This window comes from Ammodytes marinus (genome assembly GCF_949987685.1).
Source record: "Ammodytes marinus genome assembly, chromosome: 16".
Classification (NCBI taxonomy): Eukaryota; Metazoa; Chordata; class Actinopteri; order Uranoscopiformes; family Ammodytidae; genus Ammodytes; species Ammodytes marinus.
The window spans coordinates 21499760-21571848 of record NC_137220.1 but is presented as its reverse complement, the minus strand read 5'-3'; the positions used below and the strand labels follow the sequence as shown (position 1 = coordinate 21571848).

At 40.7% G+C, this 72089-nt stretch overlaps 1 protein-coding gene across 2 annotated transcripts; it reads left to right on the top strand.

The window, feature by feature from the left end:
* Positions 1-35118: 35118 nt before the first annotated feature.
* LOC307262806 (thyroid hormone receptor alpha) lies at positions 35119-62825 on the top strand (the record flags this gene model as incomplete). 2 transcript variants are annotated; one of them, XM_080043798.1, is made up of 8 exons in its annotated part: positions 35119-35174; positions 47236-47297; positions 47863-47963; positions 50870-51017; positions 54721-54926; positions 57107-57253; positions 59976-60234; positions 62524-62825. In XM_080043798.1, the coding sequence occupies 8 exons, from the start codon at positions 35119-35121 to the stop codon at positions 62772-62774; spliced, it is 1230 nt and encodes a 409-aa protein (XP_079899924.1). In that variant the 3' UTR covers positions 62775-62825. The 2 variants fall into 2 exon arrangements, with proteins under 2 accessions (XP_079899924.1, XP_079899923.1); XM_080043797.1 differs by having other exon boundaries at positions 47842-47963.
* Between the last annotated feature and the right edge of the window lie 9264 nt (positions 62826-72089).

Sequence of the window (72089 nt, the reverse complement as noted above, 5' to 3'; positions counted from 1 at the left end):
GAGTAAAAGAAGGACAACCAATTATGTTTTCCCTATCCTGCCTGTGGCGCTCAGCACTATAGAATAAATAACTCGATACATATTCTCCTCATCACTTGATATTGTGGAGAGACGTAAAGCAGTGGTGGATGATGCCATCTTTATTAGCTAGCTTTATTGTCCTTGAAGGCCACTGTAGCTTCTGTAATTAATCCCTTCTGTAAAAGGGTAGGTTTAACAAGGAAGTGTATTGTTGTAATCTAATGATTATTACCTATTTTAGTCCATAAAATGCTGAAAAGTCCTAAAAGTTAGACATAGCTCACCCCGTTATCCTCCCTTGTGCTGTTTTCCATCCAATCCTTAAATTTTCTCATCATCAAATTTTCTCAATCATTCCGCCAAATGGTCTTTAATTCTGGCAACGGGTGCTCCTTTTTTTCCCCTCTCAGCACCTTCACAGCCCATTTGGCAGGCAACCAGCCGTACACTCAGGGTTTCATTAAGACACTGTGTTTCCGGTGAACTATACTGACAGCAGCCTGTGTGCCGTACATCTATCACTGCAGCTTATTTTTCATCCCGCCTCCTTTAGAGAACGACGCATATTGTGCAGAATGACTCTTACCGCTCGCCCCTGCTCACTCTACATTCATCTTGATGTCTCTTTCATTTGCACTTCTAATGCGGCAGGTTAATTATCCCCTCTGCAACATTGGACTGAAGATGTGTTAGGAAGAATAGTCTAGTAGTGTCATGCCTTGTTGTTGTTTTTTTGACATGAGATACAAGGGAAAAAAGGGTGAAAGAACCAAGTCGGGTGTGTATGTGCAAACCTTGCTTTACTGTACTGGAGTAACACACATCTTTTAAATTGGCTTGTTAGTGTTTGCCTGGCTGGGTGTATGACTGGCTAGGGTTGACGTGAGCCAAAGCCCCTTTTAAGAGTTTCTTATGCCTCCTCTGGTGCTCTGTTCAACCGCATCTTGTTTAATAACTGTGTGAGAGTGTGTTTGAGTGTGCATATTTCTGTCATTTCGCTCAGACAAACAGGTAAAAAGATACCGGTTTATACCTTTTTCAGATAAAAAGGAGGAGATTGCGTTAAATGTGTTATTTAAAGCTATAGTTTGCAACTTTTTCCTATGAATGAATGTTGTTTACATTAAAGCCATCGCCCTAACAAGTTGACACAAAGTTGAAAAAACCTATCAGCTCCACAAATTACTATCTCTGTATTTCTCAATAGTGGCAGATTTTCTAAAAGTGTCGTCCCCCGACAGTTGTGCAGGGACTTGGCAAAATCCCAAGAAATGTTTCAGTTGTTGATTCTACTGCAAAACAAAAAACCTGTGGGTAAAGCAGATGGTATAAAATCCATGACGACTTACAACAGTGTTGTTGTTATTCCTCAGATTTCCTCATGGGGGCAACTGAAGTTACGCACTATAGTTTTAAAGTGGAAGAAAAGCCTCAACCCCTCATGGTAACTTTGGTTGTCACCACTTACAGTTTAGTTTAACCTAGGTGAGCCAGGGAAGGAAATCAGCCTTGAAATTCCTTCGACAGTGGCTTTTAATCCCCCCGTAAAATAGATATTTTTATGTGGGGATTTTCACGGTACTTATATGCATTTGAAAAGCCAGAGTCGAAAGTGGACAGCTTGGCATCCATTGCACTTTCCTACACACACAACTCCCGCCCCTTCCATACGTGTGCCAACTTCATTGTCATATTAAGACCGCTGATAGATTATTGAACCTCATCCCTAGCTTTAGTAGCATAGATATATGCTCCAAAATATTTTATAATAGTAAGTGAATATTAGTCTATCATGCAACAAAACTTGTTAAATATTTTAGGGCATGGAATAAATACTGACCATTATATCCTTTAAACTTGTGTGGGAGTTGACATCACATTCTAAGGGTAACCCTTTACACTAAGGGTACATAAATTAACTGTTATTTAATGCTTAGTAAATGCATTCTAAGCATTAAAACATCATTGACTAACCATTAATAAATGATTAGGAAATGCTTAGTAAGCATAAATAAGCATTAACTTATTAACTGTTATGCCTAGTTAATGCCTAACTTAGCATTAGTTACCTAAGCATAGTTAATGCCTAACCAAACATCAACTAACTGGTAATAACTAAGCAATAACAGTGTGTTTATGCTTGATGAGCATTAACTAACCGTTAATAGCATTAACTAAGCATTAATTAACAGATAATTAATGTACTGTATGTAATGTATTAATAATATATTAATGTATTGTAAAGTTCTAAGGGGTATTAAAAAGGTCTGAAAAAGTGTTACATTTGATTTGGAGAACCCTGGCTTTACCCTGATAGATGAAACAAGGTGTTTCCAAACATGTGATAAAATGTCCCTGCCCCCGAAATATATATTTCAAAGGAGTATGAATATGACAAGGACCCAACCCGAGAGCAGCTTGCACAGATGGGGGAAGATTAACAGGGAATCTGTGTATGTGTCTCTACATTGTGTGCATTCAAATGTGGGTTGCCAACAATAGATTCCCCACCCCGTAGATGTTTGGCATACTGAGCAAGCACTGTAGCCTTTGCCATTGCAGAAGGAACTATACGTATATCTTTGTTATTTCACATGTATCACCACTTGTGGTTGTATTTATTTTTTCTCCCATTCTGTGAATCCATTTTTCTTGTGGAACATGATGTCGTTTACTACAAGTCATCATAGAAGAATTCTGTCATCAGGATGCATGTAATTGCAACCACTATTGCTAGCATTTTCACAGCTGGACAGATTTTAATGATCCTAACAGCAGGCTAAGTACACATTGAATGTGCCTTACTGCTGTAATGACAGTGTGAAACTCATTTTGGAAATGTGTGTCCAAGCAAATTACACCAGTTAGGAACAACACCCACTGACTCGGAATGTGAGAATGAAACACTGTTAAATCCTCTGCTGGCATTTCATCCATTATCTTTACATGCTTGTTCAGGTTTGCTGGGGGGAAAAGGGGTCGCCGACAAAAACACCTGTGCGCAGAGACTCCAAACTATTTATTCGCAAATAACATTCAACATTTCAATCCCACTACAATGATTATGTATTTTTTTTAACCTTTATTTATACAGGTATAAATCCCATTGAGTCCGAAGACTCTTTTGCAAGGGAGACCTGTTCCCATTTACACGTTACCATTCACACACACATTCATACACCGATAGCAGGCTAACTATCGACATTCACACAAGGCAAGGTGGGTGAAGTGTCTTGCCCAAGGACACAACAACTACGACACAAGTGGCAGGGCGGGGATCGAACCTCCAACCCTTTGATCATCGGCCGACCCGCTCTACCAACTGAGCCACAGTCGCCCCTAAGTAGTAGTAATAGTAGTAGTAGTAGTAGTAGTATTACAGCTGTACTATTATACTGCTACCTGAGCTAATCTATGGACTGAATGGTCGTCTAAAGTAACATGACTACCGCACACACTTCTATGGCTGTGGCAGCTGCTCTCAAGACAGTCTCAAAAGAAAATCCAGGGCAACGGAAGGACACACTGGTAACGGATGCATTTGGATTGTGGGTTTACTAACCCAAAAAGACTCACTGAAAAATAACTTCATACAAAATCTATGAATATCTTCTCATCTGCTAACTATAGGTGTTGTGTGTCTGAGCTTTAAAAAAAATCTGGACTTTATGACAACTGTTATTCTTGTAAAAATTATGTATTCTTCTTCAAATGTTAAGTCTGGAGAACTAGTTGAGTCCTGAAGTGTCCAAACTGAAAACCTGTACTCAAGGGAAATCCTTATCCATGATAATGGTATTCATTATGATTTTCTGTCGCCATATGTTAACCTGATTTTGTTTTCTGTCTTCCGTAGGGGTGGCCACTGAACCTACCTTTAGGTTTTGAGAGGTAAAGCCAAGCATCCACTCTTTCAGATGGACTCTGGGAAACCACCAGCATTCTTTTTCTGAAGGCAAAGGATATAAAGAACACACTCTACACTGAAACAACACAGTTTTACCTCCGGCCGTCTGCTCCTCTTCTGCTGTCTACCTCCCAGAGAAATAGAGAAGGAAAAACCAACAACAACAATTGACAATTTTCTGTTATCAGTTCCTCTTTGTCTTGTCTACGTGCAACATTTCTCCATTTTTACCTCAGGGATCCTCTCCCACTGCCTACCTCCTCCGCCAAAACCCAGTGACTGGAACGCAGGAGCAAAAAGACACACCTGTGACCTCTCACTGCTGTTACCGTGACAACCTGTATTGCCTCTCAAGCTTTTTCCTCACCGCAACCGTGACGACCAGCACATGACCTTGGACCTCTCAGCACCTGCCAGCTCTGACCGGCTGCCTGCCTGCATTCAACTGATCCGCGACTTGAAGCCCAGAGCTTAGGGTGGTTATTACCGCAAGGCAAAAGGGAGCATATCGCCAGACAGGCAGCTATAGCTACACACTCACACAAACAGCCTCACTCGGCAATACAATATACCTGGAAGGCAACTATATACCTCAGAAAAACACTACTTCTAAATAGACACTCAGTCGACAGAAGGGAACTTTTTCAGCTACTGCAAATACTATCTTTGGTGCTTCAATCCAAGAGCCCAGGTACCAGGTGCTAACTAACCTGGTGCTTCAAGACAACTCACTCAAGCTTTTTGCATTTACCTTAGAGGTAGGAGTATAGCAACGGTAGCCAGGGTGGCCTCCAGAGAAGCAGAAAGAAAGGGAGAGAGAGAGAGAGAGACAGACTCAGGAGCATTGCCTGGCAGGCATTTTTCACTTCATTTGCCTTTCAGCAAAGTCGCATCAAACACAAGCCCTCCTCGATCCAAGCAGTAGCATGAATGAGGAATTGCCCCAGGAGGCCTTCAGAGATCACAGAAAAAGACTCAGAAGTTCTTCCTGCCTTTAGTGAACAGACGTCACCCAGTCAAGCCTCCAGAGAAGCCGGAGCCTCATCACCTTTTTTTCCTCACTCTGGAGGAGTCAAGGCACAAAGATTAATGAACTTCCTGGCACATTCTCAGCTCAGATGATTATAAACTTTGGAAAGAAGTAAGAAGAGCGAACACTGACAAGATCCATATTGTGTCACAGCGCAAGAGAAAAGACATTGAGAGTAAAGAGAAGAATGCAGCGGTGAGTTCCCCCTTTCCTTGTTTTCCGTGCTCGGTCGGTTGTCACTCGGTTGTTGGATGCTCGGTTACATTGTATGAAAGAGAAATTTAGGAAAACTAACTTTTGGTTTTGATGTTATTCGTCGGTGTATCTTTGTTCTTTCTTCGTATCACTAACTGACATTTCCGTGGCATTTCCGCCATATTAAATGATCCGGAGTGGAGACGGACAGGAGATTAAGAGAGAGGGAAAGAGCGCTTTGCAGTAAAGGTCAGACGCTGGATTTAAAGTCTCCTTCAAATAACGTACACCTTGGCGGAGACTTGTCTAGAAATACAATTCTCTGGGGAACTTTGTAGCTTTAAGAAACTCTAACCGAGTATGATATGCAAACTTATATATTTTTTCAGATTTGTATGCCCGAGTTCAAACAAGGCTTGGCCTGGTGACTATGTTGAGTCATATCCTTCATTTATGGTCACCAGGATTTCATCTTGTTAAAAACACAGTATGTTTCTGTCCATGCACAAAGATGTTAAGAAGTTTCAAATAGTGTCAACAAGTCTTTAAGAATGATTGTGTTAGAATATTTCACATTTCAAACATATTCACTGAATTTGTAGCCATGCAATTTGGAGCCAAAGGCTCAAGGGATGGCAGTGTTAGTTTGTTTATCTCAACGTCCGTTAGAGCGGATGACTGTGGACAGTACGACCCACGGAACTTTTGTTTAACAACTTTGTTTCATCTGCTAGCATGTCTTTAAAATATTCATTTTGTAAAGCAAAAGGGACTAGGACAACATCCACCTGCATCAAGGTTTGGTGAATGCAAAAGGTAAAAAAGACTCAACAAAAATGTGTAAACTATACAAAATACGTGGCTAACCAACTACTGCGATGCGAGAACCATAAATCTTTTATAAATAAAATAAATAAATAAATAAATAGGCTATTATATATGTCCAGTTGCTGGATTTTGCTTAAAATACAGAGGTTATTGATCGTTTTGGAATCGGTTTTTTTCTCAATTTAAAGCTCACATATTATGCACTTTGCTGTCAATTTTATATGGTGTAAGTAGTCCCTAATACTTATTTTTTTAAATGTTTGCTGAAAAACCCGTTCAGATCATTTATTGTAGCAAGCCTCTATACCCTGATGTTCCTCTGGTCTCCGGATGACCTATATTGGTGTCTGCAGCCTGCGATCTGGCTGGCCCCTCCCACCTCTCTGCCGGGCCCTCCCACCGTCTCTGCCATGCTCTTGTGATACTAGAGAGACACTGCGTGACTGCGAACACAGTGTTTACCCGGAGCGAAGCCATATTTTGAACAGTTTGACATGACCTGACATGATTAAAACCAGTGAAAACAGTAGCTTCAAAGTTTGATTTACTACAGGAATAACTTCCCACCCTTTGTGGTGTTAAAAACGAGGAATTATTAAACTGCAATGTGAAAGCTAAGTTAGTGTAATAGAAGCAAACGTTGGATGCTACATCCGAAACTACATGTGCGCTAACGGCTAAAAATAACACTCAGACGATTTAAAACCAGTGAAAACAGTAGCCTCACAGTTTGATTTCTACAGGAATAACTTCCCACCCTTTGTGGTGTTAAAAACGAGGCATTATTAAACGGAAAGCTAAGTTAGTGTAATAGGAGCAAACGTCGGGTGCTACATCCGAAGCTACATGTGCGCTAACAGCTAAAAATAACACTCAGACGATTTAAAACCAGTGAAAACAGTAGCCTCACAGTTTGATTTCTACAGGAATAACTTCCCACCCTTTGTGGTGTTAAAAACGAGGCATTATTAAACTGCAATGGGAAAGCTAAGTTAGTGTAATAGAAGCAAACGTTGGGTGCTACTCCCGAAGCTACATGCTACACTAGGTAAATAACAGGCAAACAACCATTGAGGAGATTCCTTTTAGTTTCACCGATGGAATTACTACACAAGTAGTTCCCTAAGCTTTGTCTCGTTATAAACGTGGCATTATTAAGACTGCTGTGATTAAGATAAATTAGTGGATTATGAGCAGAATGCTTCTGTGTTGGTTTATGCAACACTCTGCATGGTTTGCTGCACTACGGGCATCTTGTCGCTTAGCGGGGAAAACAACATGGCTGTCACTCGGAAAATTTTCCATCGGATCTCGGGGCCGTGGACCAATAAGAAATGGGGGTGGGGGGGGTTATCATAGACTACTGCACGGTGGAAGTTTCTGGTTACTAATGTGGGGGGGAAGCATGTACATAAAGAAAATATGGGGATGTGGCTGTGCCGACTGTGACGTTATAGTCGGCGATAATTCTGACTGGAGTATATTGGGGGGGAGGAGTGGGGGTTTCAGAAAGGGGGAGAGTGAGAAAAGGAGAGATTGTTATTTTTTTTTAATATATTTTGGCAGTCTCCAGGCACACCGTGGACCCATGGATATGTTAGAACACATTTAAAAAGTGCATTTAGCATAATATGTGACCTTTAAAACATGAAAATAAAGCAGCATTGCAAATTCTGAAAATAATCAGTCAATCATCATGCTTTTCTTAGTGCCGTCTAAGGTGCTCATACAGATTGGTTGGGTTAGCATTTTGTCTAAAGCCCTGCAGTGCCAAAGTAGCCTCAGGATAAAATCTGGTTACACGAGGAAATATCAGAGGTGGGAGACAGATAATGGGAAAAAGAGAGAGTGATGGGGAAGGGAGGACAGAGAGAGACAAAGATGGATGCGAATCACTCCACTAACAAAACTGTCTGATCTTTACCTCACACACCCTCTGTCCTCTCCCTCCATCCCCCCTGAGTCATTCACAGGGAGCCACACTAATATTACCCTCTGTCATTGAGAGTCTCCTCACATCATAGCACCATAACTAGTTCCCGCCTTCTGCTTCATGTTGCCACAGCAACGCACACCCTTCCCTAGCCACCTGTGCAGTGGAAGAACGCAGACACATGTCAGCCAATCCTATTGCTTGCCTGTGTGCCAGTATGTGCAAGGGCACTCGTGTGTGTGTGTGTGTGTGTGTGTGTGTGTGTGTGTGTGTGTGTGTGTGTGTGTGTGTGTGTGTGTGTGTGTGTGTGTGTGTGCGCGCGTTACCTTCTTGGACCAATCAGACGTCTCGGGGAAATGCGTGTGTGTGGTCAAAAATATTGCTAAGTGGCCCAGCTGCTCTGCTGCCACATTAAAGGGCACATGAGGCAGATAGACGCTGGATGAGATTCAGATCTCATTATCTTGTATACAGTCTCTGTGCTAAGGTACATGAAATTGGAGCATTGCATTGGTTACCATTGGGCTCTCTGGGACTGTCATTGTGCATTAGTGCATAGTAATTTAGCTTGGCTATATTAAAAGTGTAAAAAGTCCACCTACCAACACCTCTAAACCTCACTAAGTAACAAATAATTAGTTCTACTACACTTCAGTATGTCCTGTCACCACACTGAGTTTGCTATACCAACTTAGTTGTACAGAGACCTCTTCTTAAAACTGCTCACCATTGCATAATAACAGCTGGGTTTGTTCGCACCTTTCCGATATTTCCAGTGTCCAATTTATGCCCAAAAAACATCAAACTACACATAATGCAGAAAGAACTTACATTAGCCATTTTCTAAGGCAAATCTGCCTGGTACATATCATGGCAACACCGACATTATATGTTTGAATTACTATACTCTCACTCCAAGTTGATCATTTAATACATTTAAGCTCAATGGTTTATTTTACTGGTTGGGTTTCAAATGCACCTGAAACATTCCTGTATTTTTTTAAATTTCCCACAGGACTTTTTTGGTCAATGAATGGCCCATTATGTGTTGTTGAAGTAATGGATTATCCTTAACTCACTGCCATTTGCGTACATTTCTGGTATTCATAGCTCAATTTCTGACTTGACACGAAACCTTTGTACAGATCATTTTACCTCCTTGCGTGGATACTCCGATTGCAGAAATACCATTTATTGTAATTATTCTCCCACTGCACCACAGAACTAGCCTGGCACTGCCCACCTACGTACTTCCACCCAATTTTCATTTCCCTTCAGTACCAGTCTGGGTCTGTGGTATATTCGCGGGTTTTCTCCGCCAAATTTTTGGCGGTCCAATTTACGAATAGAGGGAGTGGTTGAGAACAATGATGTTGAGGTTGTGCGCCAGCGTCAGTTATAGTACGAAGAAGACCAGAAAGACCATTGAGAAGGAAGCGAGTGAAGCTATTCAGTCTGTTGTGGCAACGCTGCTGTAAGAGACAATTTTAGTTTACTTCCTATTTGTAAAGGTGTGTTATTTTTATCGCTATGTTTATATATATATACATCACATTCATGTCTAAAACTCCTAGACTCAGTTTTTCACTCTGCTTTAAGGTTCATCACAGGAGATGCTTATGACACACACCATTGTCTTTTATATGAGAAGGTTGGGTGGCCCTCCCTTAAAGAGAGACGTGATGCACATTGGCATGTTTTTATTTACAAAGCCTTGACTGGGAAGCTTCCTCGTTATTTAACAGAAATGCTGCTTGTTTCAGATGGGCTTTATCAGACCCGCTCCACTGACATGCTTATGCTTTATGTCCCACAAGCCCGGTCTGAGCTGGGAAAGACAGCTTTTAGCTTCAGTGCACCTGACTCCTGGAACAACTTACAGCTAAAAATTAAACTAAATACATTCATATCCTTTGGCCAATTTAAACAGACTATCTTGGATCTGCCAAACTCTACTTGTAACTGTTTTAATTAGACTATATTGTACTGTATGCCTTTTAATTGCTGCCTCTCTTCCCCACTCTGTAAATGTTTCAATCGTTTTGTTTTTTCTTCTCTTCACTTGTTGTGTATTTGATGTTTTTGCATTGAATATTTTGTTTGTATTGTTGTTTTGAATTTGTTTTGACTCGACGTCATTGAAAATGAGGGTCACCCCTCAATTGGTCTCTCGAGGATAAATAAAAGTTAAATGAAAATGAAATGAAATATGCAAGGGAACATTTTCAGTGATATTTAATCATTTAATCACTCAAAATGTATATTTATAGTTTGGCATTTAGTCAGTTTACGTCATCTCTTATTGTTTAAGACATATTAATATCGTAACTTGTAGCCATGCGCATGACTATTAGGATAGTTCTTGCAACGTGGTATTGACATCAGAGAAGTTTGTGTTAGGCATGGTTCGATATAAGTTTTTGACCGTAGTCGTCATCATGTCCATTGTGGATTAGCATGTTATAGGAAGAACATGTAAGAACGAAAAAGAAACATACGATGTATCTGTTCGATATTGGACCGGAGGAACTGTAAATATGGATTACCTGACGTTTTGCTTTTGGATAATAAACCCGTACAAGCTATCCTGCCTCTCTCGTGGATTTATGGGTGTTAACAAAGAACTGGATATATGACACACGCGTCAAGGCTTCGAGTGGCAGCAGCCTACAAGCTATGTGGCCATTAAGGTTGGTCGGCCATAAGAACAAGCAAGAACAAGCTTTGCTGAGTTTTGTTGGTGGCCATGATGTTGTGGCGCTTCTCACTACGGGGTTCGGGGAAAGTTTGAATTTCAACGTGGTTTCCGGCCGGTCCCGGCGCATGACTTATGTCACAAGCAAACAGTATGTGATTGGTTGTGGCAGATCCAATAGTTTTAAACTTAAACAGACACGGTCTGCCTTCACGTGCGGTAGCCTTTGTCAATTGAGCGATTCCAGACCTTCTGTACAAATTAAATTAAGTACAATGGTCTGGTAGGACCAGGCTACCAGTGAACAAGAAATAAACAAAAACTGAAAACCCCTTTACTGTTGTCACACAACCGCTGACAAGGAGGAAGTTCACACAAGAGATACACTTCAAGTGTGGGTAGATCAGTACTGTCAGCAATGAAAGCAAGGCATGGATGTGTGACTGGTGCTGTGGCAGGGTTAAAGGCTGTAGGAAGGGAAAGAAGGTTTACACATGGGCCATTCTATAGCCTATAGGGACCTGCTGAGCTTAATCAGCTCAATTAGACCATGTCATGTCAGCTAATTGTCCACAACAACATCTAAAACGGGATAAAGGGGGGTGTCACCACAGTTTGGGTATTCAAGAACTGATAAGTGGTTCCTGATATGACCAGATAAGCACCCGTTAAAGAGGATTACTGTTGTGCGAAAGTCCCTATGAGTCTAGCAATACCTGGGCAGAGTGAAGGATGCATAAGGATTGAGTCAGTAGCAATGCAAGGCCTCGGACAACATACAACACAATATGAGTTCACAGTGCATTTTGTGTGTGTGTGTGTGTGTGGGCGGGCGGGGGGATAGTCATTGTCCTTAAACATTGCTGGGTTTAACACTATTATCATTCCCATTTCTCAAAGCATTCAGTGTCTTGTGTGAGATCCGGTGAGAAGGGGTGGACATTTCTTTATTAAGTCATTACTTTAAAGAAATTATCGAAAAAAAAACACTTTAGAGAAAAAGGTTTCAGTCCACATGCACAAAGTATTTATTCATTGAGTGTTTTCTTTAGCTGTTTGTGTCCTCCAAACCATTACTCTATGTAAAAGTCTTACTATTTAGATGTGCCTAGAGGTTTTCTTGGCTGGGAAACATTGAAATAGTTGAAAATATAAGATGCTAGGATCCTGGGAGTCAGTTTTTTTTTTTAACCACAGAAATTGGTTAGGGGAATTGGTAAGCAGTGTACTAGTTTCAAGACAGGGGATTTAAAGTAATATGAATGTACGATTTTCATTCAATTACATCCCTTATTTGACATTATTTATGTTTGGCCCTAGCAGTTTTCATTGCATTCCATTTCCCTACCTATGCTGTCAGATTCATAGCAAGTAATGCTGCATCCAATATGATTGTGTGTCATTTTATGTCTTTTTAATATTGGCTGGAGTTTTTTTCTATTCCCTCTCCTAATGTCATATTGGAGCCTTAGCCACAACATATATTCTGTCTCGCTATTGTATTGTTTTTACATGTTCTTAATAAATGTCCTTCATTCAATAACACAAAATCGCTTTTCAATATGAAATCTGTGTGTGTGTTCCTTGTGTAGATGTCCCCGCAACAGATCTTCATGTGCCCCAAAAGACATACAGACTGCATAACTCAGTTAAGCAGTTTGAAGCAAAGGTGATGTGTTAGTAAGGTTTTGCACCTCCTCTAAGTTTCTAGGAAAACCCTGCAGGATTTGACATTTACACTGGTAGCTAGTTAACCTTATTGCTAATCTTGTAATCAGGCTTGTCCTGAGCCAATCTCAGGAATCTGGGTCAGCTCACGTTATACAAAGGCAAAAGACCTTAACTCACCAGAGTGTAGAACTGAGAAAAATTAGTTCAAAGTTATTTTGTTGTCCTGCGAAATCAGTTGTAGGTAGATACTTGAAAATTTGGCATGTTATTGTATGAAAAGGAAGTTATTTATCCCCCAAAAATCTAAAATTTTAACTTGACCTTTGACCCTTATTCGGAAGTTACTGTACTCTCAAAAGACCTTAACTTCTATTCTATTGACAATTTGGATTTGTATCACTCTATATCAACATTTCCTGTGATAACAATGATAGCATTAAGTGAGTGTTGTCTTGTTAGGCATGATACTACAGAAATTGAATATTAAAAAAATAATAATAATGAGACTTTGAAGGCTAACATTGTTCATTTTTGGAAAATTAAAAAAAAATTATGGTTGTACTTATTTGAGATAAAATAACACTTTAAAGTATCCACCTATATTTCTTACATTTGAAAGGTTGGATGTCAGTAAAATGAGAGAGAGAGAGAGAGAGAGAGAGAGAGAGAGAGAGAGGTCCGGATGTCAGGGACTTAATTCTTCCCACAACTATTCTTTATAACACTCTTTATAATTATGAAAAAACATTTTGTAATGCACACTTTCACAAACACATTGGTGTTTGGTTAGGCCCCACTTCATACCCTGAACATCCATACCACGAGCAAATTTGCATTCTTGTATGAAGACATAGGCTACTTTTAGACTATTTTTTGCCATGGATTTTGACCAGATTTCAAGAAAAGGTAAACTGCGATCTAGGATCTGCTGGATTGGTTTATCGTTCAGGCTATGTTTTCTCCGAGCCAGGGAGGTGTGTCTTGAGGCATCGCCATCTCGCTCGCGTTGTTTTTTGGCAGGCAGCTTATTAGGCTACTTACTTTATTGAAGTTAATGTGTGTGACAGAAATAGGGTGACCAGATGTCCCGCTTTGTGCGGGACAGTCACGCATTTCCATTACTTTTGAGACGTTGTCCCACATTGTTATTGACAGTGAGCCTGCATTTTTAAATGCGTGTTTTATAATATGGCATTCATCCGATAGCTGTGTGGAGACAGCAGTCTTGCTAGTTGCTACTGGAGTGATGCCGAGCTCAGTGGGCTCTGAAGGTGCTGCCCGCTTCAGTGTTTACCTTCCTGTGACTTCAAAATAAAAGCCAACTCACGTTTGTCCAGTGAAATGCTAATGTGATGGCAGTGAAATGCTTTTAATGTGGAAGCGCAGAAGTGCTTCAATTACATGCAATACACAGGCAAATCACCGTAACTCCAGCGCTGTAGACAGTAACTTCACTTTGGTGCTTTGTAAAACCATGGACATATAAAGAAGTAAAACAAAGGCAGAGCGCCGTAACTCAGCCGTAACTTAATCCGAACGTTCCATAGCGACGCAAGAACAAAGTCAAAGGACCGCAACTGATGTTACGGTCTTCTGCCTTGGCTTTCCCTCTGCTTTTGGAAGTTACGGCAAAAACAGCATCTTATTTTGATAAGAAAACAACAGAATTGACTCAAGATATTTGTTCACATGATAAAAGTGATGGCCAGTGTTCCAAAAATGACAAAAACTAATTTAAAAAAAAAATAGAAGTTACGGTCTTTTGCCTTTGCATGGCAGTATTTACAGGAAAGCCAGATAAAGCAGTATTTTGTCCCCAATAACATTACATTTAACTATGTTGACTTCCAACTTGAGGTAAGCAGACAGCATTAAGGGTCTTGCCTAAGGCCCCTCACTAGATTATGCCGTGCTTCCTGACCCTTGAGTCCCTTACCAAAGTTAGCGGTGTTGCCCACTGAAGTATCCAGCTGTTCAGCTTTAATTTATTGCAGGCCAGGCATTACTGGTATTGCGAAAACTGGACTCATACTTACAGTATATCATGCCCAATTCTAAAACAGGAACAAGTTCGTTATTCTGCTATTCCACCAGAATTTGCCAGAAATTGGCTGATTGCCAGCTTTGACATAACACACAGATTGATAGCCTGCAGTGCAGTAAAGTGAAGACAGACAGGCAGAGAAAGGCAGAATAAGAGAGTGCGCTTTATTTCAGAGTTCGGGTTTTTAACTAAGTGATAATCACTGATTTTATTAGGCTGACTAAATCCGACTATATCTGTCTAGACCGCTATCTAGGGCTGGGCGATATATCGAATATATGCGATGTATCGCGAGATGTTCTCCACGGGATGTATAAAATGACCCTATCATGACCATTGAATACAAATTGTCACGTAATGTGTTTTTTTTTTGCCGCCACCGGCAAACTAGCTGGTGTTCGCTTCTCTCGCTCTTTCCTGTGGCTCTCTGCCTCACAGACTTACATGCATTGGCAACTCACTCACTCCCCCCTCCCAACCATAGTCTCCTGGGCGCGCAACTGTGACGTAGTCTGCAGTGTGTGCTGTGTGTGTTTACTTTTATCACTATGTGAAAACAACGAGAGGGAGAGAAAAAAAGACGAGGGCTCTTGTGCTCTTATGACAGCCGAACGAGCGGGTGGAGGGGGGCGCATATGACGGCGATGGTGGCCGTCGTTCATAGCATGGACCTTTTTTGTAGGTCCATGCTTATGAGAAGAAGCACACAGGCGAACGACCGGGGGAGGCGGGCTTACATGACAGCATTAGCTGCCGCTGTACACAGCACAGCCTGCCCTGGTCCTTATGAGAGGAAGGCTAGTGGCTACACAGGCGAAAGAACGGGGGAGGCGGGCGCGCATGACAGCATAAGCGGCCGCTGTACAGAGCCTGGTCCTTATGAGAGGAAGGTGAACGAGCACCGGGGGGCGGATTACTCCGACTTCACGTAGAGTTTTTGGTCCAACGTCACACAACCACGGCATCACATTTATTACGGGCAGCCTCTTATAATAGGTCCATGTCAGCACCAAGGGAGGTGCACACCGTTAATTAACTAAAAGTCTATGTAAAGTAGACTTGCTACATTTGCAAGTATTTTTTATAAAATAAAACATAGACTACTATTATGGAGCAAAACCTGTTCTGCATTTAAAGTGTGGCTGCTATCTTCAGGGGGTTAGTGGTGATAAACATTTAGTAAGTGGTTGTAATGAGTCATAATTAGTGTTCTCAGTTTACAGATTAACAGAAGATGGAAAAAACTGTTTCCAAATAAAATAATGCTGGATCCATGGTATGGGAGTGGAAGGATGTGGAATAATCCATACAATGAACAAACTCTTTGCCATGTGCAAGTTTCAAATTGTTCCAATAGAAAGCACTAAAGAATATAAACAAAATGTTGTTTCATGTAGCCTAATGCATCGTTAGTGCAGACACATTTTGCAGGGACTATTTAAATCATATTACTGGTGTGATGTTATTAATTAAATTGAGCATTTAGGATGTGCTCTAGAAGAGATTTGAAATATATCGAGATATATATCGTGTATCGAGATATAGTAAAACAAATATTGAGATATTGATTTTAGCCCATATCGCCCAGCCCTACCGCTATCATTGCAGAAATTAGCTGGTTCATCCAGGTCAAGTTTCCATTGAAGCTGTGTTGAGGTGAGACAAAACTGCATGGTCAATTGACCCGTGTCTAAATGCTGGGTTAAACCAATCCAATTGCAAAAGCATGCTCCATACACACCCCTAAATACCATGGAAATACATCCAGTATGCATACATAGGCAGACCATGACTCTTCCGCACACAGATCAAGCGTGTGTTTTTTTCAGTTTTTCTTTCCTGCTCTCCTCCTTCTTTCACAGTTCTTCTATTTTGGTCTCTTTTTCTCACCTGTCTCTCACCTCCCTTCCTTGGCTCCTCTCTGACTGACATCTCGTCTCCTTCACCACATCTTTAGCTGACGTAGGCGTATGTTGCTGAGGAAAGGAAAGTGGCTAGCAGTGGTGGCCTTGGAATTGGTACTGGGTGCAGACAAACAGTTGGGCAGCAGGCATTCAGAAGGGTAAATGCAGGCTGGAGATGATCCTGGGCCACAGGAAACAAATGCATTGATGACATACTTAAAGGTGGAGTCAGCGATTCCAGAGAATGCTTGTTGTCAAAATCACTTTTTGTCAAAATCAGTAAATATCTCCTCACCATCTGCTCCTTCTCCTTACCGTTCAGCCTTAACATTCTTCTAGACAACTACCAGTCCGTTAATGTTAACGCTGTTGTAATGTGCGGCACGCTGTTTATTATATCATCAGACACACGGCCTACCAGATGGATTTACACACATCAATCGCTTCGTCAAGTTATCCAAGTCAGAGCTTTTTGTATGGGTATCGTTATTTTAAGTCTCCATAAAGATCTTGCTAAACGTTAGTGTAGTAGTCTACTGTTTGCGTACTGCCAAGTCCTGGCTGTATGAGGTTTTGGGTCGTCTCCTCCGTCGCGCATAATGACAGCATTATAACAGCTGACGGGAGGAGGAAAATATAAATAACAAGTGGCTGACGATCGAGAGTCATCAAAGCGGTCAAGAAAAAACGTTTGCTTTGTTTTGTGGTGCTCTCACCACCTTATTATCTCTCTCTCTCTCTCTTTTACCATCCCACACCTATAGGCCTACAAAAATAGTTATTTCTCACACATTTTTTATGTGCAAGTCCAAGTGATGGGCAACAAATTAAGGGAGACCGGGGTAAGTAGGCACACTTTTTACTCTAGTGAGAATTGCTCATCACCTAAACATCTTTCAAAAGTCATTCCTACATTAAATTGAAGCTTAAGGTGTTGGCTTGAAATGTGAACCCCTCACTTTTTCTAACTTATTGTAATAAAGAAGACATTTACCATTAAAGACACTCTAACATGTTGTGACAACCAACCCCACCAAGGGGTCGTTTGTCACACACTATGGGGTTGTTTGTCACAATTTTATCTTTATGGGAAAAATCTTAAAAAGAAGGCAAGAAAGCAGAACTACATTTGAAAGTTTAATTTAATTGTGAAGTTGAAAAATAGGCCTACATAACTTTATGCATTTTAACACAAAATGAGCAAGGAATTAACAAAAAGGAAATCCATATTAAGACCAACCTACTGTATGTAAAACATAAAGAACAAAACAAATAGGTCTAACAATAATAGCCTACTCAACTAGGATACACACATTCACTATCTGAGTTACAGTGATGGCAAATGTAGGGTCTGCTCACTCTAACTGAGCAGAGATTGTGTGCCCACTGGTTGCACATACAACATTTCTCCCTTACCTCCCCTGAACGGGTGCTGGAGAACGTTTCCATACAAACCAAACACAAACTATCCTCTTCATCTGATGAAGATTCCTCCTCCTGTCTCTTTCTCTTCTGTTTCTTCCTCCCCAGCTGGGATAGAGTGCACTGGGGTGCAGTAGCCATGGCAACTGGTCTAGTTTTGGATGCACTGGGTCGTTTGGATTCTGTTGCCCTTTTTCTCTTTTGCATGCTAGCTGCCTTTCCTGCTCAATTCTCTCCTTCTCTGGGGTGTCAATGAGGATACTGCTTGACATTTTCTTTTGTTATTGGGTTCCTTTCCTGGCTGCACCCTTTGGATAACATGTAACAACCAACCCCCAAAAAAATTTGACGACCAACCCCAACTGGAATTTATTGCTAGCATCAAGGCCAACAACCATCTGACAACTAATTAGCTTGCTAAAAACAATCTAAACTATAGCTTACCCTTCACACTTTTTTAGGGTAACAAGTGTTTTGTTATAAACCCAGTGTTTCCCCCAGCGCTTTATAGCTAAGGCGGCCGCCTTGTACCGCACCGCACGCGACTACGGCATGCACGCGGGAGAGTTAAACGAGCAGAAGCAAACCGACATTTAACTGGTGGCGATAATAAACACAGTGCGGTTCTATGGGGATATTTAGCTGTACAGAAAGAAGTGCTCTGTAAAGCTAAAACAGTTTAAGACTCCCCATCACCTTGGCAACACAACCTATCTATCAGCTCAGACAGCGCAGAGAAAAGTTTGATGAATGCATGAGAGTGATGGCCCAGGCACCTTTCAGTAAGTTTACAGAAGTGCCACAGTGTTACTGTCTTTGACCTTTGGATAAATGCATTTAGTCATTTTAAGGGGAAAACACATTGTATTTATTATTTCAACTATTGAGTTATTTTTCAAACAGCATGCTAGTGTAGGCCAAGAAGATTTATTTTCTGAATGTTCAATGCTGCTTTATTTGTATGTTTTAAATTGGGAAATACATGTTCCAAAACGACCAATAACCTCTGTATTTAAAAATAAATCAAGCAAGTAGGCTCAAAACAACCATTAATGAATTATATGCTATCGCATCACAGTAGGCCTATTGTCCACAATAATCGCACAACAGCCCCCCATCCAAAAAGGAACTTTAAAAAGTTGAATTTGCACTTTGATGTGCATACACATGTTAAGTGTATGGTCCATTATTTGTATTTAGTGTGTCTGCATAGTATTGCACCAAAACAGTAGAAGTTTTCTTTAATTGTGCTTTGTACTGTCAGCATGTTTGCACAAAATTTGTACCTGCACATAGCAAACAAAATTGCACACACAACTGTAAGGTCAGTGTCTGTTGTATTTTTGTATTCAAATAAGCAGTTGTTTATTTATTTACTGCGCATTGGCATCTTCGAGCAAAATACCCCCCAAATATTCGCCGCGACGGTGACCACCTTGACTAAGACATTTTCTGGGGGAAACACTGAAACCCATTGTGTTAAAGCCTAGAAGAAAAACACTAACAGTCCTCTCACCTCAAATGCAGCAGTCTAACTCCAAGGAAGACTACGTATGTAGGTGACCTCTGATCCCAGTTGTGGATATTTACATACAAAAATTTAACAGACAGCGCGTTCTGGTTCCGAGATATAACGATTGTGAAAACCTACCCGTGTGACAAATTACCCCGTTCTCCCCTACTAACCGACTTGTATTTCTGGTGCCGACTAGTGAGGCAGCGGAAGTTTAAACGTTTAACCGACTTATCCTTAGCATCCCTTCTGGTAACATGCCCGTTAACGGAGCCTAGGCTTTGGATTTTATCTTGGCTTACACACAGTGCAGACAGGTGGCAGATTGTGAGAAGATATTCACTGATTTAGACAAAAAAATATTCTCGGAATGTATCACAGTAGAGCAGACAATAATATGTTGGTGAGAGGGACAAGAGCCAGAGGAAACAACACACAGGCACGGTAACACAGAGAGACAAACAGGGGACACCGAAGACACACAGAAGGAGAGGGACATTTAAGGAGAAACTATAGGGGGACGTGACAGGCTTCCCTGCAGAGTGAAACTTGGACGGACATGGAGTCCCTGGCAGGCTTTGTTCCAGTTTGTCAGCATGATCTGAGAGCAGCTGTCAGCTCCCCTACTATAGAGTGACTCCGATGCATTAAATACATCAAGACGATCAGCTGCAGTATGCAACCAGGACAGTCATTTAAGTTATGTTTGATGCAGAAGGCGGGATCAAACCTGATACGCAGGTTAGGTACATTATTGCTGTTTGTGCAGTTTGCAGTGTATGACTTCCTTTTTCTAGTCACAAAACCTGTGGAAAACTATGATGTGATTATGTGCAGCTGTGCCATATTGTAGCCTACAGAAACAGAGTAAATACTACAAATTGTGATGTGCCGGTAATACAATGATCTGAATGTAAATATAAGTGATAAATTGTGTTATAAAGTGTGAGAACGTGCACAATCTGTTAACTAGAACTAAATGTTCATGGTGAGTTTGAGGGAGTGTTTTTAGCTGACATGACCCAAATGACTGAAACTGATCACTTGATCCAGTATTTAACAGTAACAACAGCGCGTTGGAACAGAGCTAAGTTAGTCACGTGGTTGCGATAATGAGCTTCAGTAGCCACAGAAGCAGAATTCCCAACCCCACTTATCTTTATACAGCATGCTTTATATACACATGCTATTAATAAATGTTAATACAGATATGATTAAATTGATATAAATAAATTAAATTAATTTTAAAAATAAGGATTTTCAAAGGACTAGTTTTATTTTGACTTCTACCATGGTCACAGGAACTCTGATCAGTCTCAAACTATTTAAAACTTTGTCATCAATATACAGTATATCGAATAGAACTTTTTCCACCCTAGTATTTCTAAACAGACCTCGTTACAGAACAACATAGTATCTGCTGATAAACCATGTTGATCTTGACCAATTCGAAAAAAAATCCAACCAGTCTGTCTGCTTGTCTATACTGCATGTCTGCCAATAGATCTACATTTGATATGATTCAACCCCCCCCCCTGCACCCCCACTCTCCATCTGCCCCTCCTATAGAGATGTTCCTTATTAGATCCAGCTATGTGTCACATGTCCCTGTCCCCACTCATGCAGTGTCTCTTACATTTGTCAACCTGCTGCTCTCAATCAAAGCAATATGTAGGCGTATGAAGAGCCATGTGACCCAATACTGTCAAGCATTGACTGCACAGACTGAATACACGCACACTAACAGTGTGTTGAGCATAGAGTTATGGTAAATGTCACTTAAAGTTTACCTTCAAATAATATCAGACAGATATTTCTGTATCAAAATACAGGAATGTGCAATATTGCTTACCCTCTCATTCAAAATGTTTATGGTTCTACCAATGGTGGTAGATTTACCTAATAATTTTTGAACCAATATGTTATGTTATTTCTGACAAAAGAAGGCCATTTATTCTGATGGCTGAAACAAAAACTGTATGAGCGAGCTGTAGCTAGCTAGCTAATTGAGATAATGTTAGATACAGTACCTGACTTGGCTGAAAACGCTTTCTCAGGTTGACTTTCTTAATATTTCCAGCTGATTCATTCTAAAACGTGAATTCTTAGAAATGGCAGGGGACGCCTACAAGCAGGCCATTGTGTTAACTGACTGAGGCTAAAGCTGCTGAAAAAGTTAGCATGTTGAGAATCCTTGTTCAACACAAACAAACACTATAAATGAAGCAAAGGTATTGTTCTTGTTTTTTAGTGTAGGACAAGTTTGTCCAAATATTTAATATGATAAAGGATTTTAGAATGTAGAGTAACTAATGTGTATGACAAATGTAATACTTTCTCAGGAAATTTCGGCTGAGGTGCCGCAGAACAGCTCTGATAATCTTTACCCCAAACAACGTTGATTCCTTCAACATTTGCTTTTAAGTTAGTTGTATTGAGACTGAAAAACGACAGCACCTTCTTAACTCTTTAAAATCGGTGTTACTACAGCACCATGCAGAGTACTAAAACATGTGACGTGTGATGGTCAATTGCCATTTACCAGTCCTCTCAGCCCTCTTGACACTCCGTTGGTGTACAGTACACACTTAATACACTCCAGTAGCAGTTATCGAGTACTTTCTTGTATGTATTGCCAAAAAACTTAAACCATTTTTTAAATCGCCAGAGCTGGGTAATCCATCACAATCAACAGCCTTAATTGGTTTCCCTGTATTTTCTCTTTAGTCTTCACTTAACTGTGCATAATAAAGTATTTTCATCAGGGAGTAATGAGAAAAATTCTTATTAGCTATGACATCTTGTTTTGGGTCTTTGGAGGTTTGAATGGCAGCTAATTACCGATTAACTCTAATGCTGTGAAGTTTTTAGTGCAGAGAATAGTTTTACATATATTACACATTTCGCACTGATTGGGTATAAACTTAAGTACACTTGGAACGAAAATATCGAGCCTTATGACCCTGTTGTTCTCCTGCCCAATGCACCATGTTCTGCCATGGCTGTACGCTGACATGGTACCAAGACTTTTTTTAATATCAGAGTTTGTAATCCTCTCCACAGTCCAATAATGTGACTTTTTTATTATCAAAAGGGTCAGTAGGCATATAGTTAACATTCATACTGCCCACGGTATGTTGTGTACCATGGTAAGAGTCAGTTGTGAGAAGAGGTTTACAGTGTCACAAGTGTGAAACCCATCACACGAATGAACAATTAGAAAGTGACTGCCGAAAATTGATCCCTGTCTGTATTAGGAGGCTTTCGCACCAATCTTGTTTGGTCCGGACTTTCAGACTTTTCTGTTTGATCCGAACCTATATTACAAGTTTGAAGCCTCCAGTTGACCGGTCAGACCTAAAGTGGTGCTATCGCCAGAGAGGAGATATGAGCCGCTGGCGGGGGGGGGGGGGCTGACGGGAGACAGACACGTTTTTTTATTTATTATTTATTTCATGCTGGAGGTGGGCGTTGTCTGGGCGGCTGTCTGAGATATACATTGTTGCGGGAAAATTACTCTTTTTATAAGTTTTTCTTAATTCCTTCATTCAAACTGAGGAAGGCAATACCACCAATAGAAACGCTGTCGTCAGACGCACGCCCATCTACGAACCAATCATTGTCCAGTATAGGGGGACACTGCTCACGTAGATGATGACCACAGGACATAGTAATGTCATCAGAAGTTCTTTAGTGTGCTGGCAAAACTGCAATCCTAAACCAAACCTATGCAGATCAAATCCATACAGTGGACAAAAACAAAAAAACTTGGATTCGAACCTTGGTGCAGACTTTTAGGTGTGAAATCCCCTTACACTACAATATTGCTTTGTTGTACAGTTTTCTTCTTGATATTCTCCTTGGCGAATGCCACCAACTGGACAGGAGTGTGAAGCAACAGATTAAAACACTAGAGAATGCGCAGTCACTTTTTACTTATTTTTTTGCAATTCATTGAAGATCGCCTGGTGTCCTGTGAAGAAGGAAAGAGATGTGAAGCAGTTAGATGGATTTTTCTTCTCTTCATTAAGAAAGCCCACCCAGCCTTGTGACATAGAGCAGGGATTTCTGACTGACTCCGCCTTTAATTAGTCATTATCATAATTGTCAGCTTTTGTTTTTTTGTTCTTGCTTGGGCATCAAGACTGGGTGTCGGATGGGGATTGTTCCTACGTGTTTCCAGCAGCTATGCTCAGCTATGCAGCTGCAGCTTCTGCTGAATGAACAACACTAACAGTGGACGGAGACACGAGGGGGAGTGCAGTCATTCTAACACATCCGCATAAACAGAGAGGAGAGGCGAAAGGAAGGTCAACCATGGCAGACTTACATTCTTGGCCCTCACACTTGCTGATCATTGGAGAGGAAGAGAAGGGAGATGGAGGGGATGCAAGCACAATAAAAGGTGGATGATCAGGGACTGCGGGGCTATGGATACATAGGGGATAGAGCACTACAGAGCATTGATTTCAGAAGGTCAGTTTTTGCTTCGATGTTGCCTCAGTGTGTGCACGTGTTTTATTGGTATAATTAAAGCTATACTGCGTAACTTCTGACACCAGTTTGTAAACGCTGCCATACCGAGAAATACCAGAGATAGTTTTGTGGAGCTGGGCTAAATGAACTCCGGTCAACTCGTTTGGCAATGGCTTGAATGTAACAGACATTCATTTAAGCCATGAAAGAGTTACGCACTATCGCTTAAAGCAAAAGATGAATGAAAAGAAGCAACAAACAGGTAGAGCGTCTTGTTTGTGTGTGTGTCAGCCTGGCCTGTATTTTACTCAACACTGTCACTATAAGGGGAGGAAGTCAGGGCCTTGTCTGCGGTTTAGACATCCTAAATGAAAGAGGGAAACATTCAGTATGCTCAGTTCACATCATCAGGACTGGAGTCAATAATTGCATAGGGGATGTCCAGGAAATAAAAGTCTGTTTGCAATAAGTCTAAATCACTTTCATTTCTAAATCAGACCTTCAGCTATGGATTGTTTATATTTTTCAAAACCTATCTTAGGTCCTTTTGTATGAAGAATACAGTTGTTGTAAATTTGGCATTCAAGCTTGACTAAATGTATTCCAAGACTTATCGCATACATTTTTGACACAACATAATCATTTAGTATTAAAGTAGAGCTGCGATTTACAACCTCTTTTTTTCGTGACAAATATATTCAAAATGTATTGAATGTGCCACATTTGTACTTGGCAGTATAGGGGTATAGTGGCATTGTCAATAGTTAATATTGATAAGAAATGTTGTTAAATATTGTGCCAGCTAGTGCCGATGCCAGAAGTTGATAAATTGATACGTCGATAAACAGAAAGTCAACGATAGATAATCGAATTTCAAAAAATACAAACTATTTGTCTTCTCTTTTGCACAAAAGTTCATATCGAAAGTTTACTCTGGACCTTGAAAAAGTTCATTGCCAACAAACAAAGGTTCCAAATATTGGCTTGTTTTATGCTTGTCAAATGCAATAATCACTCATTCTCTCTGTTTTATAATAATTCAAATAAAATGTGTTGAAAAGGGTTGATGATATCTCAGACTAAATGACTGATCAATGGAGAATTAGAAACAATTCTTAACACATCCCACTAAGAGTGCAGCAGTGTTATTCACTGAGGTTTGGAGTTTAACACCAGGCTCTTCCTTTCCAGGTACTTGTGTTCAAACCAACTGACTTTAATCTGTAGAGATGAGCATATGGGTGAAGTTTACATTTAGGCAGCTCAGATTAGAATCAGGACCCGGGTCAGCGCCCTCGACAGCTTGTAAGTGCGTCCATATGTATGTTCTGAGAGTGTTAAAGGGTCAGCTAAAGAGAGCAGTACCTTACCACTCAATCCACTGACATACAGTGACTGTGTCAACAGAAGACTTTGAATTTATATATATATATATATAACATGCATGGTGTCCATGTAAGTGAAACACAAGCAGTAACCGCTGATATATATCAATACAAGCTTCCATCCAAATTGAAAGCAGATGTGAAACAAATTTCCCCCAAAATCAATATAAGAAAATGTAAACGGTAGGTGGCGCTGTTTCTCCATCTGCCATTAAAGCGCTACAAAAGAAGATAGTAAAAGAAGATGTCGTACTTTTTGATTTCAGTTAACCTTAGGCAAACGTAACTGATAGAAATATTGCACTTATTGCATTCATTTGAGGGACATTAATTCAGGGTCCTTATCACTCCCCATAGATCTAACGTGTTGTTGGCGTGTACGCCTCTTCAAAGAAAGGATTTATCCGCTTCAGTTGGCACTCCCAATTTTGTTGTAAAGGTGACTGTACAATGACAATAAAGGCTTTCTTATCTTATCTTAACTTATCGTATCTCTCTGTTTGCAGGAGTAAGCGATATATTTGTGTTAACATACTGTACATGTTACATCGCTCTATATTCATACGGCAATCACTTATATAGTGTATGCGCGATTCATAACACAAGTCTATCAGTCACTCCATTCTGCAAAGGAGACACTTTTCTTGTATCGAGGAGGGTCTCTCTGCACGTGAACTCACAGAGCTGATTGTTTACCTGGCTACAATGAAGGCGGCAGGTAAAAATCTTTCCCAATGTTTTATTTTTATGTTTTTTTCGTCATACATCATTGAGGACCCCCTCGAAAACCAGATGCTGCATCTCAAGGGGCTTATCCTCTAATACATTTATGAATACTCACAGATCTGAAGTGTTGCTTGAAGACCGCTGTGCGTTAATGTTGTGACGTAGGATGGAGTAACTGCAGTCACTGACAGGAGGTTAGCTAAAATGATCCAACCGCTTACCCTTCTGCTTTAATCGTCGCACCAACTTTTGTTGTGTTTTTTTTCCAGTATTCAAACGTTCGTCAATTTTTTCATACACTCCTTTAAAAAATGCAGTGAAATATATGGTAGAAAACACACTTATAATCATTAAAAGAAGAGTTTTGCATGTAGCTTATTTGGCTCTATGAATTCATGATGATTCATGATGAATATGACATCTGTTTGGGGAGTGGGGTTGTCAGTGGTGGTGGGGTTGGGGCAATGGTGCAGATGGAACAGTTGATGGGGGAGAGGGGAATAAGTGAGTTTCAATGTTACAGGACGAAGATTTAAAATGGATTTTAATGCACAGTGAATGCAAGTGAAAAGATATGTTTTTATAGCACCAAAGAGATATGCAGCTAGACAGAGCTGCCATCCACACACACACACACACACAAGCATGGCCACACTCACTCACTAAATGCACACACACTGACATCAGAACGCTATGCAGCCGTGCTAACTCGTTAGTGCATACAGCTGTGTGCAAGCAGACACACACAGACAAAAAGTCACGCAAATGTACTTATGTATGCATGCTTGCTGAGGAATGCACTCATGAAAGCGCACATGTGAGCACCCACACAGACAGACAGACACACACACGCACACACACACACACACACACACACACACACTCTGGTCGGCCGGTAATTATTTGCTGGCAGAGAAACAGGAGCCATACATAGTCAAAGAGAGCGGTGAAAACAATGAACACACGGAACAGACGATTGCTGTAAATAAAAGAATGGAAGTGGAGCGAGGGAGGAGCGGAGGAGGACACCATGCCACTGGCACAGAAATGAAATGGGGACTGGAAAACAGCGAGGGCGGAAATAAAGCGATTGTGGAAGGGGAGAGCAGAGTCTGAAATGAACTAGCTAGCGTGGACGTGGAATTAAGTTTCTCTCTTTTTCCACGTCTCCGTCAGTTTGATATATTAACGAATGGATTTAGTCTTACTTTGATAGCACGGGTCTAGGGCTTTTGGTTTGGCAGGTGAAGGAACTTTGTCTTTTTTTTTAAAATGGAGGAAAATGAAGGTTGATAGCGGTAATACTTGCAGAATGACAATCAAAGACTTTGCTGTGATCTTTTCTGTAAGGACGCTCAGGGATTGTACCATTCTCTTGCTTCAAAGTCTCTAAGAATGTCACAGACGTCATACACATACGTCTGGAATTCGCTTACTCTTTCCAGTCATGGCTGTAACTTCGATGTCCATTGAGGACAAGCATCCATGTATCTACATTTTATAATTGATCTGATATGGTTAGGACTGGGTCACCATTCTATGCTTAAAGGTGGAGTCGGGGATTTATGAAGAACGCTTGTTTACAACTCACTTTTTGGAATAATCAATATATATCTCCCCACAATGCCCGATGCCTGTCCGTAGCTTACTGTGTGTTCCCGCTGGGAAAAAAATCCAGTGATTATACACAGCCTCAGGCCCTGTAAAAGGGCATGTTGCTAGCTACATTGGGCACCCTTTGTTTACAAAACAGTTAACAGAGCCTAGCCTGTGTATTAACACTATATTTCTTTTCAGCATACGCACAGTTCGGCCAGGTAGTGGATCATGAAAAGATATTCACTGATTTTGACTAGAAGTGTTTTTGACAACAAGCGTTCTCCAGAATCGATGACTCCACCTTTTAAACCCATGTGATTTTCGGAAGGTCAACATCTTTACCTATTTTGTGACATTTCCCAACATCTACTTGATGGATATACAGCTCAGACATTCATGGTTACCAGATGATTTACCCTAATGAGGCGATCCCCTGATCATTCCTCTAGTGACACCTGCAGGGTTTCAAATGTTCCACTTTTGCCGTAAAATAACTTAACAGCTACTGGTTGCATTGTCAGAACATTTGGCAGCCATTAATGGGTCCCAGACAATCGTCATTCTGTCAGTTGTATCATTAGTGAACTCTTGACACTAGAGGAAAAGCAAAACGTCTCAACCACTTCTGGATCAATTGGCATGGTTTGGTATCCATCCATGTCCCTCTCAGGGTCATTTGTAATAACGATGGTGACCCATGGGACAGTTTTGACGTGTCCAATAGCCTTAGTATATGACCAATTACCGACAACATTGACGTAATTCCCAATAGCCTCAGCTGCACTCTTTGTTTAGTGCTAATTTGCAAATGGCAGCACGCTAATGCACTGAAATTAGAGAGACATGGCTGTAAACACGTGTATCATTTGAGTGTGAGGCGCAATGTAAATGTAATATGAACCTTCTCAACGCCGCTCCCAAGAAGGGGAAAACAAATCATGCCAAGTGCTTCCATGCACTGTGTGACCCATGTCTGGTTAAAGAAACATATTGGAGCTTCACAACAGCCTTTCATTTTGTTTGGAAAGATAAAATGTTCTTAGCCCAGAACATCCTTATCGACAGAGCCTGCTGATCTGACGGATAGCACGCAGCAGCTGATGTTGCTCTACAAGGGGCCGACAGCCAAGATACACATCAGCTAATATGGACTGTATACAGTACTGTACTCCCAACTCCAGCCATATCATGGATCATCCAAGGCCACCCATGTTTAACATGTACTGAGTGAACTCTAAGCCACCCGAATGTCAGCTGTCACAACAGGCCTAACCACCGGAGAGCTACTGCCTCTGAAGCGGTGTTTTCCTTCAGGAGAGGCAGCTGCAAGAGCTTCACTCCTGTTGATTTAACGAGTTGTTATTTGACCAGTGGAGGTGTTTCCAGTTTGGATGCCTTGTGCCTTTCAAAACATATGAAACACAGTTTAAATTGAGCATAAATGCCGACCTTAAAGGGTGAAGTAAAAGAAACAACATTTTGGACAAGGGACAAAGCAAAGTTAAAGGTGCAGTCAGCAATTATACAGAAATGCTCTTTTAAACTCGTACGTAAAGGGGGCCCGCCATTATCAACATGACCGTTATCAGAGTCTATCCTGTGTGTTTTTTTCAGCGCACACACAGTACAGACTGGGAACAGATCGTGAGGAGACATTTTTTTCATTTTTGACTAAAAGCATTCTCCATAATCACTGACTCCACCTTTAAATGTTTCAACTTGGAAAACAGCAGTTGACAGAAAACAAGTTAAAATCATGTTAACAAAGAAAAGGCTATTGATGCTCACAGAAATGGAAATCTGAAGATGTACAGCGGTCATTAAAAACAGGCAAACTCAGTCTGCTTATGGAGATGGTCCTTGATGTTCGATTGCATTGCAAATTAAAATGGGGATTTGCAAGGAACTCAAGTGTGTAGATACTGCACAATTCCCTTACCTTCTGACTCGCCTCTGACTGTATATTAAAAAACAGATGTGTTATGAAAAGAAGTATGGACCAAGAATATGCACTTACTTACAGCAAACCCCTCAAGGGGAAAAAAACTGCATTTAGATAGTCTGAAATGAGAAACATTTCCGGCCTACCATTTGTGTCCTGAGTGTCTTTCTGCTGGTTTTGCTGGAGTGATTACAGAGAAAGGGTGAGTGATGGAGTGGTAGAAAGTAGAGTGAGAGACGTGCTTTGGAGGAGAACAGAGAAAGAACGTGCCGGATGGAAGTAGGGAGGGAGGGGTGGAAGGGAGGGAGGGAGGGAAACACATCTTTGATCATGCTGTGCGGCTTTTTTCTCCCCATCTATTCAGCGTGGACGCCATCCAAGGCCTACAGTACCTTGCTCTGAGACCTGCTAGAGTCTAGAGGTGTGTGTGCGTCCGTGTGAGGGTGTTTACCAAAACCCACGTAAGATCTCTTAATCGCCAAGTCCTGTTTCCAGACAGACTGGCAGAGTGGAGTGTACATTCTGATCTGTCTGTAGGCCTACATAACACATCCCCATATGATGTTTACACATTACAATTTCCTGTTGTTTCCCCCTTTATCATCTTAATGTTTCCTTTAGTTTTGAATTTTATTTTACAACTTGCAAAAAAGGAAAGTTACAAATACTAGTTGCGCAAAGTGTCTATATGCTCCCAAGTGAAATCATAAAGTGTTGGTTTTTTGAAGGTGGAGTCAGCGTTTCAACAGAAAGCTGGTATGTAAAGGGGGCCCGCCATTATCAACATGACCGTTTTCAGAGCCTATGCTGTGTGTTTTTTTCAGCACACACACAGTACAGATCGTGAGGAGACCTTTTTTCATTTTTGACAAAAAAGCATTCTCCATAATCACTGACTCCACCTTTACATTTTTCAACTTGGAAAAGAGCAGTTGACAAAAGAAAGCTTTTTGTCAAAAATCACTTTCAGTCGAAATAAGTGATTATCTCTTCCCGATCCTCTACCTGTCCGTACTGTGTGTGTGTTTGTGTGTGTGTGTGTGCTGAAAAAAAATCAGGTGTTTGTTAATACACAGCTTAGGCTCTGTAGACGGCATGTTGTTAGCTAGTAGCTACGGTGGGCTCCTTTTGTTTACATACTAGTTTACAGGCTGTGTATTAACACTGGATATTTTTTTCAGCGCGTCAAGGCAATTCACTTTATTTATACAGTGTATATTTTAAAAACAACAGAAGTTGACCCGAAGTGCTGTACATACAATACAGTAATTATTGAGTCTTTGTGTGGTCAGAATCAAAGACTTCTCAACATTACCCAGAGTCAGATGATCTCTGCTCAGCGTGAACTCTCTCACCTTGTCATTGTTAACAACAAAGGCCTCCATATTAACACATGGTAAGGTCACATGTCAGTATCTCAAATATCTCATCATATTCAACAAACGGGGACACAAACAGCGAGTTACATGCAGCACATGTCTTAGGTCTACATGTTCATTAGCTTAGCAGCATGACTTTCACATTGACATAGACATCCTGTAATTAGACAGCATGAATTTGAGTGGGTCTGGTGCTGAAAACAGGGGACACTACAGCCCAACTCACACTAAATTTAGTTTGAATAATTTGGTCCCATGGGGGATAACCGTGCTTTAAGTTAAACTACATTTGCTATAATTTTGGGGATGTGAAATAATGTAGTGGAGTGAGTGAGTGAGAAAGCTGGTGGTTTCAAACTCAGCATGTATTTGTTTACATATGATCAAATTGGTAACAATAAATCTATGCTGGAATAGCTATTAGTATATTATAGCTGCTGTTTGCGATGGATGTACAGACTACTATCGGTGGATTACTTTGAATATGAGGAAATAGTTTAAAGTTCTGCATAGACCGTCTTTTTTATAATTTTTCATGAATGTAGTTCAAAATATATATCTTAAAGGTGCTGTAAGCGGAATGGTTCTTTTAGCTAACTTCCTGTCAGTTACTGCAGTTAGCAGTCCCCTCGCTCGTCCCTACGTCACCACATTAATGCACTGCGGTCTTCAAGCAGCAAGTTATCTAGAATCATCTCAGATCCACAAGTGTGATAAAACATGATAAAAACCATCAAAACAGACATTGGGAAGGATTTGTACCTGCTCCGCGCCATATGTAGGCGCATACACATTCACCCATCTGTTGCTCTGGCGTGCACCGGCAGTGAGACCATGGAGTGTATATACTATATATGAGTGAGACAAGTGACGTTTTGTAGCGTTCTCTCTTCTGATTCGATAAGTTTATTTGACGATTACATGCAGAGCAGCTGACTGAGAGATCGACTTTATGAAACTCGCACATTATGTAAGTGATCACTGTATGAATACAGAGCGATTTTACACTTATATTAACATAAATAAACCGCTTACTTCACCTTTAATTTTACTTTTATTTTTTATGTATACATTATACTATGCTGTACAGATGAAGCTGTGCCAATAACCATTTGTTATAAAAGAACAAGGTTAATAACAGTCCAAAACTTACACACACTTGTAAATAGTCTTCAAAAAGTTTTTTCAGAATTCCAGTTTTATTTGTGATGCTCTGTATGGGGTTGAAAATTATAAGCGGAGGATCTCTTCCATTTGTGTTCTTTACTTATTTAGACATGAATAGAGGTATGTGCATTCTTATTATTTATGCCTTTCACTCAAGCCTGTCATATTCCCATTATCTTTAATATTTATAGTATCTTGTATCCTAGACCTAGATAGCAAAAGTCTGATATACTGTCCTTTTTAGAATATTTTTTAAATGTCTTGTACTTACCTTATTTCACATATGTATTGTTTTGACTATCAGCAAATCCAGACCGGATCTCAAATGGCCAACCAAATCTTGATTATCCAATCTTGTTTATCAAATCTTTTTTCTTGATAGAGTTGGATGTGTGCTTATACAGTACATGTCCTGTGGGATCTTTCACACTCTGATGCCATCTACTGTCACATCTGGAGAAGTGGATCTCAGCTGCTCAACTTTCTTTATTTTTCATTGGTTTACTTCCAGGCAGCATTTGAATTATTTAAAAAAATAATTGCAGAAATTAAAGAACTGGGTTGCTTGATTTCTTTATTTTAATTTTTATTTAGTATCTACATGTCACATAAAAATACTTTATCCTAGTCCTAGAGACAAATATTGCCTGGTGTAGCCTCGTGTGGCTCATACCTTTAAGAACACATCAGGGTAACACATTGGAAAGCTGAGCTAGACATTCCACTGTCTTCTGATATTTTAAAGACTAAAAGATTAATCCATTGTCCTAAAAATATTTGACACATAATCAGTGGTGAAAATAAATGTTAGTTGGTGTCCTGGCTGAGATTATTAAAAAATGTATTTAAGATGGGGTCAGCGATTTATGGAGAACGCTTGTTGACAAAAATCACTTTTTCTGAAAATCAGTGAATAGCTCCTCATGATTGTTACCTGTCAGTATTGTGTGTGTGTGTGTGTGTGTGCGTGTTTGTGTTTCTGTGTGTGCGCTGGAAAAATTAATACGCCTAGGCCCTGTTAACGGGTATGATAACACAGGGTGTGTAAACAAAGGGCCCACCGTAGCTAGCAATATGCCCATTTACAGAGCCTACGCTGTGTTTAAAAACTGGATTTTTACAGTGCAGTAGGTACAGACAGCCGTAGAACCAACTCCACCTTTTAATGTATAAATAATAGACAGAAATCTCACAAATGATATTCAGCTGTAAAGGTGAGATATACAAAGGACCACAAAAGCTGTTACAAATATGCAATCAAATGATACTGCATATATTTTGTTTAAGTATATTATAAATCAAACTGGAGGAATATGCAGCCACTTTTCATAAGCAATTATAGTCTCTACAGGGGCCATGAAGCATGATGGGAGGAAAGCCCTCTTGAGAGCCGGCTCTGTGCAGGGAGCAGGTCAACTCAGGTCACACGTTTATCCAGACAACCGGTGTTGTGATGACTCTGGTGCCCTCACCTGGCACTCCCTGCTACTCACACAGTAATGTGCAGACAGCTGAGGTGGGGCAAGGCATGTGTTGGATTTGCTGTTTTGCAGGTCTTTATTATGAATCAAATTAAGGTAAAGTTTCATTGCATACAATAGTGACAGTGAGTTGACGAGGTTCTTCTGGCACACATACAGGGACATTAGTGGTGTCCCAAACTACGGCTAGACTAATGTTTTAATCTCCGGCAAGTGTCTCTGCCCGTGTTAGCAGCATAATCCACTCTAAACCCTGCAGCATTAGCAACATGACACAGTTAATACAGATGTATAACCGGGAGTGCATTGTTTTTTGATTACATTGTCAAACCTTTGAGAAACATTACTACAAAGGCCTGTTAAGTAAGAGCAAAACCATTCAGTCTCAAATTTTTTTTTTAAATCTGACTTCGGATTTGTTAAGTGATTTCAGTCATAATTGGCTGGAAGGGCGAGCATTTTTGTCGCCCTCCTCTCCAGTTCTTCAAGTCAAATATTATCTGTGGTCACGGTTTTTAACGCTAGTCTAGTGCAATTGCTGCACTCAACAAGTAAGTGGCAGCACTATCAGGATTTTTAGCAGGGATTAAGTTGCCCTTTAACCCCCAAAAATCGGTATGTCCATCAGTCCCAGTGTATAAATAGTAGCACCTTCAGTTAATTCAACAATAATGACCTTACACTCAAATGTCGTGTTACATATTATGTCCACTAAGTACCTCTACATTTGCATTCGAAAAAATGCAGGAACGATGACTGGCTGTTGCAGGAAAAAATGTTGAACAGAAAATATTATTCTAATATAACCGTTTGGTTTGGATATGATTCAAATCTTGGGGATTATAACTTTTAAATCAATGTACAAAACATGATTTCAACAACAAAGGAAACTCTGAGCTGTTTAATAAGAACTGTGAACTTTCGCCGCAGAGGAGGAATAAAACGCTGCAAAAGCACACATCCTAAATTGTGTGTGTATTTAATTGTGTGATTTTCCCCTAATTCCTTTCAGAACACTAAGTAAGTAGCTTAAAGTAAATTAGATTTTGGTTGGAATCTGTTTCCTGGAATAGATGCAGGATCGTATGCTGTGAACAGTGAACACACAGGCTGTATTGTAAGAGCAGGTGAGCCGTGCAGTGCTGAAGATGATTTGATTCCTTGTTTCTTTCAGAGCAGTCCGCGGTGTTAAATACATTTATCTCTCTGAAAAAAAAAAATTATCATTTCAACACACACAACATTTAAAATAGACTTTGGCGTCCTTTTAAAACATAAGCCCAAAACGTCTCTGTTTGTGACATTTTCAAGCCTATTTTAAAAAAACTGAACTAAATACTGGCTTTAGCCTGCTGGGTTACTCTTGTGTCATGCATTATAAGCAGGAGCAATGGACCATCTGGGAAACAACGTCCGGGAAAACATGAGGCAATTTGTGATGCATGAACACGTCCGTCAACACATTTGGTTGCATGTACAAGTGTGTACATTAAATATGACCATGGTGAACAAAGAAACTACCTGTGTGATGTGATATGAACGTACTATTTTATTGTACAAATAGTGAAAAAATGTCACTTTATATCCTCCCCCTTACTGAGTCTTCTCTCTGTCCCCTCCAGCTTTTTTTTTTGTTGCGTCCACTGATGTCCCGCCCACCATGCGCCTCCCAGCCAATCCCTGCCCAGGTTCTCAGATGGCTGTCTATTGAAGGGGCCGCCGGCGAATGCTGAGCAGGCTGGCGAGGTCGCAGTCCGCCTCATTGTCCTGTGTTTGGCTGCCAGACGGGACTGAGGCGGCATGGAGCCAATGTCCAACAAGCAGGACAGCAACTCATCGGAGGGAGATGAGAAAGGGTGAGACGAGAGAGAGAGAGAGAGAGAAAGAGAGAGAGAGGGTGAGACGAGAGAGAGAGAGAGAGGGGGGCTGTGTGCCGAAACCCAAACGTAACGGGTTGTGTATATATGCATGGTGTGTGTGTGTCAGTCTTTGATGTCAACATGAAAGGAGAGCAGAAATGAACCATGGCTTGGATAGTTGAAAGAGTAGCTGGGGGCATGGATGGATGGATGGATGATAGGATGGATAAAAGCATACGCAGATGTAGAGGCGTGCATCCACACAACCTCAGATTATCAAAGTCCAGACACAATCACTTCACATCACACAACTGGATGATTTACATTTTGATTTGTATGCAGTGCAGAAACTCCAACTCCAAATGTCCAATGATGAACAGAAGGATGGATATGATTGCCAAGAACTTTAGAAACTGAACAATCGATTAGCAATGGATGAGTGGTTGGGCATCATAAGCCATAAAAAATGTTGTCTGATGAGATAGATAGATAGATAGATAGATAGATAGATAGATAGATAGATAGATAGATAGATAGATAGATAGATAGATAGATAGATAGATAGATAGATAGATAGATAGATAGATAGATAGATAGATAGATAGATAGATAGCTGCTATCGGTGTATGAATGTGTGTGTGAATGGTAACGTGTAAATGGGAACAGGTCTCCCTTGCAAAAGAGTCTTCGGACTCAATGGGATTTACTTGTATAAATAAAGGTTAGATAGATCAGAGCAATATGGTGTACCGAGGATGATTTCTGGAGGGGTTAGAGGGAAAGCATAACAATCCATCACGCTGCCATCTGTGCTCTCTTCATTTCTCCGCCACGTGCAGTCACTTACACACACACGGGCACACACGCTGCCCCAGCACTAAGCAAGTTAAATCCCACATGAATTGAATGAACTGTGTAAATGTATAAAATCAAACAAAAATTAGATTAATAATAATACGGGGTGCTCTTGGTGTAGTGGTTAGAGCTACATTCCTGACAATATACTGTATATAATGGGTTATATTGTAATCACGTCATGCTGCACATTATCCAACTTTATTTACAATTATATAGTATAAAACACGAGCCTAACAAACAAAGAAAACCTTGATAAATGACGCACAGCAATTGATAATCAAATCTGATGTTGATTGACTTTAAACTCATTTGTATTTAATCTAATGCTTATCATTTGTGTATGTATTATTCCAAGTATTTATTTTCTGCCCACAATGTTTCTGAACTAGATAGCTAACAAAGACAATCCTCCTTATGCCTTCAGTCACGTTAGTCATGTGAGCCCCCCGATTGTAAAAGACCCTGTTTTATTGATAAAAGAAGAACCCTCCCTCTTATTTGTGTTATTTGACAGAATGTGTTTTTGTGTAAAACCAAACCTTAAATGGTAGTGGGTACCACCTATTATGGATCTCATCAAGTTATCGACAAAAGGGGAAATTGTCTCTTTTTTTCTGTGCTTCATACATTTTTGGGGAATTCAATGTTGACTTTTTTTCTGTGATAATTGAAACAATATACATTGATGGAAATAAGAAGACACACTTTCAAGAATTGTTATTTTGGCCCAAACCTTAAAGTCGTGTGAGTATTATTATTGCTGATAATGTTGATGGATTGAATTATCTCTCTAGTCTAGTGTGAACGAATGCAGTCGGAAAGTAACATGTTGGCAGGGCTGCTGTTGCTGTTTTTTGTGTTGTTTTATTTACCAAGCCAAGGCATATCTAATGTGTTTTCCTAGTTGGCCTCAATCCTGCTTCAGTTGTTGGGTTGTTGTGCAAACCTCAATGTTCTTATGTTGGCGTGCTGAATTTCATTTTCTCATCCTCCAAAAGCTATAGGTTGCGTTGGTATGTCATTCACAATGCACACTCCAGATAGAAAGACATCCCTTATTCTGCTGACCTCGTGACCCTGTCGGGTTTTTTCCTGACTCATTATTCACACAAAAACATTCTGCATGCTCTTGCTTCTGTCAGAAAGAGAGGTTTTGATTTTGAGCCAATTAGGTTTAGCCATCACCTGTGGTTACTCTTTTGGGGAGTAGGGTTTGACGTAGCCAGCACTATGCTGAAGCGTGCGTGCGTGCGTGCGTGCGTGCGTGCGTGCGTGCGTGCGTGTGTGCGTGTGTGTGTCTGTGGATTAGTGGAGTGGGGAGAGCTGGATTAGGAGCAGCGAGGGCAGATCGAGCCACAGAAAGCAGAGGACAGCTCAGGACGCCTAAATATATGACAACAGCAGGGGATAGCCGCTTTGTGTCTGTGTGCGCATGTGTATGTTTGTGTTTCACGGCATCATTGAGCATGCACGTGTACTTATGATCGCTGCCTCATGCCCTGACCCCCTCCCTTCTGTGGTTTCTGAGTCACATTATGTATACACACACACACACACACATTCATTCATTCATTCAGAGAGATGTTTATATAAAAGAAAAGTAGAATAGCCTGAAGTAGGGGATACTGAAATAGAATGTTTGTGTGTGTGTGTGTGTGTGTGTGTGTGTGTGTGTGTGTGTGTGTGTGTGTGTGTGTGTGTGTGTGTGTGTGTGTGTGTGTGTGTGTGTGTGTGTGTGTGTGTGTGTGTGTGTGTGTGTGTGTGTGTGTGTGTGTGTGTGTGTGTGTGTGTGTGTGTGTGTGTGTGCCTTTGAAGCCTTTTGCTCATTTGAGGAGGCGGTGGGCTCTCAGCATTTGAACTAAATATAAGGACTTAAACTGGGTCTGTGCACAAATTTGAATATGCCGGTTGAAGTGCTTCAAGGAGCTTTATTTTATATCATAAATGAGAGGGTTTGAATATTTATATGTGAATAAGAATCCTTTAAATGATGGCAACCTAGTTTTCGTTGGTAGGTACAAGTCTGTGTGCATAAAATGGTAATGAGAAGTTATATTGACTTCCAAAAAGATTTTCTCCAAGTATCATCTAATCACCAAGCTTCAAATTCTCAAACTATGAAGCTGATTACAGAATCTGCAGCACGCACTTTCTGGGTCAATTGTAGATTAATCCAGCAACTGTGGCACCGTACTTTGTTCAGATACCGAGTGGTTCCTAATTCTCCACCAAACAAACTTTGGCTGATTCAGACACCAGTTAAACAGCTAACTTACATTAGTTAGTACATGTTTCATGTGGCAAGTTATGGCATTTGTTGAATTGCCTTTCAGTTAGTGCTATCAATATCAATGTCCAGGTTTAAATATCTCAACAACTATGATGGATTGGATTTGATCCCATCTTGACATTTGCTCAGCCTACTGTCCAGACCAGTAGGCTGAGCAAATTTAAATTTGCCTGCGCCAGGTCTGGATTTCCAGGCTAAGCTTTCTCCCAAGTGTCCATTTAAGTTTAGAGTCAGGAAATTTCTATAGTCTCACAAATCATTTCTTTGGGGTCTTTCACACCTAAAGGTCCGCAACCAAGGTCCAAACCAAGGACTTTTTTTTTAATCCCCTGTATATTTGATCCGCGTAGGTTTGGTTTCACATTGCAGTTTTGCAAGCATACTGAAAAACTTTACATGACCGAGGTCCGCCTATTCAGTCCGGACCGTGGTCCGCGGGAGGTTTCACACCTGTAATATAGATTTGGATCAAACCGAAAAGTCCGAAAGTCAAGACCAAACAAAGTAGGTGCGAAAGCCCCCTAATTTTCACGACGGATGTGGTTCTTAATAAAGTTAACAATACTATTATCAAAGCTTTAATATGGTTTTGTATCTGTTAACAATTTGTTCAAAGAGTACATTGAGTTTTAAACAGTCAGTTAAAAAGTAATAGAATTAAAATGAAGACTCGCACCCACATACAGCATGTTGAGAGAGCCAATTATCCGTTTTTTATTATCATTGTTCTGGCCTCTATTGTTGCAAATGAGAATTGATTGTGGCAGTTTCTCAGTGCTTATAATCATGGTGAAGACTATTCACATGCGGGTGTGGGGGGGTTATAGCCATGTCTCTTTATTCTTTTACCACTGACATCATTTGTGTTAGTTTTTTGATGAAGCTGATGCCTAAACATGCCATTCTTAAGGCTGTTACATACTCCGCGAGAAGAAAGAACAAAGTTCTCGGTGACAGAGCTGCGAGAAGTTCTTTCTGGTCTGGACATTTCATACTTCACGAGAACTCAACTGCCGAACTCCTCACCGCGGCGCATTGTTACCATGGTAATTGACTCAGTAGCGCCAGCTGATTTCATTTCGCTTTCCTCATTGACTTCAGACTGACCAATCACACAATAGTTCTCGGACAAGCTGCGAGAAGAAAGTTCGGCCCGGGTGATGTGTCGAGAACAAGCTGCGAGAACAGCTAAACAAGAGCTGAGAGAAGAAAATGACGTCATCTTCTTCTAGCAGCTCTGTCACCGAGAACTTTGTTCTTTCTTCTCGCGGAGTATGTAACAGCCTTAAGTCTCTTAGCGAGGCCTCGTCCTCAGGTAACCGTGCTGGAGTTGTACATTGAGTTTATTAGTCTAAGCAGCACAAGCACACAAACACCAGCTGTGTTAATTCACAAGCCTATTTGCCTGCTTAAATGTGTGACACATGTAAATAATGAAGTAGTCAAGGATATTTATACCAAGGCGTGAATATGTCTGTGTTGTGTCTGTGTAGCACGCTTCAAGAAATAAGGTGTTTGTGTCTCAGAATGACTTCCTGTCAAAGCTGATATGTTTTTGAAATCAGTTACAGCTCCAATAAGATATTTCAAACAGCTGTTGTAAAAAAAAAAATTGATAACGATACCTCTGTTGCCCCTGGCCTTTCAAGGTAAATACACAATATGGAAAAATGCAGATGTCCCAGCAAATTCTGTCTGTAGATATTTGTTACTTGTAAAAATGACACAGCATTAACAATCTAACAATCAGTATCAAAATCAGTGTGCCCTATGTTGAGATCAGACCACACAATATTGGTGGCTTTTCAGATGATCTCTGTGTGTCTGATAAGATGATGATACATTTATAAATTCTTGTCATAATTTGGGAGACATGGCGGACTTCACACATTGGACCCTGAACATTCAAAGCTTAGTGTCTTTCACAACTTGTGTGATGTACAGAGGTGATCAGGAAGATGATTGCAGGAAGATTTTCTTGTCCACATGACCCCACCAACATCTTTACTCTTTTGCATTGCCATAGCAAGAGTTGTTCTTGGTAGAGCGTTCTTCGACTCAATGGATCAACATCATAAACAACGTTGTAACTAAATTCTTGAACTAGGCAAGACAATCCAGCAAATCAATCATGACCTCTTGTCAGGACTAACCCAGAGGCAGCCAGTTTGCCTGTTGGTATAGACATAAACAGAGTGGTGCCAGCCAGATAACATCTCAGCAACAGTAAGTACAAGCAGGTGTTGGGGGATTACAGGCAAGTATTCCTCCATTAACAGAAGCCAAAAGAGAAAGTCCTAGCTTTTAAGTTCCTTAATGGGCACAGTACAGAGAAGCTCTTATGGGATCTAGCCACGGTGAAACTGTGGGCTAAGATTACATGGGTGTGAGGTCATTGTCCAAGGCAGCTCAGAAAGTTTGGCCCAGGACAACGGAATCACGGGAAGTTGTACAGCTGTGCCAGGGGAACATCTAGGACAGTATTACAGTTCAAAACCCCAAGCCCCGTCATAAGGCCCCGTCTGCTGTCTGCATGCAGATGGTACCAAACTGCCATCTTGCTGTTACTTCTCCCAAACCGTCAGCCTTAAAGGGTTAAGTAAAATCCTCTTTTGGACTTCCTTATATTTGGGGATACGCCAAAAAGTGATGAGAATTGAAATTGCAAAGGTTAACATATCCTGACCTTAAGTCACTCTTACATGTTGTTAATCTACATCATCATCATCAGAAAGCTATGAAGCTAGTACCACCACGTAACCAGCTTACTATTTACCATACAGACATTGTGGTGGTATCTAACTTCTCATCTGTTTAAGCACATTGCCCAAGAAGTTTGTACAACATACTTATGTCCTAGCAAAATTACGCTATTTACAATCAGAATTTGAAAATGTTGAGTGCTTTCTTATGTTACTGAAAAATAAATAGATTGTGATTGTTCTAGAATAAATCTAATCTATTAAGCTTAAACTCAAAACACAGTTGAGAGGACAACACTCATAGTCTCATAACAGCCACAAACACTTATTTACCTGACAGGATCCACCGTGACATGTTAATGTGCGATCCGTTAATGGCAATGTTGGTCAGTCCGCCAGTGCCACTCTGGATCTGCTAACCAATCGCATAACGTTTGGTCATGACGTATGTCATGCGCCAGCTTCTGCAACTGAAACTGCCGCACGTCATTGTTCTGCGCCACTCTCTCTGTTCGCTGATTGGACCAGTAAAAAATCTGCAGGAGAAAACCCATTAATATACCGCACACTCAGACTGACTACTGAAGGGAAATGAAAATTGAGCGGAAGTAGGTAGACGGGCGATGCCGGGCTACCTAAAGCAAGGAGTCGGTTGACTTTGGTTTTCTTTTACTTTTTATTCAGTGCTTTAGTTAGGCTAATACTTTTGAATTAAATATATTATTGTTGGAATGTTACAGTTATCCATGTTTGACTGGTGATGAATTTTAATCACTTTGGGAATGCCTTTACTTGTTAATCTAGCACCATCAGCAGTCAAAATCTGAAATTTCTCCAATACTTTGATTTATAACCAAACACCTGCAAATGTGATAACATTCCAATTAAAGGTGGAGTCATCGATGGCAGATCGTGAGGAGATATTCACTGATAATAACAAAAAGTCATTATGACAACCAGCGTTCTCCAGAACGGCTGACTCTCCCTTAATGCCAAGTTATACAATTTAATGCTTATGAGCAAATATCAGCCTGTTAACATGCTAAATGGAGACGGTAAATATGACCATATGACCACAATTCTAACATGTGAAGATTGTCAAAGCATGGTGTAAGCATTAGCTTAACAGAATAGCAACTTTAACTTTAATTAGTAATTACTTCAGTATTTGAAGTTGAACCCTTCTAGTTATCCTTCCGCTACACTCTTCAAGGTATTATTGTATCCAGTAACTGTGGCATTTAGGATAATAAAGCAGCATAATTGAATTGATGCGATGTAGAGCATCCCTTTGTTCTCATACGACTTCACTAGGCTGCACTGGCGACACCGCATTAGTCTGCTGTTATGTAATCAAGTTAGCCTTAAAGCTTTAGTGCGTTTGGATTTAAACAAGCCGTATTTTTTGTATTGGAAAGATTGAAATAGTAACCAAGAGGGCATGAAATTATAAAGTTGGACGGAAGAGAAAATGTAAGTTTAAGGAAAGGTGACGGACGGAGAGAGGGAGGGAGAGAACAATTTGGTGAGGATAATGTAAAAAAAGAAAGAAATACAGAGAAACAAGGACAGGAAGAGAGAGAGAGAGAGAGAGAGAGAGAGAGAGAGAGAGGGGTTGCACGAAGTAGACCAGAACATGACAAGGTGTATCGAGATAAAAAGAGAGCATGTCAACAGGGGAAGGACACACACACGCACACACACTCAGAGGCAGGGAGGTGGGAGGGAAGGCTGGACCAGAGCGACTACTAGGGAGGGAGGGAGAAGGAGAGTGAAATAAACAAAGTAGCCATTCCTCACACCAGCACGTTGAATGCACAGAGCTATTATTGCTTTTGAGATCGAAGCTGACAGTAGGAGCCCGGGGTTCTGCTCGACTTCTACTGTACTATCCCTGGGATGGACTCCAGCTCTTGGGTCACTGAGAGGTTGGCGGCAGGGGATTTAAGGACCTCTTCTTACCAGTTTAGAAATCAACAAAAAGCTGCTGTTAGCCACTCAGACTGATAGTCGGACTCTTGAAGAACCACCTCTTCAACTACCCCAATACTAGTCGACTTGAGGGTCAGTTAAATGTCAACAAGGCCGAATGGGACTCATGCACAGGCTCATCTAGACTGCTGTGGGGCTGAAACAGCAGGAGTAGCTGCGGAGTTACATATTCTCGTCTCGTGATAATTATTGCAAAGGGAGCACCATGCATATATTACAGCCGTACAACATCAACAGGTTTGTGTCAACATATTCTGCTGTCTGTTTGTGTGTGTGTGTGTGTGTGTGTGTGTGTGTGTGTGTGTGTGTGTGTGTGTGTGTGGGGAAAGTGGGAGTGTGCAGCTGCTCATGTCCTAATCATATCCTGTGTCGCATGTTTGCAGTCGGGAAAGCAAGACATGTCTGTGTGTCGAGTGCAGCTAAGAAGGGCTTGTCTACGTTTGTATTATTTTCCTTGCTGTTGGACGAATAGATTAGTCTTGAGTTCGTAAATGTGGATTTTCTAAAGAACATTTGCTGTCAAAAATCTGTGAATATCTCCTCACTATTCGCTACCTGTCCGTACTGTGTGTGCGTCGAAATGAATCGGGTGTTCATACACAGCCTATAGGCTCTGTAAACTAGTATGTAAACAAAGGATATGTATACAAAGCTAGCCACCGTAGCTAGCTTGCTTTGCTTTTGCTTTACCTTTTTAACTTATTTTCCTGAAATAAAATCCACGAGTAAAAAATAAATCACTGATTTTGACAAGTCGATTTTGACAAAAAGCGTTCTCCAAAATCGCCCACTCCAGGTCCAACATACTACTGCATTTTAGGACATATCAGGATTAGGCAATGAGTATCAGCTGCTTCATTCAACTCACCTGGCACTGCTCCCATGAGCCACCCCCACACGTCACTCTCTCCTGCAGCTGAATGCCAACCTAGCCTACCCCCACATTCTCAACTCAAATAGATTATCCACTTACTGTTTACACATGATACTTTGCTATCAGTCTTTTTGCTCAAGCAATTAGTAGGGATTTTCCCTCAAAGTAGTACATTATGTTCAATTGGAGAGATGTTCGAAAATGAACTCGGTGCCTTATCAGTAGATTAGTCAGACGATATAAACAGTCTTTTTTTCTCTTTGTGGGGGTTGGTAATATCAGTTGTTAATGCTTAATTGTATGAACCATGGTAACAACCAAGCTTTTGTTGAAGCTTCCACGCAGCATCGTAGCATCTTCCAGATTATGATCTTTCAGCTGATGCCTTCAGGACGGAGCTATTGACTGGCTGCTGTGTCAGACTTTGCAATCGCATCATTTGTTGCGGCTCTGGTACAATGAGTTCCTAGTGTGGTGTGTTTAGGGACACTTCTTCGCCCAGCCTTGTATTTAATGAGAGCTTCAGTTAAAGCTCTTTCTACCACAATGTCTTATGTTGATACTACCACCAGGTGTGCAACAATAGCAAAAGTTCACAAATTGGATTAAACTGCGTTTATCTCCTCTAACGTAAATCTCTAGACAGATTCACCTCGGATTAACCCAATGTACGCTACCTGTACACAACCAAACAGGACACAAAGTTGGCAACTAGCTGGTGAACAAAGTGGAGACTTTGGCAGCTAAAGAGACAGATATTTTGTTGATGGTCTCTAGACCAAAACAGAGCAAGAAATGTAAAGCTATAGTACGTAACTTTTTCCTATAAATGAATGTTGGTTACATTCAAGCCATTGCCACATTTGGCACAACATTGATTAAGCATATCAGCTAAATGAAACACTCCCTGTATATCTCAGAATTTACAGACTGGTGTCGCCTCGTAAACTGGCGCTGGTGCAGGAGCCAAAGAATCGGCCACGAAATGTTCCAGTTGTTGATTACTGCTAAGAAAAAACCTGGATGTACAGCAGAATGATTACAATCCATGCATGATCACCAAAGGCTTACCTCATGATGTAGATGCTCAACAGTGTTGTTGTAATTACTCAGAATTACTCATGGCGGCGACAGAGGTCACACACAATAGCTTTAAAACTGGATTAAATGCGTCAAGTGGACATAAACAAAGTCCCACTGGGATAATAATGTTTCCCACAGTCTTCTTCATGGGTATTGGGCAATTGTTTTCAAACATGTTCAGCAGAAAACTGTCACAAGGTGTTGCAGTTTGTTATGCTTCCCCCTCGTGTTCAAGAAAGAATTGACATGACTTGAGATGAATACCTATTTCCACTGTAGATTGTAGTGGTATAGTGTTTTTTTGTATCTGCTTTGACTTCTAGCCTACAGCCAAATAATTGTTTCCATTGTAACAAGCTCCTATAAATGATGTAACTAAAGTCCGTGTTTGTGTTTAATAGATGTGGAAATGTTAGCGTTGGTCTTTCTGGTATGCTGGCTCACCTCACAGAGATAAGCAGTAGACAGTTTCCCACTGTGTTATTGCCTGACCATGTGCACTGCAATAAAATTAATAAAGTTTGATCGACCGTGAAGAGCAGGAAAAACGGAGGATAGAGAGGTAGAGGATTTTATTTTTTTCTCGGCCCGAAAGAGGAAAGTGGATTTGACAGCCAGATAGAGGGAGGGAGGGGAGGAGGGAGGGATGGAGGGGTTTCAACGAGGGAGGAGAACAGTGTTACCTAATACTGCTGGATGGGGGTTTGGAAAGGGGAGAGAGATTGGGATAACAAATGACTGTGAGAAAAGAAGGAACGTTTAAGGAGCAGACAGACAGATATGCCAAAATGGGAGGAACAGAGAGAGAGAAGAGAGAGAGAGCTTTTATTGAGGGAAGTGGAGGAATGGGAATGGGAGGGGTGTAGAGAGAGAACAGTCAGACATGGGGAGAAACAGAATAAAGGGAGGGAGAGAGGACGGTAATCCAAATCAGCCCCAGGAGTGAGAAAAGAGGAAGGAAAGAGAATGATGTAGAAAAAGATAGATGAGCAAAGAGATGAGTGAAGGAATTATCCTACTGTGTGTTTTTACGTGAGTGTGTGTGTGTGTGTGTGTGTGTGTGTGTGTGTGTGTGTGTGTGTGTGTGTGTGTGTGTGTGGTTAGGGCTTGTTCATGCATGTGAATAATTGGTGTAGGTATATGATTCATACATTTGTTTCACTGAAAGCACGAGGTGTACTATGATTTAAATTACCTTGTCATATTTTTTTAATTCTAAAAGTTATGAAATGTGATTGAAAGAGGATAAAAAAACAATTTTCGAAGATGAAAGAGATATAACATGGAACGAGAATAATAACCCAAACATCTAACCGGTCCAGCAGTTTAGGGGCTTCAAGTATGAATACATGCCGCCAGCAAGCTTATTTTTTCGTGTTAGTCTCTGTCGAAAGGTTGGCTGCAGTTTGAACGAGATACGCCATTCACATACTAGCTATTAATGGTTACAACAGTGTTGGTGTTACAGTGGTCCACTCTTTTACCTCATGTCAGCTACTGTAGCATGTTATATAAGCTGTAGAGTAGCTGTAGAAAAGACCAGTTAGCTTAAAGCTGCACCTATCAGCATTTTTATTGAACAAACTGTTGTAATGTGAACAAGTGTCTCTTGTAGTGACAATTCAAAAGGGAACATTAACGCAGCTCTCTGTAGCAATTAAGCTTTAGGCTAGCAACTAGCTGGTGAACACAGTGAAACACTTAGCTAAATAATCAGATATTTTTCTAAGGAATTTTTGGAGAGCAAAAGAGAGTCCAAAGAATATTGAATGTTAAGTAATTTACATTTGTTTTTTATAAGGTCATCTCAAACACAACCCCAAATAAATGATTATGTTGTCAAGTGGCCAACAAATCCTCTGATGTATCTTTACGTTGAAATAAGTTGCTTTTGTAAATGAAATTGAATTCGTAAAAATTAGCGCTAAAATGTTGATAACTGATTAATCATTTAAGTTGATTATCAAGCAACTGAACTAAGCACTATGAAGTGTGATGGGTAATGGGTCATTTTATTAATGTGTTTTTTCATAGACCTAACAAAAAGTTGATTCATTTGGAAAACAACGAACTATTCAACATGATAACAACTTAAATGTTTACAAGTTTGTCTTTTTTCTTGTCATCCTGTTTGACCCCTTGGAATAGATTGGAGTTGATAATAACTATGCAGGTCATATGAAGATTTGATTACATTATATTATGTTATCCTCTCATCACAATGTAACATTGTTCTCTCCCTTTCTCTCACCCCTCCAGATGGCCAGATGTGCCCAAGAGAAAGAGCAGGATGAGCCATTGTTCAGTGAAGAGTATGTCTGGTAAGGATTTATCGTCTCCGCCTCGGTCTCTCCTCTGTGTTGTCACCTCAAAACAAGCAATTGAACACAATTCACACCAGGTTTCTTTTAAAACTCAGTCTTTAGATGTTATGTGCCCGACACTACTCAGCCGGCTCCCGCAGGGCTTTGACTGGTGTTCTAGGTCTCATTGCTGAGATAATCTCCTTCTCTTCCTTTCTTTATTTGTATTATTTTCTTCATGTGACACTGTTGAATGCAAATTAGCTCTAGGTGACAAAAGCCTAAACTTCAGAGGATGTTTGGGTCTGAGCTGTAGACAGGATTACAAAACAGTTCTACCAAATTGGACAAATCTGACCAAAAATGATTATTAAAATAACGATTAACAAAATAATAATGTGATTTACAGTTTTAAACTTAATTACAGATGACCATCAATTGTTAAAACAATACTGAATGATATAAGATTGAAGATGAAAAAGTCTGTCATGTAATTGAAGGACTTGAAGGTTTTAACCCTCCTTTCCCCTCATTCGTCCCCTCTGCTCCTGCTCTCCTACAGCGCTCAGTGTCTCTGTCCCAGGGTACATCCCCAGCTACCTGGAGAAGGACGAGCCATGTGTGGTCTGTGGAGACAAGGCCACGGGCTACCACTACCGCTGCATCACCTGCGAGGGTTGCAAGGTACAGTAAGACGTCTCCCTTTTTACTCGTATCAACTGAGCGGTGCGGATCTGTTTGGTATACGGCACGGCACCCATTTGTCTGCGTTTCCACTGTCAGAAGTTGGAAATGGTCCCAAAATAAGTATACCGTGCAGCACCTATTGTTGTCACCCTTTCAATGGGGTAGCAAGCCTTCTAAGTAGGGGCACCGTAGGAAGTGGAAAAGCATGGGGTTATCGTGACGTGCCTACCCTGGCTGTGCTGAACCGAACTGTGCCGCTCAGTGTAAACGAGGCAATAAATGATATTTGGCGCAAGATTGCAGAGCAAACAAGAATATAATGGACTGCTCATTAAAGCCATCATCCCAAACACTGATGGTCTAGTCCTGGCTTAGGCACGGTAGACCTGTCGAGCTTTGGATTTCTCTTCATGTGGAAGCAGTGTGAATGGGGCCATAACAGGATAGCTTTATAAAGCTTTGATGAGAGTTTCTTTCAGCCTTTCAAATAACCATAAAGACAAGAGATGGAGTGATATAAACTGTGTGTTTATCTACTCTCAAATGTTAGCAGCTCTGGCCTGCTCTTTATTGAATTTGGGGAAGTTTCAGCAACCGCAGACAGACTCTTTATCTGAGATAACGCTCCATTGGCCAAACACACCATCTACATCTCAAACCTTTTGTCTTGCAACATTAAAAGTAAAACATCTTGGGGCGCTCTGGTGGCGTAGTGGATAGAGCGCGTACCATATTGGCTCCGGCCTTCGTTGCAGTGGTCGCGGGTTCAAATCCGACACGTGGACCTTTACTGCAGGTCATCCCCCCTCTCTCTCTGTCTCCCCATTTCAACTCTGTACTATCTAATAAAGCTTGAAAATGCCAAAAAAATAATATATATAAAAAAAAAAAGTAAAACAAAAATACAAAGACTAAAACATGGCTTCAGGCTCAGTCTGTATATATTTTTTTCTTCAAAATTAAGAAGATGTGACAGGCAAAAAAAGCAATCAGTTATTATCTTAAACAGCTTGGCAATGTAGTTTTTTAGCAAACATGATTCAAATGTAGGTAAAACGTCATTTAGTTGGGTACTATTTTCAGAGTAATACACATTACATTAACCAAACTCCTTTTCAATCATATTAATCAAACTTTCAATTAATCATTTGCTGACAGCTATTTATCATGGTGTTCTGTAGCAAGTATAGCTAATATAATACTGTGACGTTGTGGGTAAATACTCTTCTTTGCCTTTTGGTGGAATGTTAGATGATAGGACGGATACTGGATCTAAAGGGTTAACTACAGTATAAGGCTGCAACCAGTAAGCTTAGGCTAGTACAAAGACTCATCTGAGCAGTAACAAGCAGTGGAGTTTCCAGGAAATTACCTTATGCTCCTAGCCAATAAATAATTCAACACAGCCCAAAGCAATTTTTTCTGTAATACTCTGAACAATTAGTGGTGTATGCATTGGAAAATTATAGATAGTAATTTCAAGTGGGCTAACACGTGCAACATATACTGGTCGTAAAGGGATAGTTCAGTATTTCTAAAGTGGGGTTGTATGAGGTAGCCTACTTATGCATAGATAAAATGTTACCCTTATGGAGATGGCTGTCAGCGCAGTCACTTTAAGGGAGTTTGGAAGAGACGTCGCTGTAGCAGAAGTCAGCCTTGTACTGTTTCAGAGGGGGCCAGTAGAAAAAAGTTTTTTCGCCAATTTTTATAAATGCTTACCTAAAAATTTAATAATCGTTCAATTCTACACTAAATGTAGGATTGTAACTGTTGTAACTAACATTGCAAAAATACGCTTTGAAAAAAAGTGCAAAATGAACAGCTTCTGCCAGTATCGGTCCACAAATCAGCAGTGAAAAAATCCTAAATTTAGCGAACAATTGAACGGATATTTATTTGTGAGGTATTTATATACGTGGAGATAATGCGCTTTTCATCTGGCCCACTCTGCAACAGTACAAGGCTGACTTCTGCTACAGTGACTTCTCCCCCAAACTCCTTTAAATGACTGCACTGACCGCCATCTCCACAAGGTAACATACTAACTAAGTAGTACCAGTGATTTAATACAACCCCACTTCAAAAATACTGAACTATCCCTTAGTACCAAATAAAGATTTGGAATTTTTAACCAAGCCATTGCTCAATTTTCTTTTTCATCTGCATGATCCACCAGGAAATATGCCCTTATGAAGAAGGGAATTCATTTATTGCACTGTGCAGTAATGACCTGGCAGGAGGCTTTTTCTGACAGCAGGTGTCTGTATCCACTTAGCAGAGGTCTATTATCCACTGATTGGCACCATGGAGAGCAGCCTGCCCACGGTCTCCTAAAATGGCTTCAGCTATCCTCGTACCAACTTGCTGTAATCACACAGGAACACAGAGGCATTTCGAAATCCCTGCAGTGGTGTCGAAAAGCAAAAAAATTTACTTTGTGTGTTCTCTCACCCGCAAGTAACTTGTACATTTATATTATATTAGTTTTGGCGTAGCTAGGATTAATTATGGAAAAGTTGTAAAAAAAATAGTTATTTTAATTTGTGTTTTTTTAAGAAAATATCAGAGCAACCTCCCTGATAGTTCTCTGCTTTAAATGATGTCCTTGTAAACCACTTCCCACAGTGTGATTCTCATAAAACCGCTCCCTGTAAATGTTTTGTACAAAGGCGGTTGCTGAGAGACATTCTGTCACGCATCACTTCATCACTTATCCGTTCTTGGCAAGTTGTGTTCTTTTATGCGATCACCAGCCTGCCATGTGATCCGACCCATTTAATGCTATTTGATGCATTGCATGCTACACACAGGAACATTCAATTCAATTGATGGATTTCATTTCGAGGTCATCCGGATTTTCCTCCTTTAATCTGATTTCCATTTTCTGCCTTTTGCTTCAGGGTTTCTTCCGAAGGACCATCCAGAAGAACCTCCATCCAGCCTACTCCTGTAAATATGAAGGCTGCTGCATCATCGACAAGATCACCCGCAACCAGTGCCAGCTGTGCCGCTTTAAGAAGTGCACAGCCGTGGGCATGGCCATGGACTGTGAGTTATTATGAATTATATTGTATTCTTATATTCTTATCACTAAGGGTATCCATTGGGACGACTGTGGCTCAGTTGGTAGAGCGGGTTGGCCAATGATCTGATGACCTGCCACATGTGTCATAGTTGTTGTGTCCTTGGGCAAGACACTTAACCTACCTTGCCTTGTGTGAATGTCGGTAGTTAGCCTGCTATCGGTGTATGAATGTGTGTGTGAATGGTAACGTGGGAAAGGAAAACAGGTCTCCCTTGCAAAAGAGTCTTCGGTCTCAATGGGATATACCTGTATAAATAAAGGTTAAAAAAAAAAAAGGGTTTAGGCTACTGCTGTCATTATGTCACCTTAGAAAATGATGTCTGTCTGTTGGTTGAAGACATGCACATTGGCCTTCTCACTTTTGTGATCCCCTGACTTTTTTGACATTCATTTGAACAGATTTCCATTACATTTGGTACAAAACATTACATGTTCCCTCTTGGGATTTCTTGATCATCCATTCACTTTTCATATAAAGGTAACTGGAAATGTTAGAATGCCTAAACGCTAATATAAGATAAGATAATAGTATGCACTATGCAGCAGTGGCGTAACTTTGATGTTCATATTGGTGGGGACACATTTTGGCGAAACGTCACACAATTTGGCGAAACGCCCTCGCCCCAGATCCAGCATCCAACCGCTCACTAGTTCATTAACCAAACCAGTTTTATCATGTACAGTTTAGTCAAGAGTTGAGCGGCTATCAATAATTTTGTACTAAAAAACGTATTATATTCATACATCATTGGCTGCTTATGTTTCACAGTAGGGCTGTCCCCGACTCGGAATTTCAGTTTACGAGTGAACCGGGGAGTTGGAGCGCAGCTGAAGCGCGAGCGTGCCCGAGCCTCGGCGAGCCGGTGAGAGAGAAACAACACAGAGCCGGTGACGGCTGCAGAGAATGGTGATTTGCGCGAGTAAAAAGACAAGATGCTCGCGGTGTGCAGTGTCGTGTTTCGCCGCGTCTTCAGAATCTAAATGTAAAGGGGCGCTGTTTCGCGCATTATCCTTCTCATATTGGTGTGGACAATTTCAGTACATTTGAATATTGGTATGGACACGTCCACACCGTCCATACGCAATTTTACGCCCATGCTATGCAGTATGTTTGTGCACATTTGTCTGTATCATGTGTATTCACACACACACACACACACACACACACACACACACACACACACAGATTTCTGCACTGCCTTGCGGTTTGACTATATAAGGAGAGTATAACATAGAACACACACACTTGATAAAATGATTAAAAGTCATTTCATGCTGGGATGGATATTAATTTAGCAGTACGGCTGCTCCAGTGGATAAGGAACATGGATTTTTGCTCCTCTGGATATTTTGATGAAAAAAGAAATTCAGAACATCTGGACTTGAATTCCACCACAGTGCATCTGAACTCTGTTGGTTTAATTTAATTTGCTGTAGCAAAATACGTGCTGTCATTTTTTGCACTGGAGGCCTTCTCAAGAATAAACAAGAAAAACAACGTTAAGCATAGGTAATAAACATGTCATGTAAAAGTGTAATCACAAATCTCTTCATAACCATGTAGAAAAACACTGTGCAAATAGGAGCACAATATATGAAACATCAAACTACATATGCTTTATGTCAGATGATGGGTGGTGATGGTGAAGATATATTCAATACTGTACTAAGCACTACTGGGATCTTGCCGAGCCTCATATTTAATACCTTTTGTTAACATTGTGCTATGGCCATTATAAGACATCTAGTATTAACCTACACAAATACAGAAGCTTTGAATTTGTCAAATGCTTTCATTTAATTTGAACAACTCAAACTAATATGTCCCTTCAAAGCAGAGCACTTTCTTTTGTTTCCTTATAAATCTTTTCTCTTCTGTTCGGAAAATGTTTGAATATCTGGTAACGTTTCTTTAAAGGTGCGCTGAGGAACTTTCAGTTTGTTTTCATTCTTGCACCCCCTTTCGACAAAAGCGGTAGTACTTTTACTATGCCAGCTGTTGTTCCTAGGTGAGCGTACCCATGACAAAGGCATTAAGAAAAACGATATTAAAATATAATTCTTTGCACTGATGGTCCTGTTTGCTGTTACATGTTCATGTTGCTGTTAATTTCGTTCATTGATTTGCTCAAAGCCGAGCGATGGCATTGAAGTACTCATCTAGCATGGCTCTGTGAAGTAAAAGCACTCGCTGAATGAGTCATCCGGCCGATAGTGCCACTTACAAGGGCCAACGAGTCCAACGAAACCTCTGGTTGACTGTTGTTGCTAAGATATCTCATTCACAAGAATGGAGCGGACAGACTCATACATAACGTAACAAACCAACATATTAATTTTTCGTTAAGCACATAGACAGAGAGAGAAATAGAGAGAGGAAGAAATAGAGGGAGAAAAAAAGCTTGAAACCAAAGAACACCCCAGCTGTGCAATACATTAACACAAAAAGAGAAAAGGAAAAAGAAAGCGCAATAAATTAATGCAACCAAATTAAAAAGAAAGAAACAAAGAAACAAAGAAAGAAAATATTTTTAATTTGTTAATGAAGACTTAGGGTGTATTCAAACAGGGAAAGTCCACTAGTTCACTTGCTTTGGTCCAGACCAAATAGAGTTCAGATTTTTTTTGTTTGGTGTGGTCCACTTTCATATTGCCCCTTTTGCAAGTGAACCTGCATTACGAAGCAAAACCACACGTGATCTGAGGTAATTCATTCATTGGACAGACATTCTGGGCTGGAGAGAAGCAGGAAGCACAAAGTGAAAACTGCGAAATATATAACTGATACGATATGGGGTTAAGAATAATAAATAAATATATATGCCTACATCTAGCCTATAAATAAAATAAAAAAACATAAAATTATTGTTGTTTCATATGGTTATAATATGTACGCCTGTGTCAATGTGTGGCTTGTAGCCTACGATGTGAAACATAATATTTACTGTATTTTTGCTGCTGGACGTGCGGCTCGCGAGGAATAGGCTCAAGCTGACACACAGCTGATTTAGCCGTGTGTCAGCTGGGTGTGAGTTTGGCGCGGCTCAGCTCCAAACTGACACGGGGATAGTATTGACGGTCCCGTAACATGGGAAGCAAAATAAAAACACGCACTTCATACAAAGCGCAGCGTGAACCTGTTGTCACTGTGCAGGAGACGCTCCTTTCCATCTGATCGCTGAACAAATCAGCATGTTTACGCGTCCTGTCTATCAAATGTAATATATTCGCTCGGGGCTCCCGGTCAAACCACAACTAATCTTCCTAACAATGGCGACAACAACACTTTCCCATAATGTGAAGCTGACGGCGATTTATTAAAAGATAAAAGACACAGTGCTACCTGCAATTGGGTCGGATCGAGTCCGGACAAATTCACACCACAAACGAACTGCAGCAGAGTGCGTATGGAAGCGCATCGAGACCAACTCTTCAGTTGAGTCTCGGACCGCTTGTTTGGTCCGCCCCCGAGTGCGATTGCTGTATTCACACATGTCTGAAAGATGCGCACCGAAGGCGGAAGTGCATCTGAGTTTATTTCAACCGAACTAAACACGGCATGTGTGAATACACCCCTAGTAACCCAGTAAGTGCCAATGTAGCTTTCACAGTTGTATTAACCCCCCCTCGTGCCATGCTCTTTCCCCCCGTCCCTCCTATCATCAGTGGTGTTGGACGAATCCAAGCGCGTGGCCAAGCGGCGTCTGATCGAGGAGAACCGACAGAAGAGGAAAAGGGAGGAGATGGTGCGCACGCTGCAGACCAGGCCCGAGCCAACCACCGCGGAATGGGAGCTGATCAGGATGGTGACCGAGGCCCACCGGCACACCAACGCACAGGGCTCCAGCTGGAAACAGAAACGCAAGTTCATGGTGAGCTTTGACAAATTTTGGAGATGGATTGTCCTACACTTTTATCATTATATCTTTAGAACTTGATTGGGAATCATCCCATTTTTTTGAGTTCTTCAGTAACAAAGTAACTACTGTTAATTGTAACAACTTGGAGCATATTCAGCATCTTATAATATAAACATAATTGGTATGGGCCAAAAAGATAGGACTCAATTTTTAGTTGTGATTAGGTGTGAGACCACAACATAACGTGGTAAATAAACTGGTCACAACAAGCACACAGGACAGTTAAGTGATGCCGTAAAGTGTATCTTCTGACTGCCAGGCAGGCTGATACTTCCCATGACTACCAGTATTTGGGATAATTTAACTAGCGATGGGCAACCTTTGCCCAACGGAACGACTACTTTCCTTGTCTTGAACATGAGAGTGAGGCAACAAACTATAACTAGAAACAATAATTATTGAATGTCAAAATCCAATAATTTTATCCTTTCTCATGTAGCACTTAGTTTCTGTGAAGTGGGGCAAAGGAAATCCCCACAGGCTTTTGAGCTCTTGCAAAATGGCCTCCTCCCAATCCATGAAAGATTGCAAAACACGTAACGGAGATAAGTTATTTGTTGTGTCACATTTACGTTAATAGACTTTTAACATCAGGGTACTCTATAGGATTAAATCATGTAAGCCACACCCCTCCTCTCTGTCATTCAGCTTTTTATTAATGACTTGCAGTATCCACACAGGAGTTCATCCTCTCTTTCATGTCGAAAGTTATTTCCACTTCAAACACCGAGCGCACATGAATGAAAGCTACTTCTTCTTCTACTTATTCAAAAGAAAGTGTTTCGACGGCATCCTTTCATCAGCGACTCGCTGTGTCGTCCCATGTTATCGTTGCCACGTGCACAAACACGTGTCTTGTGCTTCAGATGGGTACCTTTAAGGCAACCATTCCCTTAAGGCAAAGACAGGTTTTACACTTGCATACAGTTTTGAAAGGATGCTGAAAAATCACAGACGGGAGGGGGCGGTCAGTCCGAGGTGAAAAAAGAAGAGAAGGATGGCCAGAACAAAAAAAAACAATCAGAGAACAGGCTGTCTGTTGGTATACGGCAGCTTACTGCTTTATACTTTGGACGTGCTCTTATCCACTGTAAGCAAACTCAAAGGTCACATTAGAGGAAAATACACTTAATGAATTCTGCTTATATTACACAAGAGGGTACATTTTAAATATATTAAAAGTATGGGCTGCGATGTGATTTATGTCACCCAGAGATGTTGAATGCTGACTATCTTAAAACCTGCACTGCACTTTTTAAACATTGTGACGGAACTGTCTGATTCCACTATAGCATTTTAAAAACCATTAATGGCAGCAGACAGGATACAGTAGTACATTCCCACCCTTAACTTTTAGATAGCACATCACTGTTAACTTCAGCAGATGATTTTATAGATTTAACTGTTTTAACCCTTTTAACCCTCCTTCTGATGACCTGCACTGCTCCCTCTAGTGATTCAGTAAGTCTCCCTTTCCGAGTGTTGCCTTAAGCCTGTTTCCGGTCCATTCTAGCTCTCAAGTTCCCAATTTATCAAAACAGGATAGGGATCAACTGTGTGGCTGTGAATCTGTGCACAGTTTGTAACATTCTCAGATTGGGTTAAATTACTTAAGTTTTGTCTTTGTTTCTGTTCTCACTTTATTTCATTTTCCAATTAGGCTGAAAGCATGTATGGCGTTTAGATCGTTATTCATATGGTTTGCTGCTATCGCTTCAGCCACCTTAATTGCTGTCATTTCACCGCAGCATGGCTCATCTAATTATCTTTACAGTATCCAGATCAACTCACGTGAGGTTCTTCCTCAAATACAGGCTAGAATTGTAACCTTTAATTTACTCTACTGCCCTGTCTACTCCCCGCACTCTGGTCTTTTATAGACCAGTGACATTTAAATTGGTTCCAGGCTGTTGCTATGTGAGTCTCTAAATGTTGTGCTTTTTAAAAGGCTCCAAAGCTTTTACAATTTCCTGATTTTACTCGTTTTAGTCTGTGTTCAAGGCCACGCTCTGAGAATGAATTGTAACGAATGTAATGAAAAGAAGCTTAGAAGCTGCACTTTATTCAGGAAACTTTGTAAAATATTTTTAGCAGCAAACAGCTCTCTTACCGGTGTGATTTCTTGTTTCTAGCCAGACGATATCGGCCAGGGCCCCATGTTTCCCACCTCTGACGGAGATAAGGTGGACCTGGAAGCCTTCAGTGAGTTCACCAAGATCATGACCCCCGCCATCACGCGCGTCGTCGACTTTGCCAAGAAATTGCCCATGTTCTCAGATGTAAGTTGTGTGTGTGTGTGTGTGTGTGTGTGTGTGTGTGTGTGTGTGTGTGTGTGTGTGTGTGTGTGTGTGTGTGTGTGTGTGTGTGTGTGTGTGTGTGTGTGTGTGTGTGTGTGTGTGTGTGTGTGTGTCTTTGTAGTGAGCAACACTCATTGGGTGAAACAATAGGCACAGACAGCTCCACTGCTGAGGGTCTCTTCTTTGAAATGTAGATATTGCTCAAGGATTCAAGTCCCCTATTGGCAACTTCTTATTTTTTCAAAAAGAAAAAAAGAAATCACAATAATAAAGAAAATGTCAATATTTTGACAAAAGACCATACAATTACATTTTTTATTGTGTTTTTTAAATGAACAGAAATAGAGGTCCACATTTGGTTAATGTAGACAAATAGTCCACTGTTGGTAATGAAGGAATGTATGTGTGTGTGCATGTGAGGTTGATTTTGTTTAAATCCGTTTTAAGACTCAACCGTATTTGTGGGTTTCAATCTATCATCAGTCTCAGTACATGGTATTTTAAAGAAACGGTGTGGGTGCTTTCATCCAGAGTGGCTCACATTCATGGCATGTGTGGCCTCTGCGGTCCCAAAGCTGCCACTGCTGTGGAAACCACGTCACTTCCGATGCACTGCAGCACTTTATTCAGGAGAGACCTAAAGTGCCACACATGAAACGGTTATAAATTCACTATTGACTGCTCTGTCCTGCTATGCAGTGGCTTTATGGAAGTGTATAGTTCAGCTTTCCTATACACAAACCTCTGTTTTGCATGTCCAGATATTCAAGCTAAGCAACTGAACAGAAGGAGTGAAATAAGAGACTGTTATTACATTGTTCCTTTTTCTTACTTAATCCATCTTTAGACAGCAATAACAATGCTGTATCTTTATTTCCATGTCTGCTCAGGTTAAGAATGGGGACTCTTTGTCAGGGACATGAATCTTTGGGTTCAGTTTTTAACAAAAAGCCTTTTACAGAGTTCCTAGTTAACTGTAAAGTGAGCCTGAGTCTGCATTTTCAATCATCATATGTTCTCCTCCAGCTAGCAAAATCTGCAGGCACTGCTTAAAAACGAGAAAATCTACTTATGTTTACCTCTGTCTGAAACAAAGGAAGTATTGTTGAAATTGGAATGGTAAATATGTCAGCGTTATCATTGTATACTGCTTATGGGCCATGCAAGAATGGAAAGCTTGCCATAAAAACAGAGACTCAGGAGTTAGGAATAGTGCATAGCAAAACAAACCGATTGCATCCTGGTACTCTTAAGGTTAAAATCATGCTCTGTACAACTCGCAGGATTCATTTTCATAATCACTCACTCCTTATTTATTGCTTAAATAATGAACATTCAGCAGTTTATTTTATACTTGGCAGTAAATTGAAATTGCAAGACACTTAATACACACCGTTGAGGTGTGCTATCACTGACAGGTTTAATGTCTTTCAAATCTATAATTAAATAGGTATCAAAGGCAGCAAAACGTAACATGCTGTGGCTTACATTGAGGCCATACTGTATGTGAAGGCACTGCATGGTTAAATTTGGACAGTGGAGATGGTGATTTTGGGCACAGTTACAGTGTCAAATCAGCTGTTATTTCACTGAATTATAATTAAACCTTGCATAACTAAATCTCTCTCTCTCTCTCTCAATCTCTCTCTCTGTGCCTCTTGGTGATGTGATGACGCATGGAAAGTTTTGTGCATTCGCCTGTGTTCCCCCCTAATTGGTGCAGTGCAGTCATCATGTATTTTGGAGGGCCTTCCCAGTTACATAACGTGGCAAGGGGATTTGTGTGAATAGAAAATGATTGCCCTTTCTCTTTAAGAAAATCTGTGATACCACATTTTACCGTAGATCTCCAAAGTTGTAATTTCTTCAGTCTTGCCTTCACTAAATTAGGCTACTCAGAGTTATTTTCAGTTAGCACTAACAACTGCTTGATTTGTTTTCTGTATTTTTATTATTATTTGTTCCTTTGGGAGCAGCGCACCAAGCTGTTATTGCAAAAAAATCCTGTATAAAGTTGCTTAAACTAACATGTTAGTAATTGCCTATAAACATAGGCATCTCGCAATATTAGGGACATTTGTTTCATCTGGAGTCCTGTTTCTGGCCAGTTCTATAAGCTCTATTACGTGATTTCAGTTTTAGTTTATTATTTTGTAAAGGAAGTGTTACGCTACAGCCGCCGCAAGCCCGGTATTCGGACTGCTGCCACACAACGAAAAGAGCAAACAAAAAGGCTAAAGCTAATGGCTAACTAAGAGCTGATGAGACAGAGGCCAAGTGTAGCTATGATAACCGAGTCCGCTAGTTTGAAGAGTGTGATAGGGAACAGATCCTTCCGTGTAGTTGTGAAAGTTTAAAAACCAAGAACTGTTCACTGACGCGGGCAATGCTTGCCAAGCGCCGATCCTCCTTGTGACTTCTGCAGGTGTGTGTGTCAAACAATTCCCCTCAGCTGCAGCTCATCATCCAACAGTTTATTTGCACCAGCGTGATGTCACATCCTGGCGCTAAGGTTCTGGAACGTGCAGTTATTAACACAACACTCATAAACATAGCGACAGCATTTCAACAATCGGCTCTAGTTCACAAAACGATTACAAACACGAAAGGTCCCGTAACGGTAGACTGTTTTCAAAGTAGCGGCGGCCTTATACAGCGATAGTGTCATATATCCCATCACATTGTTGTTCTGGTGTGCCCTCAGCTGCCTTGTGAAGACCAGATCATCTTGCTGAAGGGCTGCTGCATGGAGGTCATGTCGCTGCGTGCGGCCGTCCGCTACGACCCAGAGAGCGAGACGCTGACGCTGAACGGGGAGATGGCGGTGAAGCGCGAGCAGCTGAAAAACGGCGGCTTGGGCGTGGTGTCGGACGCCATCTTTGATTTGGGCAAGAGCCTGGCCCAGTTCAACCTGGACGACTCGGAGGTGGCGCTGATGCAGGCCGTGCTGCTCATGAGCTCAGGTGAGGAATAAGTGATGTTTATCATTGACTGCATCAGGTAAAGACCTATATTCCCTATTACTTCTTATCAATATTTGAACTAACTTAGTTTTCACATTCCTATTCCTTAGTTCTGAGGTTGATACTGTGTCATATTTAATAATTCAAGTTCTAGTTTTAGTGGTTGTGTTTTTTTCAGATTTTCTCTTGGCTTCTGTACTACCAGCTGATTTGTTCTCTCCAGTTTAGAATACCAGATGTTTTCAAAAACAGAATGAAATATTTAATAACTGACACATGAATAATACAACGAGGGAAGGCTTTGCTGATCCTAAAATCAGATCCCTCAACTATCGTTTACCAACGGCTGTTTAATGTCTACTGTGGCTCAGAGACTGAAACATCATCTTTCCAAAACATTTGTTTAAGGTTTTTCTTCTAAGCTCTGTTGGAATGAGATTACACATTCTCATTGTTGTGGCTTTTTATTTATTGATGAATACGCTAAAATGTAATGTAAACCACAAAATGTTCTGCAAGTAAATTTACTTTGGCCTAATTGAACACACTGGGATAGATAGTGGCAAATTGTGGAGTGGACAATCCACATTTTTAACATATTTCAGACAGTATTTTGCAGTAGCCTATACCAAGTATGGCATCGTCATCGTGTAAAACAACAGCCTCATTTACAGTCTGTCGTCAAGATCGTGAGCAAAATTTTCCATACCCACTAAACTATCTTGAATGAGAATAATCTTTTGTAATCTGCCGTTAATCCAGTCCCTGCACAACAACAACAATTTCCTAGAGACACAAATTCCAGTTATAGTCTATGAAAAACCACATAAATACACCCAGCTCTAGTGGATTTCTTCAAGCTGTAAATAAAGACAGACTGCAGCTGTATTTGCTCTCAGAGCAAATAGTCTGTTACACACTAATTATTCATTTCAGATTCAACGCCTAGGGGAATATGCATGAATATGCATTGCAAGCAGGGGGGGTTTTTTAAGGTCAAATTTTTTGCTAATTTTCCGGTTCTAATTTGTTTTTTGGGTTTCTACTAGAATCTGTTTCCGTGGTGTAGTGTCCAGAACACCATTTATATTTTCTCACAGTTCCATTGCTGAATCCCCTCTTTCAGCCTGTGTCTGTCTGTCTCTTTAAGCCCCGCCTTCCAACAAGCCCAGTCTGTTCTGATTGGCCCTGAATCTAACTGCTGGTATCTGGGGGATGTGTTTATCACAGGCTGAACACGGGTTTTTCAGAAAGGCGGACCCATATTAATGTTGACAAACCATTCAAAAGTGCATTCACTGTGCCTAATAGGTGACCTTAAATCCAGTACAAGAGTTGGGACACAGGCAGTGATAGTCAGTCACAGTGGATGGTAAGCCAATGAGAGGCAATATTTGAAAAGAAAAATCTCATTTCACTACCAGACGAGAGGAAAATAATACATAAACATGACCACATAATGTACATAACCTGCAGATTATTCCTGTAAGAATTTCAATGGATGATAATAGTCTTGGTGGGGTCCAGGTCTTCTGTTGTGGCTGGGAATCAGTGGCAGTGGACCAAACAGATCCGAGTTAACTTCGCTATCAGCATTTTGACTGCTGCTTCTAATTTACTAGCAGGCCTGCTGGTGCCAGTGCTGTGTCCTTAATTGGGCCTGCATTTTGGATCAGGCGTTTGGCCTCACTATCCCTTACTGAGCTCTTTTTGCTCTTCCGTTTAAAAAAAAGTAACACGTCAGGTTGGGATAGGTTTTCCACATATTCATTTCACTTTAGTCTAATATATTCAGCATGAGGTTTGGGATTATGCACAGTCAAGGCCTTTTTTTCATAGCACTGGTGTCAGCTAAAGTGAGCAACATTTCATTTCTTTCCTCCTTTTATTGTAATCTATTTCACTGGAAGTGAGCTGTCTTCACCCAAACTGGGAAAATAATCCTCAGTAAATATTCAAAACGAGAAAACCTTTTTCTTTATTTTTTATTTTTATTTGGCTTGCTAATTAATTTCTACTTTTTATCTACTGGAGTCTGCCGCCATGATTATCCAAGGAATGTATGAGTTATGTGTTCCTGTATCTTCTAAATCGAAATATCCATGCCATGTACCATCTGTGAAAAATGTAATAAATATGTAAATAAAAATTTAAAAAAAAAGAGAGAGAAAGAGAAAACCTCCTTGTCCTCGAGGGCCACCGTAGATATAGTGTATTCACTGCTAGATGACACCAGTCGCCACCCTTATTAAACACTGTACCTTTTAACGAATGTAATACCTTCCCCAGACCGTTCGGGGGTGACCAGTGTGGAGAAGATCGATCAGTGCCAAGAAGCCTACCTGCTGGCGTTCGAGCATTACATCAACTACCGCAAGCACAACATTCCACACTTCTGGCCCAAGCTGCTGATGAAGGTGACGGACTTGCGCATGATCGGAGCCTGCCACGCCAGCCGCTTCCACCATATGAAGGTGGAGTGTCCCAATGAGCTCTTTCCCCCGCTCTTTCTGGAGGTCTTCGAAGACCAGGAAGTTTGACTTTAAAAAAGAGAGCCCCCTTAAAAAGAACCCTTGTGGGGAAGAAATGTGGGGGAGGCTTTTGTTTGAAAGACGAAATGTGGGGTATGGACAAGAGAGAGAAGAAAACCTTTTTTTTTTTTTTTTTTTTTTAAATTCAGTTGGAACTTGCCCTATGAAATTACTTTTTTTGTCCCTATCTTGTCAAACACTTTAAAGACCCCCCCCCATCAGCACCACTACCTGCCACCAGCAAACACACACAAACATCACCGGAATGAAAACAATCTGCAGTCTGGCTTTCTGGAGAGGTAGACACACACACACACACACACACACACACACAGTAGAATTGTTGAAAACGGATCTATTCAATCACTATCGATCTATCGATTGAAATTCCAAACACACTGCCATAAACGTCCAGTTTATCTATATGCAAACAAAGACCTCCTCAGTTAACTCGCCTGGCAATTATATGTACCCTGTTCCTACACTGATGCAAACTAAGGGGCCACCACACCCACATGTAACCTCCAGAAAAAAAGTGTGTAGATATCTTGGACCCTCAGACAACCCCCACCCACGCCACACACACCCGTCTCCCATGTGTCTCCTTAACAGCAATGGCGTCTTCCGTCTGAGTCAGTCCACGAGAGCCCTGTGAGTGTTTGTCGGCCTACCTCCCTCACATACCGACCACGTAACTTTCTAGCTCCGTGTCACATACTCACGGAGACCCACACACACACACACACACACACACACACACACACACACACACATGATAGACATGCACACTTACCTCATACCTCGTGAAATGTTTTTCCTCATTTGTTGTTTCGGCTGTTGGTAGTCCATTGGAAAAACATCAGTCATGCAGTCATCCGTTACCTCTTTGCTAGTGTGAGGAGAAGTGACAGTGGGAACACTTTGTACTAAGCCCTGTTTTATTTATACATTCATGCATACTGCACGGCACATACTTATGCACTATAGCAGTTGCTGTGTGCATCATTTTGTCCCAAAACTGCAGCCATAAGACATTATGAATTTAATGTGTTTAAAGTTAAATTTTATGAACATCACGGTGCTTTCTTTGAACATACTGTATAAGGTGGGTGTGGCAGTTTCCTAGACTGAGGAAAGGGTTGTAGTGATACCTTTGAGTTTTGTTTCATTCACACTAAATGTCTGTAATTCAATGCAATGGTTCAGCATTTTGGGAATGCGCTGATTTGCTTTGTTGCAACAGAAATAGTAGTAAACAACTAGCCCAGCATAAATACTATGTTGTGGTTTTAGAGGGGATTTGTGCCAGACTATATTCTTGGTCAGGTGTCTAGAAACCTTTTAAAACCCATGACACTTTCATTAGCTCCAGCTGTACTTCGTGTTCAGTGCTAGATAGTAAATGTTAGCATGCTAACAGGCAACAAAAAAAAGGTGGTGAGTATAGCAAATATTACTTGCTAAACTTTACCAAGTTAAAGCAGATAGATATAATCAACTATTTTATATTATAGATCACATGACTCCTTGTCAGTAAAAGATGTCACTCGTAGTGATGAACCCACCCAAAACATTATTTCCTGCTACATCCCACTTTCCTCATGTTTACAGCAAAGCACTGTTTTATTCGTAACATCTTATGCCTTTACATGCAAAATTGGTATAGCCTGGATTCATAAATGAAAATGTCTTATTGTTATGATACTTTATAAGCATTTTGAAAAATGTGTATTGTAGCTACAGGCTACATAGGAAGTGTTTCCACTGTATACGATTGTGTCAATTACTGTACCAAACTCCATTGAAAAGGAGGAACTCACTTTAAAATCACAATACATGTAGGTGCAATACGACTGACGATGTCACTTATTAACTTTGACAAGCCATCTGACGAGTAGTCACATGTAGTTTATGAATATATACAGCTAGAATACCTCTAACAGTTTTCATTACCTCACACACACACTTAAACACACCGATTCCGTTTTTTAATTTTTATGTATTACCTCAGCTGTTGTGTTGCTCATCCCTCCCTCGTAACCACTGGAATGCACCACACGTCCTGTCTCCATGTGTGTATGTGGTTGCCTCTTCACATCAGAGCCGTAGCCCCGCCCACTCACCTCCCTGCTGTCTTGTGATAGGTTCTGGCATATGGTGGTAGTGGTGGTGGTGGTGGGAGGGGGAGCTGTCACTCACCTTTGCAGGCCTCCCCTGTCTCCTCAAGTCCAGCCTGAAACCGACAGATTCTACCTCACCTCTCATCTCAGTGCAGCTGCCCCTCTGTCTGCAACACACTGACATGCATGCACACATATAGGAATATATACATATATATTAGGGGTGTCCCCCAAGAGTCGATCGAAGGAGCCTGATTCGCAGTCGAATAGTTGCAAAATGTGGTTATGAAACAAGGATCTTTCTATTCCTGCTATATGGAGGGGTGGGGGTATGTCTGATTTTACATGGAATAGTCTCTCCTTAAAAATCATGATACATTGCCTATACCGTTAATACAAATTTGAAAATAACTAATGAGCTGAACGGTAATTGAAACACCAAACGGTAATTGGGTGTTTCAGCCCCTTTTCTCTGGTTTGGAAAAAAAATTTAAGCCAATGTGGCAAATGAAAATATGTATCAATGAGCAGAAGAAAAACATGATGTCACTATGATGTCACTATCAGTCGACTACAGGCAAGAATTGACCAGTCAGAGTCAGGACACCCCTAATATATATATAGTATATACTGTATAACAAATGAGATGCCAACATGGACCTGTTGAGTGTGTCTTTTAAACGGGCCATGGATCAACATTTGACAGCTATGTCAGACTTTTGTCAGATTTTCTCTTCTCCTTCAGTTTTCATCACACACCACATGTGACCAACAGTCACCTCGGGTTCTGTTTCTTTTGAGCCACCTGATATGACAGCGAGGGCAGGGGTGTATGTGTGACATTACAGTGCGCCGTTTGAACTGTCAGAGGACAACGACAGTCGGAACTCTGGGACTCCGGTGGAAGCCATTTCGGCCCCGGTTGGGTCAGGCCAGCAGCTTATTGTGAGGAGGTAACTGAGGGCTAAATGAACAGCACGTGAGTCAGCAGTATTGGTCTGTGGATACGGTTCCATCCCCAACTGAGGGGAGGGAAGCAACGAGCGACCGTGGCGGGTAGCAATGTGACTCACGCCAAGCCCATTGCAAACCGGCATATAAAAATGGACCCGTTTTCGCACCGACAGTTCATCTCAAGATCCCTCCCTCGTGTCTGCAGCAGTAAGAGGACAGCAAAGACTTTCTGAGCTAGTGTCCTATCCCCAGTTACTTACAGTATGAATTAAACACTGGCTGAAACAAGCTCCACCAACCATATCCCAAAATTGCCATCCACTACAAATAACTATCAGGTTATTTTTTTCTGTTGCACTAAAACCACAATGTCTGTATCCCTTAGTGACTCTCAACCCCTTCCTTTATCCCCTTGCCCCATATCTGTCCTGTTCCTGCCTGTCTTAAGCAGTCTTAAATATATTTTCTGAAATATCTCACACAGAGACACACACACACACACACGGTCTGTTATCTCATCTCTTGGTTACCTGTCAAAGCCAACAAGGACTGTGACATGGCGTTTTGGCGCCGCCAATCTCAGTGTTAATAATATACGTTGCAGGGTATTAAAATAGAACCGCTGGTTTTACAGGGATACAAACACACATGCACACACACACACAGATTAGCTACTGCAGCAATAGGATGTTCAAGCAGTTCAGATGTTCAAGCAGTTCAGTTTTCACAACCGCTGTGTTCGTGCCGTACTTTGCTGACTATCACTGTGAATTCTGACATGTTAATGTGCCTCTCAGAGGTCAGTTATACAGTATACAGAAGCATATATTTACAGATATACATATTTATATATATATATATATGTATATACGTATAGTTATACAGTTATTGTATGTGGCATTAAAGCCATCAGTGGCTGAATATGTGCTGCCAGCTGAAATCTGTCTGACCAGTCATGTAGCACAAGGTGTTAGAACTCAGTTTACTCGACGGTGTATTCATACCTGCAAAGCGATATTTATGTACTGATTGCAGTTCACCACCCATCATCGTTTCCGCACCTTTTGCATACCTCTAAATCCATCCATATAGCACAAGAAGTAGCAGAAATGCATCTATCTTTTTACTCCTATTTGTAGGAGCACAAGCGTTAGGTCAGGTCTGGTCCACACAACTCGTGATTTAAGATGGCAGCACTGCCGCTCTGTCTCTCTGTCTGTCTCTCTGTCTGTCTCTCTCTCTCTCTCTCTCTCTCTCTCTCTCTCTCTCTCTCTCTCTTTCTCTCTTTCTCACCAAATGATCAGTGGAGATATACTCCCCCTGTCCTCTTAAAAAAAAATATTTAAAAAAACACCAGCACCACAGAGCACACTGCCTTCAGCCATGATCAGTTGCACCAGCATAGCAGAGAGACAGGCCAGTTAGGCAGTGACCATCCCCTCACCAAAATAAAAAGCCATTTAACCTGGACATCCCTGAACGCTATAATAAAGCTATTTGCAGACAGCAGGCAAATCCAGTCAGTGCTCCGTTAACAGCGTTGTTTCCTTTAATTGACTAAGTTGAATTTGGCTTTAGACAGTGTATTTAGTCGCTTTCAAAATAGCCTTGGTCGTCATAGCGACATGTGGAGCAGGCACACAAACAAACCAATGACAGAGGAGCGCTTATTCTGACTTGTTTGGCTTCTTGACGTTCCTTCCTTGCAATGTATTCACGTGAAGAAAGCATGACAGAAATATCAAAATTCTAAGTAGATTTGGATTTGCTTTGCGTGTTTGAACGTGGTCTGGGTGGTGGTACATGAGGCAATGTTGCAGGCAAAGCCGATTGGAAACACTTCCTAAAGAGCCATTAAGAGTCCGCCGTGTTTCCTATTGACGATAAAGCACTGTTTTTCTACAGCAGTAATGTTAAAGGCTGTGTGAGTTGCCTCTCAAGTTGCACTCTGTATCATTACCAGAGCAGCCTTTATCACTTTCCACACTTACAAGCTGAAACTAGAAAATTAAACCTAAAAGTATCCGTCTTTTCCGCACAGTGACCACAGAATTGTGTTTTTCTCTCTTTCTCTTTCTCTCTCTCTGTCTCAGTGTCTTAGAATAAACTTCCGGTTAAGTTTAATGTTACGTTTACAATCAACTAAAATGTGAACTTGATGCTAAGCTACAAATCTACAACCACCGCTCTGAAGCAATTCAACTTGTTTCCCAGAAACTAAACGTTACTTCTACTACTTGTATTTCTTACCCAGGGAAAACATTATGTAAGTCAAAAACATCCTTTCGCCCTTCCTCACAGCTGTGTCCTTCCCGTCCTTTCATATACGTATGTCCCGTTTGTTAAACCTACTTCCCGAAATTCAAATCCCCAACCCAGTCCCCTTTCTCTATTTACTTCACTCTTTCCTATTAAGTGTTAACCTCACCCCACACACACACATAGACACACACCAACACACACACTCGCTCACAGAAATCTACCCATACCCATACTAGCACTCTTGGTGGAGGAGGACAAAAAACCTTCAGGAATATGTCCACATGTGGAATGTAAAATACTGAAATTGTACGATTAAAGACACAGTGTGAAGTCCCACACTCAATGGTGTTTTTGATGTTGTTGATGTTGCTTTTGTTGTGCACAAAGTGTTCGTCGTTTTGCTTAATTCTAGGGTGGATGAGTTTGCAGATGGGGTTAAAACCCCGATTGTGTGACAGACTGCTACTGATACGTCCTTTTTTTATATGGTATGTTTTATGAGAGACTTGTGGTGTGAGGACTAAAACAAACCTTGAGCAATGTAAAGCAAGAGATGAAGTGACTTTGTTTTGGATGGAGAGAAAAAAATACTTTTTTTTAATGATTATTATCTGTTATGTTATTAATACTTTGCAACTGATTTTTTTTCTTGGTAAGTGATTGTCTGTCTAACTGTGTTGTTGCTTTACTGTGAGAAAATGGCTGTAAAATGCACTTTCAGACCATCGTTGGTGGTAGGTAGTGTTCAAATGTCACCGAAGGGCCAAGGATTCAAATCACCTTCAGTTTAGCTGGTTGTAAATTAAGCCTGCATAGATCTTGTTATTCATTCTCTGAGATATGCCATTATATTTAGCATTAAAAAATTTTAGTTGCCTTATTCTGGTGTGATTATCTGCAATAAACAATTACAAATTCCTAATAACATTATGAAAAAAAAAAGATTTAGGAATAGGCCCATTAGTCGATAAAATGAAATTATCTGGTAATATTGTGGGACCAGAGCTAGCTCTGCAGTGTGTATGCTAGCACTTTAATATATGTCATGTATGTACAGTTGGTTACTCAAAGTAACAGAAACTTGGTACTGATTTGTATTCATTCTGTAGATTTTTCAGATATTATTTTAAACAAAGTTTGACGCCTACATTTTGGGTTTCCCGCCCTTTTGTGTCAGTTACCACCGTTGATCAACTGAGAGGCTAGAAAAGTAGGCTACCCTAGTACATAATAACTATTGATTCTTAAAAGTATCTTCATGGAGCAAAGTAAAATGTCAATTTTTTTCCAAGACAACAGAGTTTTTCTTGAAACTAGCTTCTATCAGCCATTAGCGGAGCCGCAGCTAACTTGCTAACAGGCTGTAAGGATATCTTTGTATCTGTAATGTGTGAATAGAACTAAGTTTAAATGTCAACTAAAGTTAAGTAGCCTAGCTCATATCCACACTCTTCGAATAATGCTCAGCATCCATTTGACTACTCATCATGTTGTCTCCCAAACCCTTAGCATGCACACTGCTTAGCACCTCTCTGAAGACTGTTTCCACTCTCTAATTTCCTAAATGTCCCAAAACAGGTGGTAGGTTTATTTGCTTTTACAGTACTGTTTCATGTACAAATAGTTCCAATATGGCTCATTATGGATGCATACACTATGGTTTCTACTTCCAATCAAATGAATCAGCTACTATATTGGGTGAAAATGTAGCCTATTGGAAATGAATTGTAAGCAAGGGTTATGCCAAATCCATTATCCAATCAGTTGAACTGAAAGTGAATTAACCTGAATCCTATGTTCCACAGTTGCTTGGGCTCTTTCACTCACTTGCTAATATCCCTGATCTGGGTCACTAAAAAAGAAAAAAACACCGCGTTCTGATGTTAGCCTTTAGATCGCTCGATATGAATCTGATCTTAAACCAGGTCTCATCATGCGATGTAGTAATATGTCGTATATTAATCTCAGTAAGTGTTGTGACATTGCTTATGATGGAAATAAAGCCTCACCATACACAAATGAAAGAGTAGAGAAAGAAGAAAAACTCAAAATACAAACCAAAAAAAAAGTGATGATACAACTATTCATACCTCATTGTACTGCTTCGTGCTAGATTAAGTAAAGGAAAGGGAGTGATCCGTCTCACAGCAAGGAAAATCACCAGTGGTTGGCAAAATATGGAACCGAACCCCAACAGTGGTCAAAGTAATTCAATTGCGCCCCAAATACTGGAACACAAATTGGTGGCTTGGATGGCTTTTGTTGGTACACTTAAGTTTGGAGCTCATGACAACGTCCCTGCAATGCAAGCTAGGTCAAAAAAGAAAGAAAGAAAATGTGCTGCAGTGGTCGGGTGAATTCAGTAAAATTGCTAACACAATATGTTCAGGTTGTAAAACACATCATTGTGACAACTTTGTGGTTCCTGAAAAAAAAAAGCTAATTACTTTGTATGTTCCATAAGGAAGCGATAGCATATAATATGTAGCCGTGCTTTGAGTATTTATCATCAGTTGGCAGATATTTATTCCTTCTCTCCGTGTGCCCTTCCCTAACAAACCTAGAGAGGACAGACGCTTCATCAGGGCAAGAGCTGGGGTGCATTGAGTAGTTTGGCCAAATGAGACATGTATATGCAAATGACAGTTTTTCAAATAGTCTGCAATGGCAAATAAATCTAAGATGCAGCTCCTGCCTGGCCCCCCGAGAAAAGTGCTTTGAAGAGGTATGTTATCTTTCTCAAAGCCTTCAAATCTCCTCAGTTGCAAATACGCAAGGACACACTTTTATTTGTGTGAAGTTGAGAGCAAACTGTGCCTTGAAGAACAAGAAAGGTTTAGGACCCCAAGTCTAAGATGACGATCCCATGATGACAATGTCCTCTCTTGTTTTTGTTCGTTAGGCTTCCTTCAGCTCCCCGTCACAGTGATACAACCCGGCCCTTATTGGTGTATCTGGGAGACATCATGTGACACCCTGCACAGGCACTAGGTTATTTCCTGTTTGCGGGGGTGAAAAACAGCCATAATTCTTTTGGCACAGCACAGTGTTGAATGTAAAGCTGAATGAGACGCGGGTGGAAGCGCCCGGGGCAAGAGTTTTGACTGTGTATTTTTGTTATGCTAATCGCTGGGTTTGTAATGGGCACGGTCGTCGTCGTTTGTCTTGTTTTTTTTCTGTGACAAATCATTCATGGCACAATCAGAGAATGGCATCTCCATGGCTCAAAGCTGTTTGTGTTTGTGGCTATGTGACATTCATTTTCAAAAATATAAAAATCCTTTGATATCAATTTGTCTACTTTGCCTTTGTCCAACTGCACGGGAAACTGGTTTCTGAGGTATTTTCTTACTTAACTAAGCATTGATAGTAGATGTGACTGAAGCCCCCAAGCTAAAATGGATTATGCCAAAAGTATATACATGGTGTGGATTAGACTTTAGTGTTGCACCCTGTTTTGAAAGTTGACAGTTTTATGAGTTCAGTTTTATAGCACAGCTCCACTAGCCTCAATTATTGATTTCAATAAAGGGGCCCCAGATTTCACTTTTGATTGACATCATAGTCAGGAAAGTAATTCAATATTGCTGGACACAAGCATATATCCCACAAAAATCACAATTAAATTGAAAGTGCTACTCTAGCACTGCATTAGAATGTACCTAGATTATTTTGATGAGATTGATGGACACATCTTTGTGTTCCCATTGTGGATGATTTTGTTTAGTGCTACATCTAGAAAGTCTTTGGCCTCGTCGTTTTTGATAACTTATTAATGTTGTGTTTTAGCCTCCAAGCTTCTGGAAGAAACATTCCATCAGATTCCTGAGCCTGGCTGCAGGGATTTGCCATTTAGGCATCAAAGCATGCCAAGGTCCAGTACTGATGTTGGTCAAAAGGCAGGTTCATCAAGTGACATGATAAAACAGAATTAATTGTGGCCACATTCATTTTAATTTTAAACTAAAACACATCTCCTCTCAGCCCA